Source organism: Enoplosus armatus, chromosome 20 (assembly GCF_043641665.1).
Source record: "Enoplosus armatus isolate fEnoArm2 chromosome 20, fEnoArm2.hap1, whole genome shotgun sequence".
Taxonomy (NCBI): Eukaryota; Metazoa; Chordata; class Actinopteri; order Centrarchiformes; family Enoplosidae; genus Enoplosus; species Enoplosus armatus.
This window is the reverse complement of record NC_092199.1, coordinates 19,081,708-19,153,796: the sequence shown is the minus strand read 5'-3', so window position 1 is coordinate 19,153,796 and position 72,089 is coordinate 19,081,708.

Sequence of the window (72,089 nt, the reverse complement as noted above, 5' to 3'; positions counted from 1 at the left end):
GGGGGGTGTGTGTGCGTATGCATACGTCTATACTGCAAGAAGCATCCCCTGCGGCTATTGATTATCCAGCTGTCGTACGGTGGAGGATATACTGTTCCCCGGCTCCACTGCGTGAGCGCATTCACTTGAACGGAATTTGTGTGTATGCAGCTGAGGATACTGTGCTTGTGTAAAGCATGTCGGACTGGTTTTGGATTCTGGTTTTTCATTCATGCAGAGAAGATAAGCATGCTTCTCCTGTTCCATACCAACTTCATCCCCCTACAAATATTGTATTCCTATACAAATAATCTGCAATTATATTTGCAATAAATTTCATATTTAAGGCAATACTAAAAGAATGCCCTGAATACAAATCGGTAGAAAATGAAGTGGAGGGATGACCCTCAACTTTGGCTATCAGAAAAAAAAAAAAGATCAATATTTATGTTTTAATACAGGGCACCACCCTAAAGAGGGTTGGTTCCTTATTATGATCAATCAATGTGTAACTATAAATGCATGTTCACATTACCTGTGTCATTAGCTAAACAAAGAGACCACATATCATACCAGTATCAAAACCGGCATGTTGTCCCAAAGCTTCACGCTCTTCCTGAAGGAGAAATGAAACATCACATATAAATGAGTGTACATTCGATTTTTTTTTAACTACTTAGTGTTCACTGGGAAACCAAAAAACCATTCGCTAAAAGATGCTAAAAGCTCCGTAGAGGGGGAACTGTCGCCGGCCTATGACCGCCCTCTTCCACAACACACATAGTCATGTGACGTATTGTTTCCAGCTTTTATAGCATTTGACTTTTGCATGCATTGCCGTAGTGGATGACTGTAACTTTAACTTAACTTACTTATGGCATCTTCAGTTTTGCTATGGCATTTAAAGTTGTTTCTTATTTCTTTTTTTTTTTTTAAAGCTGTCTATGCAGTAGCAAAAAGATTGTAAATAAAATGGTCAGGGCCTCGCAAGGCAACCCTTCCATAAAGCTGTGACATTTCCTAGTGGATCAGGGACGTGTTAAGACCTCGAGAAACGCTGAGGACTACTTTGCTTAATTGGCTTCATTTTGGTCAAGAGGTGTCTTGCCAGCCTTACAATGCCACCTGGTGCCGGAGCTGAACTTTTGTTCATACCCCCCCCCCCCGGTTGCTGCAAATGGCTGAACTGATGTCAAAGCCCACGCTGAAGAGACAGAAACCTTTGCTTCCCTTTGATTCATAGGCGCCGACGTGAAGAGTGGCCGATAAAGGAGAAGCAGAAGCAAGGCAACTGTAGGGACTGCGGAGAGAGAAGTCTACCTGTCTGCCCGAATGTGTTTGTGTTTACATGCATGTGCGTGAAATCACGGTGAAGCCACAGATTTCACCCCAATTTGTGCTCCGTCAGTCGTAAAATGTTCTGTCACAGCAATCTGTGCTCAGTGAATGCGCACACACACTCACACACACACACACACACACACACAAAAGTACAGTGCACAAATGTCACCTGAGCCAAATTACTGTTCCGTTACACAACGTTGTAGCGTGTTCCGTCGAAGCTAAGAGCTAAAAAACTGAGCTTCCACATACACTGTACACACACACACACACACACACACACACACACAGCTGAAATAAAACAGCTCTCAGCAGTGCAGCTTGGCAGACCTGCAGGTGTGCCCAATCAGGCATCTCACAAAATAAAGAGGGAGAAGGTAGAAGCACGATCGGGCCACAGACGCCGTCCTGTGTGGCCAAACACAAACAAGCCCTGGCTGCTCTCCGCAGTTTGTCCGAGCCGCATCAGCTGTACGTAACACAAACACACATGCACACACACTTCCTCTTCGTCACATCAGCCTGGCAGCAAATAATAAACTAGCTATTTCAATATATATATATATATATATATATACTTAACCTGGAGGACTGGACTGAGACGTAACAGAAGTTTGTGAAACAAAAATTGAATGTGTAATGTGTCATATGTTCTTATGTTTCTTCTCTCTGGATTCTCTTAACAAGGCAATAAGAACTTTGTTACTGGATGTAGGTCTTTTTTTTTTTTTTCTTTTCAACAAACACTTTAAGAGGCAGATTTCTGGACAAATAAGAGCAAAATGACACGACTGGCTACATACCGCAACGAAGGAAGCGAGGAAATATATCGATGGCATTTGGATATACTGACCTTTTGAAGCTTTACAATAAACTGGCTGTAACACCAGGGGTGATTTTCATCATCCTGATTCCTTCTACTACTGATGTTTCCCTTGAATCTAATCTCATCTGTTTTTTTTACCCACTCCGGGAACTTTCATGTTGAATTTGCTTAGCAGCTGTAGAGTGGGCAATTAATGTGAGGAGCTTGAGGCAGCTTGACACAGCCATGTGTCGCACGTCTTGTGGGTGAATAGGTTTGAAATGTGACCTCTTACTATTCTCCCGCCGCACCTAATTCATCCTGTCATCCCCTGCCATGCTACGCCACCTCCGCGTCCTCCCTTTTCCCTGCTTTTTCATTCTTTCGAGCTCTCTCTCCATCCTGTTCCTCCGAGCTTCCCTTTCACCTTTTCTGTCCCCCGACTTCCTGTTCATCAACCTCTGCACGTCCTCCTCAGAAATGTTTGTTTCACTCTCCGTCGCCGCTTACTCTCACTTTTGTTGTTTGACTTTGTTGAAACAGTACGCAGAGCGGTTTCATTCGTCAGACCTCAATAGTCTGTCTCAATATTTCGGTCCTCCTTCTGTTACTCCTACCTTGTTGTCCTCTCATTACGCTGATCTCAAATCACCCGCCATCTGCCTCACAAAAAGAAAATGTTAGATTAGTCTTGCTACTGTGTCTGGGAAGATGCCATACCCACAGAACTTAGTCAAAGTCAGCAGGATCCATGCTTCACCCCTCCTCTTTGGAAAGCCATTTCACGATTTGTTGTCGATGAACCGCGTCCACGCGAAATGAAGTGATGTTTATTTGCCTTTAATGTCGCAGACGGAGACGGTTCGTCGCGGCCTCAGAGAAGAGCATGACGCAGAGAAAGATGAAAAGAAAACGGGATTAAGCCAATTAACAGTGTTGTAGGTGAGGAAATCAATTTAAATGGCACCTTCAGCTCGTGTTGCGTGAGCGCCATCGATGCTTTTTATGAAACAAGCGGACACGTGGCGAAATGAGTGTAGCAGGTCATTTGCAGTTGAGAAGAGAGAAGCAGCAAATGACTGTGGAAAATGATGATCATTCACATCTAAATATTCTCATTGCAAAGGGAGGAGGAGGAGGAGGAGTGTCGCTTCTGAGAGACATGAACTGTATACGAATCGCTCTCTCTCTCTCTCTCTCTGCCATGACTTGAATACTGGATGGCTTAAAGTGAGACTGTCATTTCTGAAGGACAAAAAGACACATTCTTTCCTCTTGCAAAAGAAAAATGTAATTCATAAGCATTAAAACGCACCCTTCTTTAATTCAATGCGCTCCAAAACGTCTCGATCTCCCCCTGGCTGCAGTAACGACTGTAATACAGAAGTTATATAGTACGATATATTCAAAATCTGATGAAGTAGAAACGATGTATTCGCACACATCTGAAAGTTTTTGCGTTGTTCGAGTCACGATTAATCAAGTAGGTTGATTGGTGCCTTGAGGTAATCAAGAAGCTCCTCGGCGACCTTTGCCACGGGTTGAGACATGGTTGAGGCTTCCCCCAAGTCTTCAAACTGTGACGGTCGGGTTTCGTGAGTTCCACAAAGCGCTCCTTTCATCGCTTGACAATATCCCCCACAGTCCGGGTGAGCAGTTCTCCTCCCATGCTGAACGTAGCCTGAGCCAAGCTTTTCCTCCCTGAGTCATCTAACGGTTTTTCCTTCCCACACCGGGGGCTTCGCCGACCTTTCGAAGCCGCAGCCCTTCATTGCGGCCCCAGATCTGACGATACGACCACAAAGTCGGTCATCGATCTATACCAAGTACACGAATCACCCTACGCTTGAACGTGGTGTTCGTTATGGTCAATCCAGTAAAAAAAAAGATCAGGCAGGCCGATCCTCCCAATCATCCCCTCCAGGTTTCTCCATTGCCGCCCACGACTGCAAAAAGTTACCTATCTTACACAATCATAAATGATGTCCAAACACAGAAAGAACAACAAAGAACTCCCTGTATATCTCCCCTGGATGCGGTTCCAGATTGCCAAAAGACCTCTAAATAATCTGTTCACTAAGCATGGGCATGTCGGCTCTGCCTGTGCGCTCGAGGACGTTTGATGAAGTGGGAGGGTGTTGTGTTGAAAATGAACTCCTCTGAAGTCGTCTAATCATCTGGTTGTCTGACAGAAGATGACAGGTACCACGGCGGCGACAGCCACAGGAAATAGATCTGTTTGCTCTTTTTTCTGTTTTTGTTTCATGGGAGCCATTACTCTGCAAACTGCACAGAGGCGAGGGGGGGGGGGGGGGGGGGGGGGGGATAAAGGAAATGTTCGTTTCACTTCAGACGTGTCGTTGTGAGGGAAGAACACGAAGATAATTCCTTAAAACCGCAGTGTCTGTTTTATCAACTGGAGGGTTTGCTCAAGGAGAACAGCCTGTGGGCCTTATCAATTTTCATGTTGCGGGTTTATGACGACGGTCGGTTCGCTTTAAAGGTGATACTTATCACTCTTGTCATCAGCACGTCGAGCAGAAGATTGGGATCTTTATTGATCTGAGGCAGCCAAAGTCGCTTCGGCCTGTCATTTGCTGAGGGCTCGCTGTCAAATCAGCTGATGTAACATCTCCTGTCAAGTTAGTTTGTATTGCCTGCTACCGGGAAGCGCTTTGAGTCATAAGGGGATTTTTTTTATTTTTTTAGATAGTAGATAAGGTTCTTTCCTCAAGCAGTCGATTAGTTGGTTAGATGGTTAAGGATACGCAAACATGTCAGGAGGTTTGAGTGTAAAAGAAATAAAAGATCTACCCGTGGATACTCTTACAATGATAGAATCATCAGTCTGTCAGTGCTGAAATGGAGCTTTTAAATCATTTCCTACATTTCCCAGGACACCTTTAAACACCTCCAGTCTCCAGTGTCTGGTTTTGTTGCGTTAAACTGGAGAGAAAGTGAGATTTGTTTTTTTTTTTCTTTTTTTCCAGATCATGTGCAGACATGGCCGTGGGCATGAGGTGTACATTAGTAGATCAGCAGCAGCAGCAGCAGCAGCTTCAGTGTTCCATCTGTCCACCCAGAATGTGTTCAGGCACAGTATTGAGTGTAGGTCACCCTCAGAGCCCAGTCCACAAAGGACAGTAGTTACATGTAAAATAGAAAAGAAAACGGACTTTAAGCGTAAAAAATATGCTTCAACGCGAGCCATTACGCAGCCTGTGGGGCCGGCTGGATTGACTAAAATAAAAGCAGTAGTGGTTGTTCAGACAAATTTTTTTTAAAAAACCCTGTCTCCTAGAAATTACGTTTTTATATAACTTAACCTTATAATAATAAATACTATAAAAAAAACTTTCATCTTTAAAGATGTAATACTTTAGCGCTCTAATACTTTCCACAGCGGTTTCACTACCATCTGCATTTTCATTTTTTCCAGCTGTGAGCAGCTCCTTTTTTGCAATGCATTGTGGGACATTAGGATCTCCTCACTGAAAAGTCAATTTAGTATGTACGACTTTTGGATATACTCTGCATTGTTTCCAGAGTAAACACACTACATGCCCTAAATCTGCTGATAAGTAGTGTATAGCATGGAATTGTCACACAGCTCATGACTTGCTGGTCACGGCTGGGTGAACTGTTAGGGGTCCCCTGGGCAAAAGTGTGCTGTTGGGCCCCCGAAAGCTCAGATTTATCCAACTTGGCACTACACAGTACGGAAGCGCCTGAAAACCAAACAAACACGGATGCCTCATGTCAGCTAAAGTAGCTAAAACAATGTGATTAAAGCCTACTTTCATAAAACAAAGACCGCGGCAATAAAGATGGAGGACTTAGAATAGTTTATTGCGCATTGTGGATGGAGGAGAGCCAAGGTGATGTGAAGAAACAACTCAACAAATCCTGTGCAGAAATAACACCACCTGCTGCAGGCTTCCTGCGCGTCAGCTTGTTTGCTACGTTGAACGCAACTTTAACGCAGACCACTTTAGTGGTGCAAATTCTCTTAACACATTTGCAATCAATCAAATGATCAACAATCCATTTACATGCTGTGAACGTGGGATTTTGAGGGCCCCGGGGGTCTAGGGCACTGAGGCAGTTGCCCCTTTTCCCGGGAGGTAATCCAGCCTTGTATTTGCCGCATTTTGTTGGTCCACTTTCCGCTCATCTCACCAACATGCCAGCTCTGCAAAGAAGCTCTTGCTGCCTTGGGTGTGATGGACTGACATATAACGGAGCATCTGGTGGACGTCTATCACATCTGTGTTACGTAGCACCTGTGCCTCTACTGGGAATAGACTCCTTAACTACGGCAATGACATAAACAGAAGTTGAAATGAATATATACAAATAAATAATCCAAATATCAACTTTGAATATCCGTCTTCATGCGTTCTTTATAACATCATGGCCGAATAATTTCAGTCTAGAAAGAAAAAAAAAGGCATTTGGACTTAAATGTCAGAATTCAAACTCTAACCTTAACGCCTTTCCAGCCTCTCAAAGTTTTTTTTTCCCCCCCATCTCCTTCCATTAAAGGTGGCTCCGATCAGTCCTCCTGTGTGATAGCTCCCAAATAGCTTGGCAGCGTGAGAGCAGATCGTTTTGCGAGAATGACAAAATGACGCGTGGAGCACCTTTTAAAGCCAGTGTGTAAATGTCTGCTCAGGTAATCCTTTTAAAGTGACTCCCCCCCCCCCCCCCCCCCCCCTTAAACATAAGAATATAAGTCAGTGCACACCACAAAGTCTGTCTCTGTTCCTTTCTCCCATTTATCTGTCATGGCTGTTAAGCTTAATGCGTGCACTTGAGGAAGATAGCAGGGAGGATCAGTGTCAATAAGACAGCTGGAGAATAGACCTGTTGTGAGGGTGAATGGGTGACGCATGTTTGTGTTGTCCATGGATGCAGGGGTTCATTTTGTGGGTGGATGTGAAAGAGGTCCAGTTATGTGACAACAGCATGAACTCATTTGGCCGGTGTATTGTGCCGAGTGCAGTGTCGAATTTAGTGCAGTTCGGCCCGATGGTTGCGCTGTAACAACAAACTTTATTGTACTTTACTTAAACTTTGGAGTGCAATTTTTGAACTGTATTTTTTTTTTGTTCCTGGATTCCGTGGGTCCAGATGAATCAGTCCATAAAAGCCGTGCCCATTTGCGTTTTTTTCCACCATTTTGAATTTCGTCTAAATCTGTTTTTTCATTACTCCTCCTACAAATTTGGAGCAATCGTCACCAAATTTGGTACATCTCTGAACCAAGCCCTTTTTTCTGATTTTTTTTAATTTTTATATTCCATACAGTTTTGCTATAGCTTATCTTACACAAATGTCATATCTCCTGAAAGCTTTGTGTAATGGCAAGCACATTTGGTGGACATGTGTAGATACGATGTCTGAGTGACCACGACACAAATTTAGTGCCATTTAGCCGACGGGTGGCGCTGTAGCAGCATCATCTAACTGTAAGGGAAGGAATCTCTGTCTGTCTGTGTATGTATGTAGGACTGAACCATTCGTCCAATCGACTTCAGACTTGACGGGTGTATCGCTGAGGGATAGCAGTGTCAAGTGTCAAGTCGATCGGATGAGCGGTTCTCGAGAACTTCCGGGGCCAAACAATTGGCCCACTCCGAACGGGCACGCATTCTGAATGGCCACGCCATCCGAACGGGCGTGACCCTGACAGCGCTGCAAGCCAGATCTGTTCTGAACAGACACGCACTCCAAACCCTAACCCCATAATTGTTACATATTTAAGATATTTCACTAAAAAAACAAAATTGTCAACCTCATGGTGGCCCTAGAAGAATAACCAGGGTCATATGTCATATGGATTTTTCATCTTGAATGGCCGTACAAAATCTGTGTTTCAGTGTGGACCAAAGTGGTGGACCGGCAGACCAACATTGCCGTAAACTACAGCCATCCTGCTAGCATGGCTAAAAACTGCATACCTCATTACACTCTGTTCAGTTGCTGCCTTTCTTTCATGCTGACAATAACTATGACCTCCATGGCGCCAAATTTCAAGCTTCACTCGAAGTTCGGCTAGAAGTCCACCTTTGCCCGTCTCCAGATAGAAGCCCAGGAATAAAAGCACTAAACAGAAAATGCACGGTTACGATTTCAGCGAGAGATCAAAAAGCTGGAAAACTGAAGCTGTAGGACTGCGTCAGCTGGAGCTCGACTCCCAGAAGGAGGCTCACGCACCAACTGCATCGGCTGATGCTATGCGAACGTCTTCCTCTTCCACCGCCCTACCCCGTAGTACATTTAGCATTAGTAAGCACATTGCTTTAGTGCACACATTCTGTGAAACTGAAGTAGATTCCTGTTTTGTGTATTTGTACGCATTGCTTCGGCCCTGCAGTGGATGCCTGAAGTCTGGCCTCTTTGATTGCAGTGTAAAACTTGGAGGTGGGCTCGGAGCGTGCAAGACTACAACTGAGAAACGTATCACAAAAAGGGTTCAGAAAACATACATACGTACATTCAGGTAAACACATTGTCTAGAGACACTAGAAGCAGGGGTGTTGTTTTACATTGGCTTACAGCTAGCGTTAGCAGTTGGCACTGACAATCGCAGCACCTGCCGTGCTGCTTTCAACTTTCACTTTCCACTTTTTTTGTTGTTGTTTAGTCTTTCAGGCTGAATTCTGAGGGGCCAAAAAGGTCACCAATTTACCTGAGTGTCACACACAATGGCAAAAACTCATTCTTATTACCAGTTGGCAGGACAAATTCAAACATGTTTAATCAAAGTTAATAATGTCATCAGTCTGTCCAACAAAGCAGATGGTTACAATATTAGATGTTGATGAACTAACTTGCATATTGATATTGATAGGCATGTAGGTGTATACGCTATATACGTGTAGAAATGCAGAGGGAGAGCTTTTTTCCTCCATCAGAAGTGACACGTTACACAACCCAACACGGCCGCCAGAGGCTCACACACTCTGGGGTGACAAATCCTGAGAGATCCCTCTATCCTCCGCGGTGGAAATTTGACTCTGGCATTAGCATGCTAATCAAAACAGAAGCCGATTCGGCAAAGGAAGTCGCTGCTCTCACAGCCGGAGATGGCACCCTGCCCCCGGGGATGATGACACTCAGCAGAAATGATCTCCCCTTTAAAGATTGTGTCAGTTATATTACTCTGGCGTGCTTTAAAGTGCATGACGTTGCTTGAGCGCAATAATGGCATGTGTAAGATAACAAACACAGCGATACCTGTTGTGTTTATGCTTAATATAATTACAGGACTAGTTGATGGAGCTGCAGCCTGTGATTGAAATATACAGTGCTTACTGACTGTTAGATGGATATAGTATGAGATGATATTGGTTAACGAATGCACCCAAGGGCTGTTGAGTTTTGCCTCTTTTTTCGTATCAGCTTCTTACAAGTTTTTCCACAATTGTTTACACACCAAAATTGGAACTTGAAACGCAATCACTGAACCCTGAAACTCCTGTATCCCTAAACCAAGTCTGCAAAATGGCGAGCACAATTTCCGCTTCACACTCACAGTTTTCAATTCTAAATCATGCTGTTTTGCGAAAATACTACATACAGTTCTCTACGTTGGGCACAGCATTCAAAATTAACATCTCTCGTGTTCCAATCACAATGCCAAGCTTTGTTTACCAATTGGCAACACCCAACTCCTCAAAGAGTAGTTCCTGAGCAGAGCGGTCGAATAACTTAGACAGGCTGAGCGGGTGGATGAGCATCCCTGTACTACTACCTGGATCAGATGCAACCTCACGGAAGTCCTGACGGCTCGTTTAAAGTTTTTGAATACGGGCTATTTATATTATATAGCACCTAGACCTGCTTTATAATCGAAAAAGACATGAAAATCTCACTCTCTACAATATGAGACCTTTGTCTCAGCACTATTAAAAGGCTGCAGATGAGCAAATGGAAAATGGTGTTCGATGGTGAAGCAAGAGCTAGAGGGCAAATGAGTGAGAGTAAGAGGAGGACAAGGAGGACAATGTGGGCAGAGGTGTCCACATACTTGTGGCCATCAATGCGTTTACATGAATATCAGTGACCTGGATACTGTGGTGTAGTCATTTAAAGGAAAAACCTGGTTTCTTTAATCAGGTTAGTGCGGGGCTCTCTAAAACGTCCCTAGCGTGATTGACAACACAAATGCACTCCGTAAACGTATTTCAATCCAATCAATAGACACATCCCACATCCCCTCCCACAACGTGAAATCATTTGCCAATCCACTTTGAATCAAATAAGTTACAATTGCTATCAACTTTGCTTATGTAAGTTATGTCAGGGGTGCAATTGCTTACAGAATAATGAGGCAGGCAAGGTTAAAGAAACAGGCAGGCAACGAGTTCCAGGTAACAGATTGCAGATGTTCGAATGTAGCTAACAGAGGCTAGAAAGGAAAGACATGAAGCACGTGGCAACTTGAACAAACCGGCAGAGGAACAATGGATCCGTGCCGGTATACATGTGAGGGAATGGGGGTGCAGGCGGGGAGATGGGCGCAGAAGCTCAGGTGAGGGGAATGAGGGGATTGCAGGGGAGATGGGAGTGGCAGGAACTGGAACGAAGGATGAAAAGTCTCAGGGCATCTGGTGGATGGATGGAGAATAGCAATGAAATGCATCTCCATCGGGGGGGGAAGAGAGAGGTGACTGAAGAGGAGGGAGGGACAGGGAGGAAGAAACAGCAAAAACAGCACTGAGGCAGATGCTGTGACTAGTTATCCCAAAGGGGAAGTACAGTGATGTTAGAAGCTAATTTACAAGAGAGTAGCTTATTCAGCTGGTTTGGTTTGGGGGAGTGTTTTGAACCCTAAACCTGCCTGATGATTTCTTCGCCATGTTTAAAGTAATGGGCCTGCATGTGCACATGGGCTGACAAAGACTTCAGGCAGGGAGAGTGTCACTGCGACAGCCAGGAGGCAGGATGAAAGGAAAGGTCATCGCACATAGTGACGCACCCTTGCATTCAAAATCATTTCATTCAAAATCAGACTAAAACTTAAACTCGCACTAAGTCTACATAAGCCCGTTTCCATTGCTGAATAGTTGACTACGTGCAGCAGCTAGGTTACTACATTTCCTGCGTAACCTGACTTCTGGAGGTAACGTGGTCTCTTGAATGCACGCGGCGACTGCATCTCGCGAACATTTGTCGAAAACCTGACTCACCACTGCATTTAACGTGTGCATCAATCCGTGCAATGTGCTTATTAAATTGTAATACACTCTACAAAGTTTACTCTTGTCGTAAAGAGTTTACAAAGTGTTTAACAAGTAAACACGAGAGAGTCCATCAAGACTACTAAAAAGAAATACATATATATATAAAAACATCGAACATTAAAAAAGAAAGAGGCAGATAAACAGAGTGTGGAGGACGGAGGCTAAGGCAGTAATATGGTATTCTGTTTTAACTCTGACAGGGTGTGATATCTCCATTCAGCCAGCAGACGCCCTCTAACCTTCTCCTCTGAATCAGTAATGAGACACAGCCGGAGAGCGGATTTAACGCAGCCAAATCTGACGCAACGGCGACACAGACCACAACTCGGAGCTGCTGATCGGTCTCGGTTGGGAGAGGACAAGGGGGACTACGTGACGCAGCAGGACAAGCGCAGTACAATGCGCGCCTGCGTGACGCGGCTCTCTGTCTGCAGATGTACATTACGAGGCTGCGTGATACGTGCAACTGAAAAATGGGGCTTTCAAGTGGGTGCAGCAGGGGTTGGATGCGAGGGGGGGCAGGGGGGGGGGGGGGGGTTAGACAAGTTACAGGTGTGGACAGTGAAACCTGAGGCAATGTGCTAACAGAAATAACGATGAATGTGTGACAAGGTGAAATATAATAAACACAGTACTTATAGCCTGTATTCATTAAGTTCATGGTCTGTAATGTTAAAATCTGTGACGTTCAAAAAGATCATACATTCACGAGGGAGGGTGGACTAAAAACCCTAGTATTGCATAATATAGATAGAACCCGTGGCGTTTAAGGTGTTGGTCTGCGATCTTCTAGATAGTCTTGATCTAAGATTCCTGCGATCCATTTGCTTTAGTCTCCGCCCACGTACCTGGGGAAGTGTCGTTTAGCTCCGGTTGAGGGGAGATTGACGTCACCTGGCACTAATTACCAGAGACCCTCCCTTGATTGGCTGTAGATGGGCAGGTGACCAGGGTATAGAAGGTGGTGGAAGACAGCAAACACTCTCCAGGAGAATGGAGGAGAGCCACTGTTTTGTACACTGTGATGGTTTTTCCCCCACTTTTCCTTTTTTTTTGTGTCTGAATAAATGTCGCCTGCATGCTGGTCCATCCTTCTCACTCACACTACCAACCATCAAGTACTCCCACACAGGGTTGCAACACTGTTTAAAGGTAATATGGGTTTGCAGTCCTAGTCCTAACTCATGTAGTCCAATGGATGAAACCTGACCACAACTACAGAAGAAAGAAAAGTCAAACGTGCAGCAAAACCTTCCCAAAGTCACTTACCTCTCTTTTGAGGGGTCTGCAGGGTCTGCTGCTGTTCCAGGTGTGAATGTGTAACTGTGTGAATGTGACCCTGAATGAATAAAGGTTTAAAAAGAAAAAAGAAAAAAAAAAGAAAACCCAGTGCCTTCTAGCTCTAAGGGGACTGTAATTTAATTGCTAACCTGCAATGAAAAATCTATTTATCTTGTCATGTTTACAGTTCCTGAAAGCATACTCACTGCATTCAAACTAATGTTATGTCTTCAAATGACACACACACACACACACACACACACACACACACAATCATATGAATAGACCTTTCTAAGAACCAGTTGAACACTGCCCATGTAAAATACCACCATGAATGGAAAACACTAGTGTAAATGCCTTATCAAGATCACGCTTACACAGGCCTTCAATTAACTTTGTGGATGTGGTTGATCTGCAAATGATTCTTCATTAAAAGTGTAAGGCGTTAATATCTCACACGACACTGCTGACTGGACTAAATCCTTCCCGCTACATAGCAACAGCTGGGACGTGGCAGCCCGTACACCACCTATCCCACTAGCTCAGGTCACATCACGTATGGAGGCGTTAATGTTTCCCCCAGGCTGCCAGAGCTGTTCGGACTTCACTCCACTACTCGAAACAATAAATGAAGACCTCCAGCGCTGGATGAACCCGCCACTATCCATTATGGCGGAATAGCTAATGACACTACTTAAAATAAATGAGGCGCTTCCTAATGGTGTTACTATCATTGGTAGTGGTGATGGTAGTAGTATTGGTATTGTGAATATTGGTATTAGTATTCATATCATTATTGATTCCGTTCTTATTTATGACGTTCTGTTTTTGTTCATTTATTTATTTTGTGCGTCTGTTTCATTTTTTTTTTTTATCGTTGATGGTGTCGATAGTAGTGATTGCTGTTAACGTTATCATCATTATTATTAGTATTATTGCTGTTGTTGCTGATAGAATTCCCCATATTATTATTATTATTATTATTATTAATGATAAAAAATAGTAGTGATAATTACTCCACCAATAATAATAACCAGCCAACCTATTATTGTAGTGACGATGACGACAATAATATTACATTTTTGTAGATGTTTTGTATTTGTTAATGTAATTATTGTTGATGTCACCATTATTAGTATTATTATTATTATTATCACACAACCTATAATACACCCACAACACTGACAAGTTCCTCTCTGCTCAGCTTCATGTATTTATTTATGTATTTATTTATCATTAATATTATAAATATAAAACCTAAGTATTTTTATACTATGTAGTTACCCCCTAATCACAGTCCGACAGTGTGGAACACAGGCACACACACATACACACACTGTTATTATAACTGTCCTGTAGCCACTGTTTTGTCTTCCTCGTGTTGTCTAGGGCTTCTTTGCTTTTTACAAACAAACAAAAAATAAGATGTATACATGGAGGAAAACAGCACATCAACACAGCACCTGGAGAAATGTGTCTAATGTGTATTTTTTATGTTTTCTGGCATCACAAAGAGCTCATTAATTAACTAACTGATTGTGAGCAGACTGCAAATGGCATCTTCTTAATAAAGACAAACAGGCAGAGACGGGACTTCTTGTACAGCAATATTATGGGGGGGGGGGGTTACTGTGTAGTATCTGTGCCATGGCACTTTTTAATGGATTTAATGCGCTGCATGGAGACACAAGCGCAGCAGACTTCAGTCTTAACTGCTGCTGATTGTCTGATTAATCAGGGAAAATCACGTTGCAATTAAAATGTATAGTTTTTATGAACTGAATTTGCACAACAACTGTTTTTCATTGAACTGTTGTCAGAAAAAAACGGAATATGAGACACAAAATATTAGTTTTGTAACCTGGTACGCTCATCCTCCCTGGTGTTTTCATGTTTTGCAGGAATCCAACGACACACAAATGCAACACAGTGAAATTGGACATTGTAATAGTTTTAGCTTATGCCTCCTGTTAAGTGCTGGAACACCGCTGGGCCAAACTTCGAATTTTGTGCGGCTGCAAAAACAATTATGGCTTGCACAGATGCCCAGGAGAGAGCGGAAATGAAGCTTCTTTTCTTTTTTTTTCTCTCTGCACCATGGCTCACTCTCCTCACCAAGCAAGACACTTGTGACATAAGTGGCACAAAATTTCAATCAGCAGCTAATCAGTAAATTATCTTAGACGGAGGTGTTGTGAGGGCGCAGCTGTCTCAAATTTTGTCTGAGGGTGGGCCCACAGTGTCAGACTTTGAAAGCCTTCTGATTTAGACCAACAAACACAAAACCTCCCGGTGACCTACAGAGCTGCAAGTGCCATGATGCGCAGTCATTGTAACAACAGTCACATGCGCCGTTTTTTTTTTTGACACTCCGTTTCGACCGTGCTGCCCTACTTCTGTCTTGATGCTAATATAATTCATGAGATGAAGGTGGAGGAGCGGCGCCAGCCTTCCTCTGTAGCGTACTATCAGTGAACACATCATGCAGTCCCAATTTAGGCTGCTGTTAAGGTGTCAGGGTGAAGAATGGGCAGGCTTAGCGTCCCTGTAGGGGTTATTAAGTGCCTCGACACAGAGGCATCCCACTGCCGGCTCCCAGGTGACTGATGGAGACACACACACAAAAAAAAAAAAAACTGTCTGATACGCGCTCTAATGAAGGCTCTCGACGGCTTCACTGTGAAATGTGAATATGGCCATTGAATGCTGTCATTAGTGTTTATAAGGAGCTATGAAGCTACAATGTATTCCATCGTTTCTGAGACTGGACATGCACCAACTGGGACAGACAGAACTTAATAGAAAACCACATTACATACATCTAATAAGAATTTAGTGTGAGCAGAAAAAAGACTCACTCTTGATCAACTAGGTGGACCCAAATGCGGGACACAGGGAGGCAAGGTAAGAAAGCGGGCAGGCGGGGAGCGGAGAGAGCGGCTATGGCTGGGTTTGTTGCGTGGCAAAGGGAGGACGCCCCACCAGAGGCATACGGGGCAATGGGGTTGTACGCCTCTGGTGGGCTGAGTTCTTAGTTACCTTGATATCAGGAGGGCCTTATATGACATGTCCCGGAAGAAAAAAAGCACAGGTGTAAATAATAAAATGAATGATCTTCCGTCAGACTGCTTCAGAGTCAGGGGCATTGTGTATTAGGGGTGCAGCGACTGGGAGATAGTAATTAATGTTTATTTAACTGTTTATTCTTATCTCCTATTTTGCCCAATAATTACTATGAGAAATAAGTAATGGTACTTAAACATCCAGTGTGCAAGTACCCAAAAGTGAATCAGTGAGAAGAGAAGGCAACCAAGAGCAGCACCCACGTAACAAGATTCATGATAAAAAAAAAAATTATATAGACACCAAGAATACATATTATAATTATTGTAAGAATGATATTAAGTATGAACAACATCATATGTAAACAAATGTAAATATATGTAAATTCTTGCACTCTTGTAATAAAGTGTATAAAAAAAAAGTGAATCATTGCACACCAGGAGGGTCATATAACCTTTCTTCTGTAGTTCATATTCAACAACCACAGGCGTTTGCCATGACTTTCCCTTTTTACTTCACCTTATATAAAACTAGAACTTTTTTTTTTTTTTTTTGCTTCCGACTCTTATTCACCAACAAACTGGAGGAAGCTTCAGCTGCCTCCTCTCTCCCTGAGGAGGCCACGGTTTTTTTTTTTCTCGACTCGGACGTGACAGACCACTGAGGCCACCTCTGTGTGTTCGAGCCTGTCGGACCGTCACCAAAGTTTACTGTGGTGGCATAATGACACAAGCCCTCCGTCTCATCCTCGATCACCTGCTGGGACTTCCAGTAGTTGCAGCCGGGACTTCCTATGGGAGGCGGAGAGAGAGAGAGAGAGAGTGAGATGACAGAGGGGTGATAATGATGTGAAAAAGCGCCCTGACCTTGAGATGATTGGGATCATCATTGTCTCCCTGGGCTACAGCTGGGGTAAATCTCACATCTTTACTCAGCGAACCCACATCCTGTCAGAGGAGGAGCATGCTTCAGTGGGCTCAGAGGCCACCATTGTTTTCCTCACAGAAAGTGACCAGGCATATGAACTCTTCTGGGTGTCTTTTTATTACCACGGCAGGGTGCCTTTTTACTACACCTCTGAACTCTTTTTTTTTTCCCTTTATAAATATGCATTTCATTTAAATATGCATAAGCCAGAGATTGGTCTTTACATAGAAGACAAAGGTGCATTAAAAAAAAGTACAGGTTTAAATAAAACTATATACAAGGTCATGTAAAATAAAAGAGGAACAAGAGGGGTACATTAAAAGACAAAGTATTAAATACCAATAAGATGTACGCAAGCAAGTTGTTACTGCACTGAGAAGTCCTCCATAATCTGCTCTAGGTTCAACTTCCCTGCTTGTTCACTCTTAAAGGTCCCATATTACGCTCATTTCAGCTCTATATTCTTTATTCTGGGAAAAGTTATTGAGGGATGTGTGTGTGTGTGTGTGTGTGTGTGTGTGCCAGTTAAAGCCACAAACTACCACAAACCCGGGCTGTGCTTTGTTCTGCACATCTGATCATGGAAGATGGGGGACAAGCGCCGTCTTTGCGACCAACATTGCGAGGAAAAAGCCTGTGTATGACCAGTGGAAATATCTCTTTTGCCGGTGTAAAACCAGGGTTCACGCACCTCCTCAAATGCACCGTGGTGGACAGGGTGTACGTGTTCAGCGCGTGATTCTTAAACCTCTTCTTCTTCACTGCTTCCACTCTCAACCCCCACCCACTTCACCTTCCCCTTCCCCTTCCCCTCCTTTACATCACCCTCCATTTCTCGCAGAGCTGGGAGGGCCACGGTGGGTTTGAGAGGAGGCGCCGGGGCAGCCCCCAAAGGTCCATCAGGATCACAGGAGTCATTACCCACTGTCGGTATCGATCTGCCTGCTGCTGCTCTCCCACATCACTGTGTGTAGAGTCAGAATTTCATTACCAGCTCTCTCTGTCCCCCCGTCTCTCTGCGTATATACTGCGTACATGCACATGCGTATAAAGATATGTACTCAGTGTATGCAGTAGGTATATACTGTATATATATTAAGTGTTTTCTATATATACAACTCCTAGCTCTATCTCCCTCCTCCTTGTCTCCCAGGAGCACAATTAACCCCTCTCTTTCTCTCTCTCTGTGGCCGCAACCTTCCAGAGCAGCAGCCTCGACACAAGACTCACGAGGTGAAGCAGGAGGCAGTAATGGACATTACACACTGTACAACACGCGTAGCTGCTGTTTTCTGTCGTGGACCCGGGGACGGTTCTACTGAATCACGCCTGCTGAAATGTCAGTTTCTGTCAGTGTGTGATTATGGACCCTGTCGCTGCCTGCGCACTGTAATTTGGATTCCACATGTGGCAATCTAACAAATGCACTAGACAGTGCAAGAAACACTATGGCGAAATCACATAACACAAGAGCAAATCATGTAGCTATGAATCTAGATTCTATCTATGAATCCCGAAAGTTCCCGACCATTTTTACTGCCATTTCTGCATCACCTTTTATTATCTTGAATAGGTAAACCAGCCATTCCAAAGATATATATATATATACGTTTGATAAATCACAACTTTGCTTTAGGAACGTGTTATTGAAAACATATACACGTCTTACTTTCTTTTTTCTGAACGCTCAAATGCAAACTGATTCTCGAAGCACTATCTCTAAAACCATTAACGCTTTGTAGCCAATGCATTTACCAAGTGCGCCAAACTGAGGGCGTTTTTACGTCAGGTCCGGTTGATTTGCACCGTGCCTGAGGATGACTGCCACCACCCTCAGGCAACCGTACCCGAGTACACATGAACCGTACCCGAGACCACCTTTTCAAGTGGACCTGGGCTCGGACAGCACACAGTGGTCCACGCTAATCAAACGAACTGCACTCAGGGTTCAAGTGTGCTCTGATCTGGGCCCGGGTCCCTGATGTGAAAGCACCCCTTGAATGATCTGCTTTACACTCCGTTTGCAATTAAATTACACACTTGTAGCAAAACTGCAAACTACTTTGCCCTTTTCATTTATGCTATCGGTGTGTAGCTGGTGCTTTGTGTGCTAACACAAATGTTTGTGTGTACTGTATTGACGAAAAAATTTATATTTCTTTGATTTGCTTTCGCAAAAGATAGAATGTAGAATGTGTTGCTGGTTTGGTATAAGGTCAAACATTAGGCCCATTATGTGCTATTTACTTATCCGGAACATGATCTTTTTAGGCACATTAATGTTACTAACACCTTGCTGATGCGGTAGGTGGGCCTTGATGACGACGGTGATGAACGATGATTAATTCAATTAATGACTATATTAGGAAACGATATACATCATCGTAACGCTGTCATAAAGTGAGATCAATCCATTGCTGCTAGTGCTCACTCGGTCAGTCTTTTTGTGGCTTTGGTCTTCCCCAATACTGTTGCTGGCTATTCTAACATTACCTTGCCAATGTTAGCGTTGGCTAAGCAGTGAGAGAGACCTGGGTCCACGTCGTGTCATAATATTATTAAAATGATTAGGCGAAGGGTTCCCTTGATGCACGCAAAGACTGTATAACAGATTACATCCCTAGCTCTAGTGTGCTAAAATGTCTGCTCATTTATTAGCCTGGTGCAGGAAAAAAAAAAAAGTTGTCCTGTGTTTATGTTCAGGTATGTGGTAACTATTATGATGTACGTATGGATTACTGTGCTATCTGTGGGCCTTGTTAGAGGAGGAGATCTTTGCTGTCCGTTGGTTTTGGGCGTTCACAGGCGACATTTTGACTTATACGATCCATGCAACTTTTCTAGAATATATTCTGATCATCTGAATCTGTCTGGGTGAGTAAACGGTATACACATTTTATTTCCTTCATGTAAAACATATACTCATTGCATTTTAATGGAAAAATCTTTGTACAGTGAATTTTACGATTATATACTTGTATACTTAAAGGATACTCCAGGACCATCAGGCACCGCTAAAAAGATCTACAGAAACCGCCCACGGCTACTGAAAGAGGCTAATGAAGCTCTTACGGACACTCTGGAAGAAGAAGCAGGAACCCTGGCTCTGGAAACGCAGAATACACTGGGTATTTATATTCAGTATAGATTGAACATTATGTCTCCAAAGAGCTCATCATGTTTTCATTAGCCAGTCGCGCTCCCTGCATCATAACAGAAAGCAGAATTATTTAAAAACATGCAAGGTTATGTAAGGCTGAATTATGATGGACATATACGTCAAGCCACAACATCAGCTTATGTCATTTATATTGATTTTCATCATTTGGAATGCAGGGTGGGGTGAAAGTATATGTGACATTGGACTACACCCTTTTGAATTATTTATGCATTTTGCATTATTAATGCTGAAACAAGTTGTACCAATACTGTCATATTCTTTTGACATATTTGGGGGGGGGGGGGGGGGGGTTGCACTTTTTTTCAATTGAAGGGAACTGTCCAAAGTTGGGAAGCCTTTTTCCTTTTTTTTTTTTTTTTTTCGGCAAACATTATATATTTGATTACTATAGTCACTTCAACTTGACAACTTTTTTTTATGAGAAAGTAAGAGTAGTTTTACTTGAGTACAATTTTGGCTCCGCCCACCTCTGAGCTAGTTCAAAATGAAAAACCTGGCTGACGGTATGCATACAATTTCTCTTTCTATGCAACAGACAGAGAAAAAAAATCTCCTCTTGAAAGAGAGACATTTACAGATGTATTTACAGAAAAAAAACCATGCAATTTAATTTCAGTTGAGCTTTAGGCAACAACCAGTGTAGTGTAATCAAATACAACAAATACTGTGTGAAGTCACATAAATGAATTATGTCCATCAGAATAGAGCTGGGCCACATTTATGGGACAAGATTTGGTGTGGTATGGAAACCATGCAGATATTCCTGGAATTGCACCTTGAATAGTGAATGGGTTAGGTGGAAGATTAGGATTTAAGGCTCCAGGGTATTGTAACGCTGATGTGTTCCTGTAATGGCAGTTGCAGGTTGAATCTTCTCACTGTTGAATGAGGACACCTACTGGGACTCGATTCATCTCCTCTATTACTTTTCCCTCGCACTTCACTTCGAACCACCATCTTTATTTTCTTGGTGCAGCTTCGTGTCACGGGAGATCATAGTCAGTGGTAGAGAGGATTTAGCATTTAGCGTCAAGCCTCATGCCCATCCAGACCCAATGGGTTATGAGGCAATGGGCCCCCGGGCGCAGACATGTAATAGCCCCCATCAACAGAGGACACACTTGTTTTGTGTCTCTTCGTAATTTTGCATCTCCAAATAGTCGGTTTGCATCTATTAGACCAATGTTTTGTGTCTTTCCATTGTCTGTTTTGTGTCTCTTTGTAGTTGCCTTGTGTCTTTTTATTGACGTTTTTCATATATCTGTAGCACATTTTTGTCTCTTAGTAGTCATTTACTGTCTCTTTGTAGTTGTTTTGCATCTCTTTGTAGTTGTTTTGAATCTCTTTGTAGTCGTTTTGCATCTCTTTGTAGTCGTTTTGCATCTCTAGTTAGTTGTTTAGCATCTCTTTGTAGTAGTTTTGCATCTCTTTATAGCTGTTTAGCATCTCTTTATAGTTGTTTAGCATCTTTTCTTGTCATTTTGTGTGTCTATGTAGTCGTTTGTGTCTCTATGTAGTCATTTTGTATCTCTTTGTTGTTGTTTTTTGCTGTAGTATTTATACAAAGTTCTACCGCACACTATACTAAATATCATATCATCAAAGAAATCCTGACATGTAGGTAATATTTTCTTAAAGGAGAGCTATTCTGCTGTTCTGATTTAAATAGCTATTCTCCCTCAATTTTCTGTAGCTAGTGCATGCCGCTGTAATATGAAGGAAAAAATAAACAAAAACAAACATTGGATTGGTTTTGGTTGACAGGTATTCAAAATATATGGACTTCCACACTTTGGACTGAGCTCTGTGGCTTTCCAACAAGAAATGTCACTTCACTTCTGGCCCACGGAGACACCCTGACACCTTGTGCCCCTGGGCTTGTGCCAGGTAGGCCCGTTCAATAATCCATCCATGCCTAGATCTGTGTGTGTGTGTGTGTGTGTGTTGTGTACATGTAGACTAATGAGGGAGGATGGCCACAGGCTCATTGTATGCATTTCTCATCCCTGACAAGGCACAAAACCAGGCGCCGTGGATCGCATCACCGGCGGCAGCCGTTCAAACCGACAGCACTCCGGCCGCTCTCTGTGCCAGCAGGTTCCAAAAGTACCTCCTTCATCACATGGATTATTATTTCCCTTTCACTGTTACCTGAAATAGCATGTCATTCAGTCTAAAGCCTGAGCTATAGTCCAATCCTGCACACCAGCACATTGCATGTTTTTGAACCAACACAGTTGAAGCAGGGGTCTTTTATTTCTTCTAGTCAAAACCTTAAATTTCTTCCTGCTTTTAGTAGCAAATAGTATAATTTCCTTCATTTAAACTGTCTCAGCATGCCTCGTACTGCATTACACTCAGAAGGCCCCCTGATGGGCCGTCATTGAAATTTTCATACCAAAAAACGAACCAGAAATAGGCAACATTCAGCCCTGGTTTCTGTGATGTTTGTCATGTCCTCGATGACAGAACTTTATAGTCTTTCGAGGCTGCTGTAAAGGGACGACCACGACACACGATGCATTGTATATATTTTTTAACTCATTGTTCACTTAAATACTGTAAATGTATATAATTTTTTATTTTCTATTTCTTATTTTTATATTTTGTACATACTTTTAGTTCTAAATTATGCTACTTTTCTACTCTGGAATGGGAGCACCGGTACTGTACAATTTCCCCCCCGGGGATCAATAAAGTATTTCTGATTCTGATTCTGATTGTGATTCCACGGGAAAGTGGATCAACATGGAGCATCGCACACTCAAAGCTCCTTCACATCAAGAGGAAACAAACTGTGGTGTGACTAACAGCCTAAGCAAGAGAGACAACCTGACACCCAGGTGTGTGCTTTGCTCACACAAGGATCTGCCAACTTCCATATTAGGACAACCGCAGCCAAAAATGGTAAATGCTGCAAACGAGGTGTGACTGCCCCCCCCCCCTCGTTCACACCTTTGAATAACAAATCTCCCAAGTCTCAGAATATTTGCGAAAAAGGAAAAAAAAAACTTCTGGGATGTGGACTGATGGGAGACACAGAAAGTTCAGGTTGTTCAGATGTTGGTTTAAAGCGAATGACTGGCGTATTGGGTCAATGGAGACAGCAAGGCCACCCTGTTGGTACAGCAGCAGGAGATGGTGCAATGCTGCACAGCCGTATTATGATCTTAGTTGGGACAGGTTACTTGAAAAACGTAATAAACTCCCATTACTCACTAAAAAGCACTTATTTTACAAATTGCTCAACAGCAAAAATAATTAGCTACATTATTAGTTACATCTTCACAGTACTTCTCAATACCTAGCTCCCAAAAGTGCCTTCTAACAACTCCAAGGCCAAATAAAATAGTTACGTCTACACAGGAGGCATTTCAGCCGTGTTTTCAGCGGCCCGTCCGAGTCGCGCGTCTGATGGAACGGATAAAGATTATGTTTTAATCAATCCAGCTGTGCACACAAGGCCGCGTGACAACTTGCGTTTCACTGACTTCTGAGACATCTGGCTCTTCTTAAGCTGCTAAATACTCCACTGTGTTCACTGGCTGCCGCCTTTCCACCGAGAACAGCTACATGCTGCCGCTGGAAGAGATTAATGAGAACTGTCACACTGAACCAAAAGCAAAGTTGCACGCCACTGCTGGAAGAGATTAATGAGGGCCGCGCTGCCGGAGCAAAAGCAAAGCCGCGGCAACCCTATCGCCAGCGAGGATGCTGATATTTGATGATTCTGCAAAACACTACTTCCTGCGTGGCACCGAAGGTTGCATTTGGACGTAGATCGTGAGGAATTGTCTATTGTGGACGACCTAGGTTTATTGGGCAGCATTGTTGGCCGAAAAACCGAAACAAGCTAAAAGACGCAAAAAAAATGCTCAGTAGAGCCGAGGGGAACTGCAGAGTTGAGTAATAATTTTCTCTTGGTTAACTGCTACAAGCAACTCTTTACACATTGCACAGCAGCTTTAAAGTATATATATATATATATATATATTTTGCATTTTCAATGGCATTTCCTTTTTGGAGGATAAAAAACTTTAAAGTGCATTGAAGGCCAAGAGAAGACAGTGTCACCCAATAACTGTCTGAGGATGTCATGACTAGAAAAATGTCCCCAAAAAAGAGGAAAAGAAAAATCATGTGTTCATTTTCTGCAACAACAGTAACAAATTTGACCTTTTAAAGACCTGTTGATTGTCATAGATTTTCTCCTGCGGCATGTCGAGGTTCAAGGCCACGAATGAGAAAGAAATACTGTGTGCTAGAGGCCCTGCAGCTCTCTCTCTCTCTTTTCTTCTTTACCTCTCTTCCTCTCTCTCTCTCCTTTGTACGAGCTTTCTATTTATTAGAAAGAGAGGCAATATGAAACTGTGCCATCGTTGCAGCATCACCTCAACCATGATATCAATCTTAGCTCTCCTCTATTATATATATATAAGATACCTGAGTGCAAAATTTGGCCGTGGGCAAAGCAAATACTAAACTGGTCAGGTGAATGTCATTTTATGTAGTGATAATAAATCGGATACATTTGATAAATCCTCTGAAGAATTCATTTTACATAGCTAAACAGACAGGAAAACTGACCGGCCTTCATGCGATTTTTTGCGTGCGAGGAGACATCCCCGTTGGTCGCTCTGTGGTATTTGTCCGGCCCCTCCTCCGCTGTGATTGGATGGCCGGGTAAAAAGTGACGGTGACAAACGCAAAAAGCGTTTTTACCCAGAGTCGAACATTATTCAACCCTCGCCAACCAAAAGTTCAGCAACTCATTGGAAACAATTCAACAATTCAAAAAATACGCTGGCCTCAGGAAAAAAAACCACACAAACCACTCTCTCTGCTGTGCTGTCACCGTACAAGGCTGTGATGCTCCCTGTCAGGATGCTCTCAACGGCGCAGGAGTAGAAATTCCTCAGTATTCGAGTGGAATAACCGGAATTTCCTCAAGCGTCAAGTGAGATGAAACAGACGCCGCCTCGCCTTTCTCGCCACTCACTCGGCATGCGGTCAATGTTGTCAACTGTAGTCAACGAGCAGCAATCTCGCATAGCTCCCTCTCTGGTCCAGGTGAGATCGGGTGGCGTGGAGGATGCGTGCCGTGGCGTGGCCTCCATTGTTGGGAAGGTAGGCAAACTTGCTAAAGTTAGTGTTACTGTAATAGTAATGTTAATGAAAGTGTCACTCCACAATGGCACGTACGTGGACAGGACATGCACCGGAGGACGTTGCCATTACTAAATGACATTTAGACAAACTTAATAAGCTCCAGAACATTTGCAAACGGTATACTCGCTGATGTTAGATATTTACTTATCTACAGTGTTTGCTACCATTATAGCAAGATTTGTCATCTTATTTCGTCACAGAGGTGACTATAGAAACTTCTATAAAGACTTTGACTTTATTCATCCCACAGCGGGGACATTTACAAGTCACAGCAAAGGAATGCAACACATACTTTTCCACAGAAAGTTGGTCCTTTCTTGGTGAACTCCCCGGACGGACATGTCCACGTTTAAGAAAGCAAATAAGCACGTTTCCCGTGATGTCATACTGAAACTGACTTTAACTGAAAGTGGGAATCTTACTGTAGTTAACTACAATCTTGTGCCTGTTATTTTTCTTTCTTTCCTTCTTGTCTTCACTGTACTGATGATTCATATCCGTCCAAGCATCGGAAGTGCTCCAACTTCCAGTCAACTACCACTGAACAGAAAAACGAGCAGACCGTTTAGTACTTAGTAATAACTCCCACTTTGCTGCTTCTATAGTGCAAACTACAACACATCTCCACAGTGTGTCCGTGGATATAGGCAGCGTGAGCATATGTGAAGGAATGCTCTTTTATGTGTGATCCCGCCATTGCAGCATTCGTCTGCTCAGAAACAGCTATAATCCAAATAAACTCGCCACCTGCGGAGAGGGAAGTGCTACCATGGCTTCTGTGAGACATTGTGATATAACACCATGGCAGGTGTGGGGTGCAGCGGGGCTGAGAGAAGTGTACCTGCTGTTCTATTTAAAAATTTAAAAAAAAACCTTTGCATAATGTGATAATACAGGAAAACAACAGTTAATTGTCAAAAAGGGGGAGGGGGAGAGAGAGAGAGCCCAAAAAAACGTGTGTCTGAACTTTGTTCCTGTAAATGTATTCACAAATGGACGGCAGGAAAACAGCAACATAATTAAATGGTAACTCCCTGCACTTAAAGGTAATTAATTCACAGGAGTCGGTACTTTAAGGTAATTGACGAGAGCAGCGTGGTGACTGAATTATTCAAAACGATGCTCAAATCACAGTTGTTTAATTGTTCAAGTGTGTGTGTGTGTGTGTGTGTGTGTGTGTGTGTGTGTGTTTTTCTGCTTTCAAGAGTGAGCTGTTATGCTTAAGCTATAAAAAAAAAAAAAAATTGGAAGAAAAGGACACTGTCAATACTTTGCCCCAAAACATTTTGGAGGTCTATTTCATTTCACAACGCCGATTAGCTCCGAACAGACAACTGAGTCAAACTCACTGACTGTCCCTGTGGAAATATCACTGCCTCAGCTTCTTTTTCGATCAGCTCTAAACAGCCCACAGCTCACGGAAGAGGGACACAAACTGAGTTAACTTACTGCAGCACGGCACTGTGGAAGAAAAAACAAAACAAAACACGTACTTCTTCACAAGTCCTTCAGGCTCTTGTGCAAGCTTGATATTGTGTTTTTCTGCATGTATCGCAGAGGAATTCTCATTCAAATGTAAATGAGGCTTCCAATGGAACATTTCTTGCATTAAGAATTGAACACAAGCGAAAAAAAAGTTGGTAACAACAATCAAGAAAATGACATTTGATTCATGAATATTGATCGCGGCTTCTAAGCTGAATGATACACAGATACCGTAAAGTCGCGTTTAGACATTTGTTTTAAACGCGCTCCCTTCGGTTGTTTGGTTCCTCACGGGTTTTTTTTTTGATGATCCGCGATGGTTTCGGGTGGTCCGAGGGTTGTTTTTATGGTGTAGAGTTGTTAAGTAAGGCCAAACACGTCACGTCAAACATAAAACAGGCCTTTACGAAGAAACCAAAAAGTGGGGTGATAAACGAATTTCAACAAGAAAGACACAGTGGAAAAAACTGTGACTCATGGCATCTTCCACGGTTCCATTTAGGCGCACCTGCCTTCATTAAAAAGGGTCCCTGCGATGAGCTCGGGCATAGCACCAAACTACCACTAGGTGCCGCCGGACTATTTACATTGAAATAACTGAAAACAGACAGGAAATGATATCTTTATATCATAGACCTGCTAGAAATGGCTCTAACAATATTCAGGGAACGAGTTGATTTACACCTTCTAGTTTTTCCACTTGCTCCACACAAAATATAAATGTTTTAAGGACTCATTCCTGCAGCACCTGTCGTCCGTATTGCACTTCTTTTCAGCAGTTTCACCCCCCCCCCCCCACATCTCACATCAGCTATTAACCTGTCGATGATTACTGATAGAAATGATGGCGAGACCTGCAAACAATAAGACCCGGGGTTCTATGAAGCCGGAATTTCTCTTTCAAAAAGAAAGGACTGAGTAGGATGAATATTTGTTTTTTGCAGTGCATCCCTGGCAGACCACTATGGGCAACATGACAGCAAGCAGCAAAGCCTGAATGTGAAAATCCCGAGCCTCTCCCTGCATCTGTCCCAGGGTGTTTGACTACTGTGTAATGCATTCAGAGATATCACTCTAAAATTGTTTGGGGGGTCACTGGGAGTCAGGGTATGAGCCTTCGCAGATTGGAGAGATTGCCAGACTCCAGCAGACTGTGAAATGGAATATGTTATATATATGTGTGTGTGTGTGTGTGTGTCTCTCTCTCTCTCTCTCTCTCTCTCTCTCTCTCTCTCTTTTTCTGTATTTGCACCAGGACAGGAGTTTATTGTATGGGACACTCACACCCAGCCTGCCGAGAGACAGGCTGACGACCTGGACCTGTCATTGTGTCCGTCAAACTCGGTGGCAGCCATTTTGTAAAACACTGCTCCGTGACTCCTTTATTTACTCCTGTCTTGCTCGCTTTACCAGGGCTGCGGTGACGAGTTCATGGAGGTGGATACTGGTATTCTGGGACTGAGGCTTGTTTGCAAAAAAAAAAATATATATATATATATATATTAACTGACTTTTACATTTCCAACGGCCTTATATGGTCATGAGACTAGGTTGAAAGTGTCTTTGACACAGCAGTAACTTTGCCTAAAAAACAAGTCATTTTGGTTGAGTAAACTAATATTCACGAGCAAGTAGACGTTCTGATTTGAATCATTACAGAGCATTGCGTCCTGTAACTATTACATGGTGCAGTGCGATAACTTCCTGAAGTCTTGCCAGGCAACCAGTTGAGACGCTGCACTGGGCAAACTGGAAAACTGCTGTTTGTCAAGAGTTACAGCGCATAACTCCTTACATTTCAGCGTGTGAAGTAAAGAAAAACCAAGATAACATTTTCCTGTCTTTATGCTAAGCTAAACAAATGGCCTCCTGGCTCTAGTGTGTTCCTTAGCACACAGACATGAGCTCGATGTCATGTAGCAGCAACAAGTTGTTAGGCCACTTAAGCGCAGAACTCCGTAACAAGCCGACCAACACAGACATTTGTCTTATTATGGCATTATATATTAAGTTGTTATGGCTAACATGTTGGCAAACAGTTACCTATTTACAGGTCCAGCGGACACAGGGCAACATTATCTATCTAGTTTCTGAGGACCTGTCCAATATTCACGCTGTTTCGAGCTCTGTTTTGTCCTTGACCGACTCCGCAGGTGGCGCACAGACTCAGATCTTTTACCGGCAAACCCGGGGGAGGAGAGTGGTGAGTAATTCTCCGTGGGTTCGTCATTATGAGTGACCCCTTTTTACATGACATGTGGTCACTTGATCCATTGTTACACTGACGAGTGCAGTCGCGTCTCTCTTTTCCTTTCTCCCTGCCCTTGACCTCTCTCCGGATCGAAAAGCCAAAGGCGCTAGCCCCCGATTTCCTCCCTTGAATCAACAGCGCACTGTACAAAACACAAGCCCGAAAACAGCCCTCTTCACAGACCCTGAGGCGCCCGCGATAACGTCACTGACAAACAAGCTGGTGGAATAAATAAAACTTTCTACAGTCAGATGACAAGTACAGAAAGCTCTTCTTCTGACTGCACCATCAGCCAGTGTTTCAGGACAATTTGTCACACACACACACACACACACTCGCTGCCAGTTTGATCACTTGCTGTATGTCAGGGCGAGCGTGTTTCCATATCTGCTGCGCTGATTGTGTTACTCTTGGCTTCCTGTCAATCACCTGACACCCGCAGGAAGTTGGAAGTCCCAACCCAGGAAAAAAAAAAAAAAGTTCCTTACACACTGTGTTGTCAGAGCCATGTCTTCTTATATGTACTGTGCCTTTGTGAGCTGACACGGCAGTTCAAAAAGTTAGCGTTTGGGCTCAGACACAGTAAGATGACCAATCAAGTGACTGCGAGTCAGTCATGTTTGGTTGGTTGTACAATCCCCCCCCCCCCCCCCCCCCCGGGATCAACAACGTATTTCTGATTCTGATGTGTGGCCAATTTATATTGAATTGACAGCAGAAGCAGACAATGGTAGTGGCAGTCATACTGAATGGCGGATCGTCCTCGATGTCGGGCTCCTGGCTGGGCGTTACGATACCAGCGCGACAAAGATTTTGACTGTATTATAATCTAACAGCTAGAAATGATGTGTACAACTAAAATATTACAAAGGATCCTCTTAACTTTTGTGTTTTTATTTAATGAAAATCTCACTTGAACATAATATTAGTAATCAGAGTTGAAGGTTTAAATTTGCTTAAGTCACAAAGGCACGTTCAAAAATTTGCCTAAGTCATTTATTCCTCTTATGTTACATAATTGACAGACATTGTGATTAGTACGTCAATAGTCATCTATTGTCATAACCTTTCTGAGTGAAATTATTAATAAATATCAATGTCAAATATGTGCAAACACACATTCCTGGTAAATTACTGGGCCATTAGCATGTTGTAACTTTTCAAAATGAAACGAAGCTGAAAACCGAACAGAACGGTACGTTGAGATTGACATACTCAGTCATACTTACAATGTGATAACAAATACAGGTTGGACTGAACGGCGGATTCTCCTCCTGGCTGGGCGTTACGATACCAGCGCGACGAAGATTTTGACATGAAGAAAGCGGTATTTACACTCTGGCTCCGACTCCAAGGAGGTCAGAGTCTTGCAGAGAGGAAGTGGAGCCGTAGGGTTTTAACGCTGGATTTATATGTACTGTGTTCTGAGGGTTTACACTGCAGCACACAAAGATATCAGCCCACTCAAATCTTAAATCTAAGTCCGTACGTCTGATTCCCTTTTCGGCGCGCATTATTTTCGACTGTGTTGCGTGCGTATGCTCTCGGTATGGATCCTACACACTGTTGTGAATCCCCGCCGCCTCACATCCTTTCCACACTCATCGAACCATTCGCCCCGTCGCACCTGCATTTGTTAGGTTTCTCACCTCACTTGTTCACCTTTTGCCAATGATTTGCCAATTGCCTATATGCATCTCTGCATTTAGAACTGAACAGTCGCCACGCACGTCGCTGGCTGCTGTTCCCTCTCCGTGCGAACTGTAATTGACAGCTCCCATGGAGAGTGTTAACGCGCTTCCCGTCTGCCCACGGAGTAGCATGATCTTCTTCTACTGAACTCAAAAACCCTATATGAGGAGAAATCACCCCGGAGGGAGCTCTCCACTGGACCATGGCATGCGGCATTTTAAAGCAGAGTTTGTTGTAGAGTTTATAGTTGTAGTGGGGGGGGGGGGGGGGGTTGGTGGGGGTAGGGATTGCATTATGTCACTGTGTGTCACTGAAATGGCAAACTCACTGTGTGTGTTGTGCGTTTTTGTGTACTGTGTCCTGTCAGCTTCGTGGTACAGACCTGTGATGGTGACACACACACACAGAAAAATATGAATGGCATCACTTAGTGCTGAAGACGTTTTCTAACATTAATTTTTCCAGTTTGCTTTGGGCAGAAAGGTGAGTGAAGGTATTCATGTTTCAACACCAGCATTATTGATTATATTAGGGGGAAATCATTATCTAAGTACACACCCTCCTCTGTACCCCCACAAACACACACTCATACACACAGCTATTAAATTAGCATTCTCTGGGCTGTAAGGAGAGCTGCAGGGCTCTGTGTTTGGCTCCCCCCGGGTTTCTATGTAATCTCTTTCTTCCAGCCTGTTATACTCCCTCCTGTACCGGCTCTCTTTCTCACACTCACACACACACACACACACACACACACACACATAACCAAGCATGCATGCATCTACACATTCTGTCAAGCATGTGCGCATATACACACACGGGCCCTGCCATGGTACCAGTCTCTTTGATTGCCCTCCAGTTCTCTAATGAATAATTTAGCTCCAAATACATTCTGACACAGTGACACCCAGATAAAGTAAGTGAGGGATGGAGTGAGGGAGGAGGAAGAAAGAAAATAAGAAATCAGGGCACATCCACTCACAAGAGAGATATGGGTGGTGGTGGTGGGGGAGAGTGGGGGACGGCGGGGGGGGCCATATTCATGGAAGTGCTGAAAAGAGGAAAGTTGTACTTGAGGTGAAAAAAAGATAGAAATGGGACAAGGATGCTGGCTTTGCTGACAGAATTAGAGTGATGAGAGGAATCAGATAAGGGGGAGTTAAAGAAATACTCACACCAAAAAGCTCTCTTTTTGCGTATCACACGCTAACCCTAGCCCTGCCCCAAGCCATACGTAGGCTGAGAGGTGGCTCTGAAAAGTTTAGAGCTGCTCTAGGCAGCCGGGACTCACAGCAGTTACAGCATATGCTTACGGTGACCCACAGTCAAAGCAAAACAACACAAACATGTCTAAATGTCAAAGAAACACTCCTGCAGCGTAATTACCTTTTCTGCTATTGGTCAAAATGTTAAAAAGTTACCTGCATATAACTATAATGTGACATGGAATAACCAGATTATGGACACAGACTAATTCCTGGTTGGCACATAAGATTCAAATCTGCAACTTTACTTTCATACACATACACCAGAAATATGGATGACAACATTTTTTGGTAAGTGGGATAAATCAGCGAGCTGAACTACAACAACTAACTTCCTGTTGCTAACTTCCTGTTGCTTCCTGTTGTTTTCAGGACACCTACATGCACCTGTCCTTTTCACCTCATGCAGTATAGGTGCATAATACCTTGGACGGAAAGCAGCACTGTGCTGAACTGTTTGTTAATCTGTCCGAGGCATTTGATTCTGTCAACCATGAGTTGCTGTTAGGCAGACTCAGTGGTGGCGGCATGGGTGACAAGGCTATGCAGTGGTTAAGGAACTACTTTGCAGATGGAACCCAGTGTGTATATACAGATGGTCACAAGTCAAGCTCCATGGAGATCTCCAAGGGAGTCCCCCACAATTTTAATCCCCCAATTTTATTCTCTATTTTTATAAATGACATTCGGAAGGACATGCTTACAGCTAAAGTGTATCTTTATGCAGATGATGCAATAGTCTACTCAGTTGCCTCTTCCCTGAGTCTGGCTGTTGAGGAGCTCCAGACTGCCTTTCAACGGCTGCAGGCCTCATTGTATGGCCTAAAGTTGGTTCTTAATGCTAAGAAAACCAAATTCATGATCTTTTCCAGAGCTCGTTCCCAGATCTCCGGTAATGTTGGCATTCATACCTTAGTGGGGAACTCAATTGAAAGAGTATCATCTTTCAAGTACTTGGGTATTTGTGTGGATGACAGGATGTCTTTTAGAGTGCATTTTGAGAACCTAGTGAAGAAACTGGAGGTTAGGCTGGGTTTTAATCATTGAAATAGGGCTGGCCTTAATTTAGCTTTTAGGAAAACACTTGTACAGGCCACTCTCTAGACTATGGGGATACTTTATGATCTGGTTTCCTGGTATTCATTAAGCCTAAGGAGACAGAAGCGTTGGTATATTTTTTTTTATCTACAAAGCCATACTGGCTAAACTCCCTTCATATCTGTGTAGTCTCCTATCACACACCAACAAATATTATTTTCCCTCACAGAAAAAGCGGTGCTGCAATATTTACACTGGAGAATCAATATAGAGGTCTGCATGGGACAATGTGTCAATTCCCCAGTGTCTTGTGGTAGTTCATGAGCGGGAAGCCAGTCAGGGATCTTGCCCTCGTTGCTCCACTAGCGACTGGGTGGTCTGGGTAAAAAAGCACAGGAGAGAGCAGTAGAGCTAGATTCTTAGCAGAAGTCCCAAAAGTGCCGACCTTACATGTCTGTGATGTTTTTTTGGTTGTTTTTTTTATTTTTATTATGGGCCAAAGTGCAGCCTGAAAAGACAAGTTTTCAGTTTGCAATGGAAGATTTCCTGTTATTTTGATTGTCACAGTGATTTTGTTGAGTGGTGGCAGTAGCAGAGCGTATTGGATTGGCCTATGGTTTTTACCATGTCCTGGATGTGGTATGTGCCTGAGCCGTTCACAGCACAGTATAATACGAGTACCAAATCCTTTCATTTGGGTGAACTGTGTCTTTAATTCTTTAACTTACTTTAAGAATCAAACCGCTGCTATCTGATACCCATCCATCACCTGCAAGCAATGCCTCATAAACGTAAGCTAGGCAACGCTCAGAACCGTAAGAGCAGCACCATTACCACCGAGTCCATTGATTACCCAGTAATAATGCAGGCCTGATGGCCTGTAGGCATGTATAAATCTCTGAGCAGAGGAGTATTCACCGATGGCTGACTCATAACTCAGTGGGCAGGCAGTGGAGGGGAGAGGGTATAAGTGTGCCCTGCTATAAAACCTGACAGTGGACATGGACATAAAAAATCCAGAGTTAAATTATGGTAAGCTGTGACAAGCATCTGTCGGCTCATATTAACTTAAACAGCATTTCAGCACGGCTACAAAGGCACTGATCAAAGACATCTGATTCATGTAGATCACATAAGCACTGTTTTATCGCTGTCGTCGTGTGTCTAATAGTCTAAAGAGCTGAGGAAATATGAAATGACCCCGTGATGGATGAAAAGCATTTAAAAACTGCTGGAGGAAAAAAAAGAAATGCAGCTGTGGACTGTTTAGCTAACTTTTTGAAGCAAAAATGTTAATGTGTTTAATGAGTAACATTAGGTCCCTAAAACCACAACTTGTTACTGTTACTGTTGATTTTTTTACATTTCTTGTAAAATACATGTGCAAGTTAAATCAATTAGATACAGAGTGTTGATTGCTTTAAGAGTGTTCATAGGCGTGGTTTGGCAAAACTTTGGACAGAGTCAGGATACGTGGATGGGACTCAGTAGCGTTTTATCAAATCGGGATCCTTTTAAATGCCCATTGTTCCTCTGCCAGTTCGTTGAAGTTGCCATGTGCTTCATGCCTTTTCCTTCTAGCCCCTGTTACCTGCCTCTTTTTGGACTTTTTCTTGGCCTGCCTCATTATTCTGTAAGCATTTGTACCCCTTTTTCTTCCCAGTGCATCACTGAACTGATCCTGTGTGCCTGCCTCCGTCTGCACTCGGGTCCTATACCTGGCGCCTGCAGTGACATTTTCAGGTAACCAGTAGTTACAAGTGGTTATAACAAAAACCCTCTCACGATCTGCCCATTAGTGAACAGCACAAGGAATAACAACATTGTAATAAAAGTATATTTTAAATTATATTATAAAAAGGATGACACCGTTATGGCTTAAGGATAGCGTTAAAATGGTTGCATCCACCCCAATAAATCATTGATTTAATGCACAAATCAAAATTGCTGGTTGCACCCGCTGTGATGTCCATAGCTCTTTTTTGTTATTTATTGTCGGCCATTTCTTGTTGACAATTGTCTCTTGTCTTTGGTTTTAATCGAGCTTTGTCCTCTTTTCTGCTTAATTCTACGGAGGAAGACAATTGTATATTTAGAACTGATCATCCGTTGTATGCGCAAGCTGCAGAAATGGAATTCATTGTTGGTTTGGCCATCGAGGCTTGTGGTGTGATGTTGTTCCACTTGTGCATGCGTTCATTTGTCAATATATTTTGTAGCCTAGAGATGTTCTTTAATTTAACAGTAGAATCACATATCATTATCTAACATTTTTCATTTTGTCTTTACTCCCGCACCTTTTTAAAACGTTTACTCTGAGTACATTTTAACTGACCTACTTTTTAATTAAAGCATATTTTTACATTTAAGTACGTTTACTTGAGTAACAGTCATTTTGTTTCAGTATGACATTCTAGTCTAACGCACACACACACATATATACACACTAGTTTCTGTTAAGAGTTACCAAGTTTCATAGGATCAATAAGTAGCCGGATCAAGTGTGCTTCATAAAGCACTAATTACTCTTGAGTGGGTGAGTGTTCCCAAGTAAGTGGCTGTAAAAGCTTTTTGTCATCTGATGACTGGATTTCCACACGGGCGCAAGCATTACAATCAGACCTGTTCCTTTTCATTATTCAGCGACGAGGCCCCTGCCGCGTTTGTTTGGTTTTAGCCACTTCTTATGGCTTTGATTGTTTGTTCTGCAGTTGCGTCTCACCTCCGCTCTCTTGAAGCTGGAGAGGAATACACAGCAGCCATCAGTTGTTTGCGTTTTGTGTTGAAACACTGCTCGAGCGTGCACTTACAAGACCTTCTTAGCTTGTAAAAACAAAAAAAAATTAAGTCTGGTAGATAAGCCAAACTTCAGCAAGGTCACCAAGCTATCAGTGTGATTTATGTGGAAGCCTGAGCTGCTCCGGCCAGTGGTAAATAGTGGTAAATAAAAAGATGGCTTGACTATATGAAATCCTATACGTGAGGTCAACAATTAGCAACCCAATGAGGAAAAATATCTGCAGGATGGAATTCATTTGCATTTCATTTCCATTCGTTACATAGTTGCGGTCATTATAGCATTAGGTTTTATTAATCGTGGGAATTCATCTCATGCATAAGAGTTTCTCCAAAAACAAAACGCAGGCATATCTGCAGTTTCAGGCTTGGTAGAGATGGGAAGGAGATCGGATTTGGATTGGAGACGGTTGTACGATTGCAGAGTTGGTCGTGTGTGGGCGTTAAAAATACTGTGCAAGGCTAAATCCATTACATTTGTGTGTAATTATCTCGAACGATGGGCTGTGGCTATTGTCCATATTTGGTCTCACTAAGCGGCAAGTTGTGTTTGAGTAGTTCAGTAGTTTTCAGCAGCAAATTACAACTGTCAACCCTGTCACGAGACGAGACGATTCGATTATCCAGCAGCTCTAACCTGTCGTCCTGTACACACATGGCACACAGTGCGCGCTAATAACAACGCCCCTGTCATTTTTGTGTGTCAATAGACATGGATTGATAATAAAGATGTGTTTTAATCATCAAGTCACAATCAGATCCACTATTTATGCTCGTTCGGTTGTCTGACAGCAGAAACCGGTGTGTGTGTGTGTGTGTGTGTGTGCATTAAAACACAGTGTAGGTGGAGAGGAGAGGACTAAACTAAGGTTTAACCACCTTTGACTGTCGCTGCTCAAAACAGCTGTTTTTTCCCACTAATTGGGCGTTTCAGTGTGGTGGAGGAACCAAAACGACCTAAAAAAAAAAATACCAGCATTTCCAGATCTAGCTGGCTTAGTGTAGCTAATGAGCTAATAAGCCTCCTAATGTTTGCTCACAGTAAATGAGTACTGTGGACGTCTTAACACATTTTCCAGAAGGTTATCCATTGTCGGCGCAAATAAGCGACGGATAAAGCGGCACCAGACACGATCCCTGCCCCCCTGCAACATTTCTCCTTTCACAGCAGTGACTAATCACCCTGTACTTTAAATGAAGGACGCACTACTTCCGGCATTGGCAGTGAGCGTTGGAGATTGAATTTGAGCTGTGAGTGAAAAGCATTAAAGGATTCTTTTGGAGTAACTCGACTCGTATTTTTGGACTGAAGCTTTAGCTGGCGCTTTGTGGCAATTTACAACATTTCTGACCACTTGATGCCCATTTTAATTAATATGACTCCCGAGTCGAAAATCCCGTCAGGGCGTAAAATCCTCCTGGAGACAAACAGTAGACAGTAGATCAGGCGACGTTAATATTCACCATCAAAACACAGAACAATAGCAACTGAGGCGTAAACATTACTCGCATTTAATCACAATTAATGGATATGCAATCAATTAAACTGCATCAGGTTAGAAGTAGGTAACAATGACTGGCCCAAATAAAAAAAAACAAAAAAAAACAGGCATGCTAATAATATATCAGTATGCTGTTTAAAGTGTCTTTTCAGGGTCTTGACTCCAGCCCCTCCCCTCCGTGTGAAGCCGCTGCCAGCTCATTTTCATGGCTGCCGGCATCATTTGCCTCTGCCTTCATCTTATTTGTGTATTCCAGTTAATTGTCTCAGTTTGTATTCCGCAGTGCGTTGCCTTTTTTAATTCGGGCCGCACACTTTGCAATTCCTGCTTCTTAGTTCCTGTCAACTTGTTCCATCAAGTCAAAAAAAAAAAAAAAAGTGTCCCTCCCTCCCTCCCTCCTTCTCACGCTCCGAAAACAAATTGTATTTTATAAATGTTAATTAGCATGCCATGGTCTAGGGGATAAGAGTAATGGTGTACATGGAGCGCTGCTGGAGAAGAATTCATTACCACCCGAGACACCTGCTAGATTATAAACAAGTAGCAAACACTGATAATGCTGCTGTTTTCTCCCTGTCTCCCTAATGGAGAAGTTTACAAATGGACTTCGAAAAGGAAAAGACGAAAATGCACAATATTTTTGTGGTAATTTCACATCAGTTACTGGAGGAGATGGTGATCCAATCAGCTGTTTCATTGTTGATTTCAATTCAAGCCAACTGAAGGCAACAAGAAGTAGCAATTTGTTAAAGTGAGTAAAAGTGCGCTTGAAAGGAATACTCTTGTATTCGCTTGTTTGCTTCCTTAGAACAGTGGTATTAATTGACCCTTTGCTAATCCCAATTTAACTAGACAGGGGTAGACAAAAGCAGTTTCCCAGTCTTGCAACCAGGGATGCCGGAAGAAGGGGGCGCCGGTGGGGACTGCAGACCCTGAGGGGACGCGTACATGCCCTGCGCCCGTGAAAAGGCCGCGGAGGAAGCACGTAAACAAGACGTAAGCGTCACACCACCTCACTACAGCCGAGTAAACGAGACGCCATCCCGATTCTGCGGGCACAACAGGGGCTGAAGATGTCGTGCCACCAAAAGGAGCCTTCTGAGGCTCTTGATCCCCAGTGTGAAATAGAAGCTGTGAAGGGGTCACAGAGGCAGGCCTGAACTCTCTCCAGCTGCCTGGAAACACAGATAGCCCTGGGTCTTCACATGCGATCGGGGATGCTGGGGGAACTAATGAAGCAGCAGCAGCACTGTTCACAAACTCGGGGTGGACATGTCCAACTTGCACATGCAAACAGGAAGACCTCCTCAAGGACGTGGAAAATCTCCTCCAGCCACGCTCTTGGCCCTGAAAACCCGGCTGTGCTACAAACTCACACACCTGGCCTTGCAAGTAGTGTAAAACATTCTATACCTAGTGTAAAACTTTGTTGGCCATTCAAATGAATACAAACACAACGAATGTGGTGCAGCATATTACATAGACTTTCTCTCAGCACCCCCCCCCCCCCCCCCCCAACTCTGACTGACTTCCAGCTTCCCTGGTGCTCATGTACATCTTTCTGTTATTTTACTCTTCCGTTTTGACTCGAAGAAGTGAAACAATACCACTGTTTCATTGAGGCAAATAAGATCTTTCAGGTCTCAATCTGAGCAGCCTGGATCCCCTTTTCCCCATTGCACATCTAATTTTACATGAAAATGTTGCTCAGTGCACAACCATTAAACCTCCACTCCAGCTCATAAATATGATTATAAACGTACAGTTCACCCATTCTATTAACATATTTAAGGTTATCCGCTGCCTGAATTGACTGCGGGTTTCCTAATCCAAGTATTAATCCATCAAATAGTATTCATCCCGCTGTGTTTTTTATTTCATTAATAGGAAAACGCTTCCCTCCTCCCTGTTTGAGGTAATTACTCAAAGCAGATCAGCCAAATATTTAGCCTAATTTATGAGCGATGGCAAATCAAAAACAAATCAAATTAGTTCATCACGTTAAATGTGTTAACTGCAGTATTATGCGTCGTCTGAGGAAGGCTCCGTTTATTCCACTGGAGGGAAATCTGTCGTTTATTGCCAACTGATGTCAGGGGCGCGTAAGCAATATTGATTATGATGGCCTTGAAATTACCACGGCAATCCTGGAACATGAACTGTAAAGGCTCTGTCTTCGGAGTCTTTGGCTGGCTCACTTAAACGGTCCTCTTCTCCCACCGTCTGCTCGAGGATTGCGCCAGAAACACAAGAATAGAGGGAAAGATAGTGAAAATAAAGCGCAAGGGAGAGACAGAGAGCCAGAGCGGGGAAACAGTGAAGGAATAAATGAAGAAGAAAAAAATAAAGGGGGCCAGAGCTTCTCATCAATATTTCATTTGCAGTGAAAACAAAGGGGGTGGGGAGGGGGGGGGGTGGGAGTCTTTTCAGAGACTGTGCTGAATTCAGCAGGAACATAAAACCCGCCGAGTCAAAAGTCAATATGGGCGAGCGGTGGCGAACAGCTCCTCCGAATGGCACCTTGAGAGTTGGGAGCGGCGGTGGGGATCAGCAGGTCCTCAGCACCAGTGACTACCAGCTGACTTTTGGAAACACACAATAAAAGACACACACACACACACTGCAATGCTTTTTCCCCCTCATCTCCTCCCTTGTGCTCACTGAAGCAGTTCGCTGTAGGTGGGGCACCCAACACCACCACCACCACCACCACCAATTTTGAATTGGTGAAAATCTGTAATCCAGACTTATCCACTGGAACCACCGCCATGTTTGATCTCTTGGCTGCAGGCAGCACCTTGAATGGAGGATGTGATTCATTCATCTAAACAGGTGTTGAAATCTATTTTGGTTGGTTCGGCTTTAGACACGTTATTGATTCGCTTTGTCAAACACGACCTCTACGGCACCCCTCCATTACATTTCTCTCTTCCTCTGATGTGAGACATTATGTTCCTCTTTATTCGGGCACATCCTTCACTAACAGAGGGATCGTCACACGTGTTACAAGGACCCTTGAATGAGTTTGGGAGAGAATAGTCTCCCCTTGGCGTATTTTGGTTGTAAATCTAACCTCTGGTGTATGGCCTGCGATGACATCAGTTGTCGTAGATGTGTATTGGTATTTTCTTTCAATCTGGCTGAATCATTTTTCTTGATACATAGGTTCCTTTTTGTTTGGACAGAGAAGGTGGGAGTGCATGTGTTTGTTCATTGTGTATATAAGGGCGAAGCAGTCTGACTCCCTTGACTCTTTTTTTTGTAGTTAATGCTAGAGTGTATGTCAGAACAGAGCCAAGCAATACATTTAGATTAATCAGTCTGTTTCGTAGAGTCATACCACAGCAAAGGGTCTTGAATCTTGGACCCTATTTACACCTGGCATTAACACACAATCTGGAGTCTGGATATCTTTTCTGCTGAAAAAACAAATATTAATACGGTATGCAATTACCTTAATTACACAGCCCATGAGAGCATACCAGCAACATTACACCTTTCAGAATCAGAATCAGAATCAGAAATGTTTTATTGATCCCGGGAGGGGGGGGTGGATTAGGCAAGTTACAGGTGCTCCCATTCAAGAATAGAAAAGTAGCAAAGAGCTAGAAATGAGAAGTATGTAAAAATGTAAGACATGAAAAAAATGTATTATTAATAATAATAATAATACAAATGAAAAATGTAAAAGACATAAAAGATATAAAAAATATAAATATAAAAAATATATACATTTACAATATTTAAGTGAAAAATAAAAAATAATGTACAATATATATGTGTATATATTTATTATTTATTTATTTATATTTTAATTTTTCCACGTATATATTTGTTTTGTCCACCATATTTTTTATATCTGTATTTATTATTTGTATATTGTTGTTTCTTAAAAAAAAAAATACTTCTAATTCTTATTGACACAGTGCTTGTCTGCTGTGTGTTTCTGCACCTTTCTGTCTTTGCTGCTGTGACGTGTAAATTTCCCCGCTGTGGGATTAATAAAAAGTCTAAGTCTAAGTCTATATGTATTGCACTGGTAAAAATAGAGAATTTTCTGACAGAGGTGAAATAAGTCCAGAATCTGAGTGTCTGACACTCAGAGGGAGGAGCTGAACAGTTTGATGGCCACAGGCAGGAACGATTTCCTGTGGCGCTCCGTTGTACATTTAGGTGGAACGAGTCTCCCGCTTTCACTACAGTTTCAACGTCTGCATGTGTCACAGATCAAATCAAATGAGGGCCGTCATCGAAGACGAAGTCAATGCGGAAAGACAGCGCTGGCTGCAGAAGTTCACCGAGGTAGCCGTCACGCACAGGTAGCGTGGCCCTCAAATACAGTGACATGAGTGATATTGTCACGTTCAGTAGAAGCAGCTCAGCTCAGCTCATTATCATCGTACCTCATACCTGGCCACTACCCTGCAAATTCAGAAGCATAATGTGATCATTGAAACCTCATATCAGGGTGTTACACGTCTGGACAATATTCAGTTTTTAATAGAAGTCCACTGTCTGCCTCCTACTTTGCTCCTACTATTCCAGTGCAGTACTGGCAGTGGTGAGCTGCTGTGCAGTGACCTCTGTGCCCTATAGACTGAGGAATTTGTCTTTCACTGCAATAATTACCAACAAAGAAACTGCTCTGAATGTCTGGGCTCTGTCAAAAAAATCAAATATTCAATATATATTCCAAAAAAACAGCTCTTAAGGAACAATGTCATTTTTTGCCATTCTTATATATAGAATGTAGCCATTGTAATGAATTGTTATCATCAGTCCTCATGCAGGTCCCTTCCTATCTCCTCCCACTCTTTCCTCTCTCTCTCTCTCTCTGTGTAATGAATAAATAGATTGGGATTGTCAGATCACTTGTAGTCCATCCACATTTTGTATTTGAAATGAGCCACACAGCCTTGGGAATCCGCCTTCATCTAGCTCCAGTTGGTAACGCAGAGCCAATTAAACGGCTGCAAATTGTTGCTTTTGGGGTCACATGGATGCAGTGTGATGACAGGCATGCATTTCATATAAGTTGCAATAGAGATTGCGTAGGCTGTATGTAAATGCAGAATATACCTGGAATTACCTCTTGATAATTTGTTTGGAATTATCAGTAGAGTTATGTGCCCTGCTTTTTGTAAACCCTCGGTGGAAACGTGAGACAGAAAATCCATGACACCATCTGATAGCTTTGGATCAGTTCCCTCAACAACCACCAAGCATTAGGCCTTTCAGCTACAACGTAGAAACTTCCTGTTATTCTCCCTTGGGTGCATTCATGCAGTATTCCCATTGTTAGCCATGCAGCCACACCATTAAAATAGCCTAAATTAGCTGCTTTTGTTGCGTTGCATATTTGTGGTGGGATGTAACTGCTTGTGATGGTGGCTTTGCAGCCATTTTGCCACCAGTTTGTTGACATTTGTGTAGTTCTTTTTTTTTACCACAAGATGTCATAGATATCAAAATTCAGACTGTATCTTCCAAGTTGGAATAACAATTACGAATGGTGGCATGGTGATGCGGTGGTTAGCCAGGTTAGAGGTAGTGCAGGATAGAGCAGGTTGAGGGTTGACGTGAGCAAGACACTGAACCCTAAGTCGCTCCCGGTGGAGGCCAGCACCTTGCATGGCCGCACAGTCGCCATTGGTGGGGGAATGAGACTAAACCGTAAAGCGCTTTGTCATGCTAAATACTAAATTGGCTTGACAACTGAGTGTGCTGTTGACTCACAATGCACCTGGAGCTGCTCACAAGTTAAAACAAATAATATATTCTTTTATGGTCATTGTAATTGGCATTTTTCAATATTTCTTGCACACTAAATGCAAGGAAAGTAACAATGAGTATATTGTGCATACACAGTGGATATAGATGATGCAGTTGCGGTTGCTTGGTGCTGTTAAGTTAAAGTTTTTCGTATTGATCAAAGAAATATGCAGGTGTAAGGGTTGTTATTTGTGTTCAAATTATTTCTGTATTTCTTTTGATTTACAATAACCTGTAAGATAAGATAAGATAATCCTTTCTTGATCCCTCAGCGGGGAAGTTCAGTTGCTCCAGTTCCAGTGCAATAGAAACATAAGTAGAAAATCAAGATATCATAAATAAGAACAATAAAGACTGTTATAAAATTCCTACTAAAAGTAAAAAACTGTAATTTACAAATTTATAAATTCAAAAAATAAATAAATAAATATATAAATAAAGGGATTACACTGGATTGCACATAGAGGTGTGGGTATTGCACCATTGTCACATTCAGAAGTATGTGAATTGTCCATTCCAGTGTGTGTGGTCTACTGGGATTGTGAAGCCTGACAGCAGCCGGGAGGAAAGACCTGCAGTACCTGTCCTTCATACACCGCGGGTGAAGCAGCCTGTCACTGAAGGAGCTGCTCAGTGCTACCAGAGTGTCCTGCATGGGGTGGGACCTGTTCTCCCTTAGGGATGATAGCTTAGCCATCATCCGCCTTTCTCCCACCACTTCCACTGAGTCCAGTGGGGGCATCCCAGAACAGAGTTGGCCAACTTAATCAGTCTGTCCAGTTTCTTCCTGTCAGCCACTGAGATGCTGCTGCCCCAGCAGGCCACTCCATAAAAGATGGCTGATGCCAACACAGAGTCCAAGTAGGTCTTCAGGAGTGGCCCCCCTGCACTTCAAAAGACCTGAGTCTCTTGAGCAGGTAGAGCCTGCTCTGGCCCTTCTTGTACAGTCCAGTTGTGTTGTCAGTCCAGTCCAGTTTATTGATCAGGTGAACACCCAGGTACTTGTAAGATTTCACCATCTCAATGTCCATTCCCTGGATGTTCACTGGTGTGGGAGGGGTGTGTTTGCACCGGCGGAAGTCCACCACCTTCTCTTTGGTTTTCCCTGCGTTGATGTGGAGGCGGTTCCGCCGGCACCAGTCCACAAAGTCCTGGGTCAGTTCTCTGTCTTCCCTGTCGTCCCCATCTGTGACGAGGCAGACAATAGCAGAGTCATCAGAGAACTTCTGCAGGTGGCAGTTAGCAGAGTTGTGTGTGAAGTCTGCAGTGTAGAGGGTGAAGAGGAAGGGAGCCAGGACCGCTCCCTGCGGGGCCCCCGTGCTGCAGACAACCATGTCGGACTCACAGTCCCGTATCCTCACGTACTGTGGTCGGTTGGTGAGGTAGTCCAGAGTCCATGCTGTGAGGTGCTGGTCCACCCCTTTGTGCTCCAACTTGCCCCTCAGAAGCGTGGGCTGTATGGTGTTAAAGGCGCTGGAGAAGTCAAAGAACATGATTCCCCCAGTGCTCCCAGCCTTTTCCAGGTGAGTGAGTGGTCTGTGGAGGAGGTAGATGACAGCATCATCCACCCCAATGCCAGGTTGGTAGGCGAACTGTAGCGGGTCTGTAGATGGGCTCTCCAGGGGGTGGAGTTGGAAAAGGACCAGCCTCTCCGGGGTCTTCATCAGATGTGATGTCAGTGCCACCGGCCTGTGGCTGTTGAAGTCCTTGGGGTGCTGGGTCTTTGGCACTGGTACCACGCAGGATGTTTTCCACAGCTGTGGTACTCTCTCCAGCCTCAGGCTCAGAGTGAAAATGTGCTGAACTATCCCGCACAGCTGGTCTGCAGAGGACTTGAGGAGCCTTGAGCTGACGCCATCCGGACCCGCAGCCTTCCTCGCCTTGATCCTCCTGAGTTCATACCTTGGTTGTGAGGGACAGATTGGAGCAGGGGGGCTGTATGATGGGGGTCGGGCATTGGGCAGGACGTGCCGTGGATGTGGAGGATGGCTGTAAACTGACTGTTGTGGGAAGCGGGGAGAAGGTGGGGGTGGGGCAGTATACAGGGGGTGTAGACGATGGGGCTTGCAGCAGAGTGGACTGGGCCGGGGGTGGGCAGATGCCTGGTCAAATCTGTTGAAGATGTTCAGATCATTACCCCACTTCTGGTCCCCCACAGGCTGGGAGTTGGGTTCCCTATAGCCAGAGATAGTTTAAGGCCCTTTCAGACTCCACTGATATTGTTCTGCTGCAGCTGATCCTTCACTTCAGCTCCTTCTGCACCTTCTTCAGCTCCTCCTTGTTTCCTGACTTAAAGGCCCTCTTCTTTTCCTTGAGGAGAGCCTTTATGTCCGGGGTAACCCAGGGTTTGTTGTTGGAAAAACACCGTACAGTCCTGATGGGTACGGTATTTTCCACACAGAAGTTAATATAGTACAGCTGCGTCGATCCCATTATTCATTAATGTAGCTAGGTAGCTAGCTAGCCATATGGGAGGGTAATTGCTTACAATGCCTACACGAGATACACCCTGCCATTGAGTCATTTTCTGTTTTTAAGGTAATGTTTATTTGTTGAAAATTGTAAATGTGTATCATCTGTTAGACCTATCTGTAGGCTATCAGTGACGGTTTAATTCAGGGGTGGGCAATTATTTTTTCCATGGGGTCACATGAGAAACAGAAAATATTGTGGAGGGCCGGGCCAAAAGGCTGAACTCAATTCTGCATAATATTAATTGTATTTCTTTATAAAAAGCATTGTTTTGACAAGCTGGTAAGAGTATATGTTATGATTAAGCAATGAAAAAGTGAAGTTGCCTTACAAAAATGTCATTTATTCAATCAAATTTCCCAAAACAATGGTAAACAAAATGTGAACGCTTTTACCATTTGTGACTCATTATATTAGCGATCATTTTCAGTCACATTCACCCCAAAACACATTTTGAGTTTCATATACTGTTAGAAAGAGGTTCTTAGCTTTCTAAAGACATCACAATATTGCCTTTGTACTCCAAATATTAAGCAAGATACATCATATTATAATAATGATTGTCACTGAACTGTGATTTTGAGAAAAAGGCCTCCAAAGAAAGTGTCCCAGTTCACTGCTAGTTGGTGCCTTTACATGCCTACGTTTGTAGTCTAACCACCTCATTTGGTGTTTTTCAGTTCTTTTTTTCTTGTTCAGTGAGAGAAATCTAGTCTCTGTTGGGCTTTAACGAGTGCATCAAAGTCAGGTTGAATGTCTGAGGTGGAGATGCCAAGCACAGCTGACAGATGATCATCAGCGAGAGAGGATCTATACCTGGATTTGGTCAACTTCATCACTGAGAATGTTTGTTCACATATGTAGGTAGAGCCAAAGAGAACCAACATCTTCTGAGCATGTCACCTCATGTTTGGAAAGTTCTCCCCCTCCTTACCAATTTCTTTATCTTGCATACGTTTCAAAAGTCCGACATTTTGCCCCGTCAGATTTGGACAACCGTCCGTTGTGACACCTGCCAGTCTGTCCCATTTCAGTCCCGGCGTGTCCATGCATGCATTTACCTCCGTGAACAGATCGCTCCCTGTCGTCGTCCCCTTTCATTGACCGCATTGCTGCCAGCTCCTCCGTAATCTTGAAGTCCGTTATCCCACGGACGAATACGAGTAACTGTGGGCTGTGTCACGGATGTCACAGCTCTCCTCCAAAGCCAACTAGAAAAAGTCAAAACTTGCCACTTCACGTTGCAGCTGAATCTCCAGATTCCCCGCAATGTCCTCGATCCTTCTCATCACGGTTCGCCTGGACAGCGGGACTTGCTCAAATGCTTCTTTTTTTTCAGGGCATATTAGTACTGCAGAGTCCACCAAGCACTCTTTGACAAACTCCCCCTCCGAGAATGGCTTACTGTTTTTAGTGATTTTGTGGGATATCACAAAGCTGGTCTTGGTTGCTGCATCCCTGGATGTGTGAAGCTTGATAAAAAAGCCTTGCTGCTTTTGTAGCTTAGCTAGCAAAGCTTCCGATGTCCGCGCCCTTTCAGCATCAGTCAAGTTTTTGTATTTCTTTGCGTGTTTCGTCTCGTAATGCCGACTGAAATTGTAATCCTTAAACACGGCGATCTGCTCTCCGCAAACTAAACACACGGCTTTACCTCTGACTTCAGTAAATATATACTTAGCAGTCCATGTTCTGTTGAAAACCCTGCATTCGGCATCTACCTTGCTTTTTTTAGCATGAGCGGACATTTTTGAGGGCTAAAGTCGTCTGTGACCTGCTTGTGACAACGTAGATTCAATCATGCGCACGGGTTGATTTACGTATTGCGTCATTATGTACGTGAATAAAAAAACTTCAAAATAAAAGCAATGCAGCTTTAGTCCATGCATGAGGTAAAATTAGAAAATATGTTTATTTTGTGATTTCCAATTAACCTTTCACGGGCCGGTCAGAGTCAACCAAAGGGCCGTACAATGCCCAGGTCTGGTTTAATTCATCATATCATCATATCTTTGCTCTTTATGATTGCAGTAAATGCCCGGGGTTAGGGTGAGGAAGACCAACAGAGGTCTCACGGGTCCAGATGTGTATGCTCGAGCATGTCGGACTGTTTTATCTGAGGGACAGTCCTCAATAGGTGCTGCTAAGGCTCATGGAATACGCATCACCACCTTAAACAGATACGGAAAGAGGAAACATTGCTCCAGGTTACAGGGCTCACAATAGGGTGTTCTCTGACGAGCAAGAGGGTAAACTCAGAGATTATCTGCTAAAGGCTGCATATATTTACTATGGGCTGAGTCCTCCTGAGGTAAGCTTAGATAATTGTGACAGTTCATGTTAGAGCGTGTCAGGCTTTACTGCTGAGGTTCATTGTGAGCGAGGGAAAAAAACGAACAGGGTCTGCATTGCAAAGTTCATAATCATTCATAAATTAGCCTAGGTTCTTGCTAATTCATAAATTATAATAAATAAGTTAATTAAGTTGAAAAAATACATAGATACTACAGTTCATGGGTTAAAAATGTGTGGCAAATTTATAAATGATAAACTGAAAGATAATTAAGTTAAAAACAATATAGATATTATAGTTCATTGGTTAAAAATGTAAATAATTCATTGTGGCCCTTTAAGTGTAGGTTAACCCTTTAACACTACCGGATTACTGTAATTACGTTACGGTTTGCGCTATCGGAAAAAATTCCAACAGTTTCTGAAAGCTGAGACGTTCTGCTCTCGGAAGCCGGTAAACCAGCCCTTCCCGGTTTCTGCCAGCATCCCAGGTCTTCGGACAACTGATGCATTAATGCCTGCGAACCTTAGAAGGTTAGAAAGAGACTAACACATGTGTTAGTGGCAAGGCTACACATTCACATTGTTGCAGACTGGAATGAAAGAGCAAAGTGAGTCACATACAAATGAGCTGAACCACACAAAGTCCAGGATTGAAATGAGTTCCTTGCCAGAATAGTAAGTACAACTCCAGGAGCCCCCCTAGAGATGAAAGTGAACTACAGACCAATTTATTTAGAATAGATGTAAATTCACTGGTCTACATTCATATATCCACATTATGTTCCATTTATAGTGATTATGAAATCAATGAATGCATCCCATCAAAACCAGAATGACAAGCTCTGGAACCTCAAGAGGTGAAAGTCAGTTAGGTACGTACTGAGCCTTCATGAGAGCAGATCCACCATAAAGGTACAAAGTAGTATCTGATATGTCAACATTCGGGAAACATGCTTATTCACTTTCTTGTTGATAGTTAGATGACAAGATCAATATCAATTCAATTCAATTGTGAGTGTATAGCGCCCAGTTGTTTCACGGCACTTTACATATTATTACAGAGACCCAACAGTTCCCACCATGAGCAAGCACTTGGCAACAGTACAGTTATTACCTTTTTTTGTTTCATCTGTACATAAGACAAAGGGTAAGAACGAGACTTTGTTGTTTTTACTGTAAAAAAAAAAAAGCCATATTAAGACTTATATTATGTCTATAGGAACCCTTATCAGTTGCTTAAGTGTCTTCCTGGTCCCCTGTGTTTTTTTTTTACTTTTGGTGTTTTTAATCCATTTTAACAAGGACATGTCCAGCGCTGTTTTCTCAGCCTTCAGCTAGCTATGTGTTTACACAGCAACGCAGTTACACCTCACTCCTCATGCCTAAAGCCGTTCTCCGTGGACAGCTGCGGACACACAAGCGCCGCCATTCATAGTACAACCGAGGGTCCGCATCGGCCTGGCGTTACTCCTTTCCAGTGTATAAAAAATTCAACCTAACCAACGAAACCAACGAACCCTAGCCAATCAGAGGCAAAGTAAGGCAGGTCTTCGGGGTGTTCAGGGTGTGTACCTAGACTCACCCAGAGGTGGCGGTAGGCAACTTGAAGGGTAAGGGTACTCATGTGGACAAAAATCAGAAGTGCCTGTACTCGGTGAGTACCGTACCATTTCAGGCACTGGCCAGAGCAAATAAAACATGAGCTTGCAGATTTGTTTGGTTGCGAGGCATTTAAGGTCTTTGGTTTTAAAGCCAGAGCTGACCTTTTGATTATGACTTTGGAGGAATGTGGAGCCTGAGGCTAAAGTAGTAGGAAACCATGTTTTAAACACTGCTTTTTGTCCACGCGTGCTAAGATTTTAAATGTATTACACCCTCTAGGTACAGTTAAAGGAAGACTATGCTGATTTCCAACCTTGTTTCCATGTATTTGTCAATGCACGTCTTCACTTGCACACCTACTGACATATTCTGACAACAGAGGGAGTCTGGCTGAAAGAAGTTATATTTTGGCATATCCGCCTGACTGCCTTACAATAGCAGATCTGCGTCTTGATCAGCTGAAATTACTTCCCACTACACGTGCACAGAGAATGCATTTTATGACATTTCATGAAAAACCTCGAGGTTAAACTTGTGAAAGTATTACTTACATATTATTCACTCAAATCAAAGGCTACTGGCTGCATTTTTTGTGCTCTAACTTGAGATGACTGACATTCACAATTCACCACCCACTCTGCACCGTTTCAGCACATAATGATGTGATCGATGTGTGTTGAAGAGCAGAGAATGGTAACAGAGCACCAGTCCGTCAGACGCCGTCAGTCATGCAGAGGTGAGCTAAACTCGGAAGGAGTGGGCGGCCGCTGGCTCTTAAGTTCGCCTGATATTCAGATTAAACAATGGACCACTTGTCCGCTGACTGCTCAGTGTTCAGACACTGCTTGTTCAGTAGAGCTAGGACCTGATGAACTGGGAATGTTAAAGCCTCTGCGTGCCGAGCGCTTTATGTCATTATAGCATCTTTCAAATGATCATTCTGATATATATTTGAAAGGTAAAACGAGATAATGCCACTTGGGGGTACCAAAGTTGGAAATTTCCCAATTCTACACTAAATGGGTAACTGTATCACTGAATGCACATCGATATTGCCCAAATAATCTATATAACACATGAACATAAATTGTAATGACCGTATGATGCTCATGAGGCCCATATGGATGTAACAAACCTATTGTCACAGTTTGCCTCCTCATTTATGCGTTTAGTTCATTCAGTCATTTTGTTACTTCCCCTCTCCTCTTGTTTCGGGCTACTACATTGCCTGTGTGATTGTGTGCGTCTGCTCTGATTAGTCTCACCTGCCCCTCATTATCCCCACCTTGCTTCTGTGTTTGGTGTGTGCCTCCCTCTCTCCAGTGCCAGTTCGTTGAATGTTATGTTGCTGTGTGTTGCACGCCTTGGTTCCCGGTTTCCCTGGCTCTACCTGCGCTATCTCTGTTTTTGACCTCATTTTTTTTGGACTTTTAAACCTTTTAACTGCATCAGTTCTGGATCTGCATTTGGGTCCTGTTCCCCCGTTCTGCCTTGCTACCCTGCCCCACCAGTCGCGACGCCTGTCATCAACCAATGTGAAACTTCTGCATGTGTTGAATAGAAAGAAGTAGAGCAGCAAGTAGAACTGCTTTGATATTATTCAAATGCTTGCTTCTTCACTTTTGAGCTAGGCTAGTGGTTTCCCTGTGCTTCCAGTCTTTGTTCTAAGCTAGGATAATAACATATCTTGGCCCTATCGCTGTACTCAATGCATAGACTTACTATCAGTCTTGCATATTACTCCCAATTTATTTGGCAGTTACAGTAATTACTAATGAGTTTGCAGATGGAGTATCTGCATTTTAAACATATGCTGAAGTCAGATAGTGATAGTGATAATGTAGTAGACCTAAGCAATACCCTTGCTCGATTCACTACACTCCAAAAAAAAAAAAAAAAGTAAAACAATCTGGCTTTAATGCGGTGCTATTAACAATGGGTGAAATAACTGCTCTTAATGTGGAGATAAAATGTGTCCTTAGTTACAAACCCGCAGAGAATTATCATCCAACTCTGCAGTTCTCCTCAGCTCTACAGAGCTTTTTCTCCTTTTACTTTACTGTGGCCGCTGACATAATCTCACGTGAGATGATGTTTTTAGTGGAAAAAGCTTCACGCTATCTGCTCAGGACCAAACAGCAGAGAGCAAACAATGAAGAGACAAGCTGGTGAACACAGTGGAGTATTGTGCAGCTAAGGAGGCAGATATCTTTCTCTAGGAATTAGTGAAGATTGTTGTGTTTACAGTTTGTTTCCTTTAACCTCTGCATAGATAGATAGATGGATAGATATCCCCGGTAAATTGGTCAGAGTTATTTCTTGTCAAGCCTCAATTATGTAGCCTCAGGTGTTCCTTGGGCAAAGTCTCTCTTTTGTACATAGGTAATACAATGTAGCCACAGGATAGATATTGATACGTAGTGTGTGTGTGTGTGTGTGTGTGCAGAACACTGGTGAGAGAAATGAAAGCATGGGGTTGCATATTATATTTTCTTCTTTTTTTTGTCTATGTCTTTGACATCTCACTGCTGCTGATGCAACAGTAAGCAGAACGGCCTCATCTGTAAGGAGAGTGAGCATCAGTGTGAATGCACGGAATACTATTATTTAACTCATTTGTGCACTTGTTTACTGTATGGAGAGCTGAGTCAGGCTGGAAGGGATGTTTACAATAAGACTTTGGTTGCAGGTACAGAGGCATTTAGGCTGTTTAGAATGCAGCTCCAGCCCACCTTGGATGTCTGCGTGCAGCAGCCTTTGCTTTCAACACACACTGACAGCCTGAGGATACAAAGTAGCTCTGTGGCAAAATGAACTCATGCCACTTAGTTACCATAGAGGGAAAAAAAAACCAAAACAAAATACACCTACAAACAGAGGTGTGAAGTGTGCAGGTTTGCTAACGTTGCTCTTCGACATGCATGAAATGACCCCTGGTTTTAAAACAGAATAACATGCATGTAAGAGATGCAAGAGATGAGAGGGAGGGGAAGAGATGCAGGAATAAAAAAAAAAAGCTATCCGTATATACTCTCTGACACAAAGAGAATGTACAATGAAAGAACACATGTACGTCACACATCAAATATGTAGGAGTAAGCACACACACACACACACACACACACACACATTCAGCATAAATGAAACACCAGGGGTAGAGAGAGAAGGAGGAATAGGACCAGAGTGGTTGATAGCACGTCTAAAAGCACAACTTTGACCATGTGAGCCACTGTGTGTACACCACCACTGTCGTCACACTCCAATAACACCCCCCCCATCAATTACCTTCTGCTGTCATCATCGTAATTGTGTCCCAAGGTGAAAGCACAAAGAGGCCCTGGAGTCGGCTTCTTCCAATTCTGTCTGACACCCATTTACATGCTATTTATTTTCATAATGCTGTCGAACTCAAACTGATATTTTAACGGGATTAGTATAAATTTGGAACCTCCGTCATACTTGTACTAGTAGCCAACGGCCACCGTGACCAAAAGCCATGCGGCGAAAAAAGGAAAGGTAAAGGCCGATGGCATAGTCACATGATCACATTTTGCATGTCTCGCCATTGTGCAAAAGTTTACATCTTTATTCTATAACTGTTATTGTATTAAATTTAGATTATTTTAAAAGATGATTTTTAAGCAAGAAATGAACGTTTATGTTATGTGGTTGATTGATTGCCATAACAATGCTTAATGACCACATCAAACTTGAGAAGACATTTATATATATATATATTGTATATGATGTACATTTTTTCTCTTTTGTTTCTTTATTTTATTATTAGATCCGTCTAAGCCGGTTTTATTTTTTAAATTTTTGTGTTGTGTGTGTTGTGTTTTTGGGTCCCCCAAACAGGACAGGAAGAGACTACAACGGACAATTATGACTGCCGAAAAGATTCATTTGAGAACTTCTACGCGTCTTGAGCCATTGAAACGGACAGGAAACACCACTGCAGACCGATCACAACCTTTTTCCAGCTTCTCCCTTCTGGCGGTATGCCAAAACAACCAGACATGAGAGCAGTTTCTCCCTTATACACCATCACTCGGATGAACAGTCAAACGAGTCATATAATGTCAGAAAAGAATCTCAACAAGTGCAACAACCCTGTAACACTACAACATCCAACTGCAACATTTGTGCCTACAATTATTTATATCACAGTTTGAAATGCACACTGTGCAATAACATACATATATATATATATATATATATATATATATATATAAATCTAAGCATACTGCACATGGATGTGTACACATGCATATACTGTACATAACCGCCTACTGTGTGTTCAGTGTTTACTCCAGCACTCTTTATAGTCACACCCACCATTGCACTATTGGTATGCTTGTTTAAGATGTACAGAAACAGTTTTGACATATGTATAGACATTGTTCAGTGCGATACATATATATATATATATATATATACACATACATATACATTGTTATTGTATATATTTTTTTACTTTTATTTTTCACTTAAATATTGTAAATGTGTATATTTTTAATTTAATTTTAATTTAATAATACATACTTTTATTTCAAAATTTATGTACTGTACAACCAAAAAAATAATAACGTGCTTTACTATTCTTTTCTGCTTTTTTGTAAAACAGTACATACATACATACACATTGTTATTGTACTTTTTGTTTTTACTTTTATTTTTCACTTCAATATTGTAAATGTGTAATTTTTAAATAAATAATAAAATGAATAAATAAATGTATACTACTTTCTACTCTTGAATGGGAGCACCAGCACTGTACAATACCCCCCCCCCCCCCCCCCCCCCCGGGGATCAATAAAGTATTTCTGATTCTGTATGTTGTTATCCATTGTTGTTTTATATATATGTTACACACTGAGAGCTTGTCATCATAATCACACTTGGCCCGAAAAAGCTGATTTCAGATTCTGAATAGCAAATTCGATTCACACAAACAAATTCAAAATCCCAGGTCATTTGTGTAAATGTACAGGAGAGCACACCATCAAGAGGAGGGCAGGAACATCCTCATTGCAATAGGAAGCCGAGAGGTTTGGTTTGGAAATTGTGTTTAATCTCGGGCTACATGGACAATAACAATGCCACTGAAATGACAGAGACTATCACTTGTCTCTGCCACAGCGCACAAGCAGTGGTTGAGAGAGTTAGCCCTCCATTTTTTGTAGCGTGAACAGAGCCTTCAGTGTGGCAGGGGCAGGAGAGTGACTCCAATGATGGGATGTGTGTGTGTGTGTGTGTGTTGGGGTGGGGCGGTGGTGATAAGGTGCCTCTGCACCCAGAGGAGAGGGAGCTGCCACAGGAGTCGGCCGTGCAGAACTGACATCTCCTCCTTCCCCTCCTCTCTGCTCTGTAACCTCCAACACACCGCATGTCAGCCCCTTTCTGCACGGCAACCCCAAGCTGACCTCATCCATCAAGCAACAAATGGTGTAAAATAGATACATGTTAACCAAGTGGATCTCCAGGAAAATAAACATTTAAAAAAAAAAAGTGATTCATCCAATATCCAATAAATATTTTTTGGGGACGCTTCAGACCTGTAGCTTCAGTCTGAACCCTGCGCCACCTGCAGGGAAGAACAGTAACATCTGCAGCAGTATCCTCCGCGTCCCTAGCCCCATGATACCTTGCCTTCTTGAATTATGGGCATGACTTCTGGTTGTTCCTTTCAATGAACCAATGCAACCTACCAGAGTTAACTCTCATGTCTTTTCCTTTTCTTCCCCTTCTCTTTGAGAAAATAAATGATGCCGGAAAATATCATCTATTTCCTCAAACACCTCAGCATTTGGAAAACACATGCTTCTTTGCATTTGCAATGCCAAAAAAGAAAAAAAAAAACCCACCTTTGCATATAAAAACGAATGACAGAGATTTGTGTTTAATATTGGCATGTTTAAGTATACATGTCGATGTTGTGATTAGATTTTAATGTGGGATGAAAAATTCATGAAAGGCAATTAATTTATCAATGACAACATTACAACATTTCCACGTTTGTCTTTTAATCATGACTCAGTAAATACATACATGCTTTTATTTTGGCATTTTAAATTTTTTAACACGGGGAGACTGCTGTTCGTTACCCATTTGACTTGCTCCCATCATAAGGACTGTGGCTTTTGATGTTGTCCCGTCACCAGCGCGACTAATATCCAGTGGAGATTGTGCCACAGTCAAATTTTCACCATGCAAAGCAACGCAACATGATGCAACATTAATGATCCGCTGTGTGCGCCAGCCAGCCGTCTTTCATTAACATGGACCAGATAAAGACCCACGAGAAGAGCACATATTTTGCATTTTGTATAAAGTGTTAAATGACGTTTAATAAATTAACCTCTCATAGTAAATGCGCGGCAAGGCTGGATTTGTTCATCTTTTTTTCGATGACGCACTGTCGCGTTAGCGTTTACACATCGGCTCTTGTGCGCTTTGATCCCATCTCAATGAACTTCAGCTACTGTTTTACATCAGAACTCAGGAAACCTTTGACCAACAACGAGCGTTTCATAATACAGCTGAGTATCCGGGGATTTCCTCTAAGTGCATGTGCATGTCCCATTGTCGAAAAAGCCTTTTCAGTGGAACGCGAGGCGAAGGATTCTAGGATACCTACTGTAGGTAGACGGGTTGTTTACGTGCCACGGAATCCCTCAAGATGTCATTTGAGTGGTGCTGTGGACACTGCAGAGAGGTATAACAGTGAACGCTTAAATCCATATGGACATTGCTTTTTAATGGCCTTTTGAATAAAATCTTAAATTAATAAAGTTCCTTTTAAACGTTGTCATAACGCTACTTGCTAGTCCAAGAACACACATGGGCCCCCTGCTGAACAGTTTGCTTCCTTCTTGTCCTCAGCCAACATCAACATGACAAGGCTGACTGTTAGGCTGAGCCTTACCATCACCATCATTATCCGCCGACAGCGTCAATAGGCTGATTGTGTTTGCGGCATCGGGGGGTTCATACAAGCTCCACAAAGAGAAAGGAAAACATACCTAACTAGAGACCATCTTACAATGCAAACATGTTGATGTCCCGACCCATGAATTGTCATTACTGCATTATTACACGAGTACTCAGTACAGTGTTTCCCACAGGATGAGGGTTTACTTGTGGTGGCGGGTGGTGCGGCAGTGCTAAACTAGTCAAATAAAGGTTTGTGAACAACTCAGAGAGACGTAACGTTAGTTAGCTGTCGCGTTAACATTACCAGCCAGCCAGTCCAACTGTCCTGGTACGTTATAACGAGATGTGTAATGTTAACAAATGCAACACGGGCATCCAACTAGAGGTGTAAAGGTACACAAAATTCCTCAATTTTGGGGTCATGGTTTGGTGAACTTTCAGTACAGCAGGTAAAAAACAAAATGCAGAAAATAATGTATTTGTCATATATTTTGAAAACTGTAAACATTCAATATATGGTCGCATATCTGCAATAAACACTCCCGTAGCATTAGTTATTACTTTGGCACGGTCTGACTCTGCAGTGAGAGGCTGCCTGAACGCTGTGGGGAGGAGGACTCGCTTTCCAGACACAGGTTTTGTCCCATTCCACATTTAGGTGATTCCATCGTTATTGCCATGATTGAAGTGCTTCTGCAGACACGCTCATGTCGCTCCCTGTGTTTTCACAACCAGGTCGAATGCTGAGTAATGGTTTCACTGGGTGGTCACCAGTTATAAGTCAGCGTTGGTGATCATTTATAGTCTTTCAGAACTTTTGTATCTGTAACATTGTATACCTCACCCCCTTTATATATATCCATTTTCACACATGGCTGAATCGATATTAATGAGCGGTTGATAAGGTAATCAATAATCAACTGTTTAAAGCACATTTAAAGCTGGTATAATCGATATTTTTATATTAACTAGAGAGACACGCTGCTCAGGACTGCTCTTTATCCACTAAATCCACGAGAGTTGAGGCAGAGCAGCCGGAGGACATCAGAGGGAAAACCAGAAAACATTTTCTCCATAAAATGATGGAGTTTCACCAAAATCAGGAAATAAAGTTGTGTGTTTTTGTACGGTAATCAGTGAGGCCCAGTCCCCAGAAACACTCAGCTCCAGCAGCATCTATCGTTTTTTCAACGTACTTCCTCTTGTCTCATTTGCGGTCTGTTAAACAGTAAGTTCATCAAATGCAGTGGCCCCATATCTCTATTTTCCAAGCGAAGTTACTGTAGCTGTCACTGCACTGTCAAGCTCAAGCGCGGTGAGTATGAAGCGATGCCGCTCTGTGCAGAGTGCGAGCTGAGAGAGAGAGAGAGAGAGAGAGAGAGAGAGAGAGACCCTCGTGGGCAGCTGGGAGCCGGCCAACCAGAAGAAAGTGGGCTTTTAGGGAGGCGGGGCTTGAAGAGACAGGCGCTCAAACGGCTTGTGTCAGACAGGAGGCTGAACTGAAGGGCCGCATGAAGGGCCAGAATAAGATGAATGAGGACTTATTTGATCATGCAAAGCTACTCTAGTGGTGTCCCAGAATAAAGATATAGAGCTGGAAATGAGCAGAATACCTTCCTCTTTAAATAATACAGGCCCCCTTCTCAGAATAAAAGCCATAAGGTGCAGATTTCTCTGCGGGTCTCTGCAGATTTACACGTAAATATTTAACTTAAAATAAACAATTAATATAATTAAATAGAAATAATAAAAATATAAGAAAAAAAAAAAAGGTGTTTTATTTGAGGACAAACAAACAAAACAAAACAAAAGGTTTGCAGGCATTTTAAAGGGAAATGAGAGAGAGCACAACCCACAGGTCTGAAACTCGACTGACAGGCGCTTTCTTGTCTTGTGTCTTATGTATACTGGGATGAAGGAGCCATATATGATGTTGGCGACACATACAATGTTGGGAACGTGCAGTGCCACAGTGGGTAGATCTGTCTGTCTTCCACAACTTCCTTAGTTTTGTCAGATGCAGTCCTGTCAGACTGTGTTGAGGGCTATGATGTACCGCGTATCTTTGGGCTCTGTGTACCATGTCAAATCTCTCCATCGCTCGCTCTGAAGGTCGCCATTTTTCTGTCTGCTGAACTCCTGAAAAACTCCTGAGCCAGAAAGTGTGTCGTGTTACCATGACAACCGCTAACAGTGGGTTGTCATGTTAGCTGCAGCGGCCCATAACTGCATATTAAACAGTTTTTAATGCAGGGATCTGATTTTATTCTCAGGTTTCTGACTTTAAACTCAAATTCAAATAAATGAATTGTATTTGCCATTTCACCTTTATTAGGTGATAAAGTGTCAGTGTTGGGTTTACAGCCTGTTGTTGCACAGAAATCAGATATTGCAGGTTTAGGGAAAATATTACTATAACATTTTGATCTATGTTATGATGTGATATGTAAATACATTGAATGGCTATTGCAGAAAAAAAATACTGAGCACAAATAGTGTCAAAAACTAGGTTTGCTTTCATGAAATTCTTAAGGATGATAACTTTTCTTCTAATTTGGCAACATCCACTTGGACACAAGGATGAACTGATTAGAATTTGGTGGTCAAAGGTCAAAGGTCACACTGGCCTCAATGACCTTGACAAACACGCTTTTGGCCATAACTCAAGAACTGATGCAGCAATTATGACAACATTCCACACATGATATTTAATGGGATACAAAGATGAAGTGATGACATTTTTCATCCAAAAGGTCAAAGGTCAACTTCACTGTGACGTCAAAAAAAATTTTTTGGGCCATTATTCATTATTCAGATTGTGACCATATTCACAGCCGGTCGGACACTAAATAGGTGACACTGTGTGTGTGTGACACAATGCCATAATTTAAGAATGAATCGGTTGGTTCCAGATTTCACACACATGTTGACGGGGACGACACAATGAGTAAACATTAACTAGCACAGTGCGGGCTTTCCTCCACCAATCACATGACTGCAAGGAACGTATTGGAGCGCGCCTAGCTAATCGCGATCCTGTGAGTGAGCGAGTTTCATCTGAAAACGCCAGGGAAAAAACCAAAGCGCCACATTTTGTGTAGCTATACTACTATAAGAATCCATTTATACATCAAGTACATGTGTACCTGTTCAGCCAATACATCTATGGTAATCCTTCATCAATCAGTTCAACAATGTCATTGTCTATCATCAATATAGTGATAACTTCCATTTGCCATTGCCAAAAATCTTGAGTCTGGACAGATTTATAGTTCGTACATGTAAACTGCAGCTTGACTGGTTAGCGGTATACAACTGTGGGGCAGCAGCAAGGTCACCGCTTTCCATAACAAAGTCGAAGCTTTTCACACCGCGAATAAAGGCATCAACCAATCCAAGTTTACGCCGCGCAGACGCCAAGCCACGACTCCTAATGACAATGGCGGACCCGTTGATTGTTTTTTTGTTTCTCACCACTGACAAATGGACACGAAAAGCAGCCTAAATAAGACAGCTGTTAGCTTCATTCGTGATGCTGAGTTCACTAGAATGGGTTGACACGTGGGACTTTTCCAGTTGAACCATCGCAAATCCATCAATCCATCTGTCGATATTCCATGAATAGTTTTGATGCAAAATATTGGCAGGCGAGTATTTTGCATATTCGGCGCCATTACCACATTTTGGAAAATTGTTCTTGTTCAACCCGATAGCAGAGTGGACAAGACGTATGCACTTTTCAGAGGGGGCAGAGACAGACACAAAAAAAAAAGGTGAGTTTACTTTTGACACTTCTTGATGGCCCTCCCTATGTTGGGGCCCTCACTACAACACCTCTGCATTTTCCTCTTTAAAGACCTGATTTTATCACTTGCATTGTAGTGTGTTGTGTAGTTTGTCCTGATCTGATGTTAACTAATTATTAGTATTCTGAATCGGGGTGAAAAGCTAACGGGTAGAAAACGTCTGTATTTTGCTTTAAACGGCAGCAGCTTTGATAAATGTGAAAGGAACACACACACACACACACACAAACATACATACGAAAGCTTAAAGTGCTACCAGCTCCAGCATTTTTGTCCTCCAGAAACTTTTTGCCGATGCCCTTCCCGTGTGAAAGCTGTTACCCCCTCCATGTTGGTGTAACTCGGGGAAAAGCAGCCTCCCCATAGCCCCATGAAACACTCGCCTCGGGCCGTTTGTCAAACTTCTCCCACTTCAAAGTCTCTCGGCATCCACCAGAGAGACCACTGGGGCTTTGGCATCAATTTTAGATCATAAAGTGGAAGAGAGAGCAAGGAGGAGAGAGAATAAAATCTTAACAAAGAACCACCAAGTGCCAAGCATGTTATTATTGCCGATAAAAAGCCTGTGGGCTCCACGTGGGCTGGGGTTAAAAGATTGGATTGGGCTGGGCTGCAACACTTCAAGGTGACAGCTATCTAGTCAGTGCATCGGCGGAATCAAAAGCAGCGTGTTTAGCTTCTGTGTTCAAGATGGAGACGCTGCTCTGTGATTTGTTCTTAAACCAGGTAGAGGAGGGGTGGCCCCATAATACCAGTTAAACACTGGACGTACACATTAAGCAGGTGGTGAGCCGCAGATCAGAAGGGCTGTTCCTTCCTATTAGACACTGATAATCCACTCATTCATATCGGTATGGGCTGAAGGGGATCAGTGGTTAAAGATGCTACATGTGTTTCTCAAATTTAAGCAGATGTTTTCCATGAACCTCATTATCAACCCACACTACTACTACTGCTACTGGTCCAGCCCCTACTCCCCAAACACTGCCATCGCTCCAATGCAACTCCTTTAAAGGTCCCATATCATGCTCATTTCAGCTCTATATTTTTATTCTGGGACCCAACCAGAGCAGCTCTGCATGATTCACAGTTCAAAAAAGTCCTTATTTATATTCTCCTGGCCCTTTATACAGCAACTCAGTTCACACTCTGCCTGAAACAAGCCGTTTTAGACAAGAGTTGCACATAGTTTTATATTTAGTTAAAAGAAATTCTGACTACTTTTCGGCACTTATCACTTTTATGATTTGTGTTCTATTTCTGTCTCCCTCTGTTGAACGTCCTGTCTGTCTGTAACTTTATGTTCTCTTGAGAATGAGATTACAAAAAACCAAATCCCTCATTCCCACTAATGCAATTCGATAGCAATCATAGCACCTTGTAAAGGCCCACATCTTTGAAATTCCTTGAAATGAGCATGAACCAACATTTTACATTGTAAGGTAGCACCGAAAGAGAAAAATACACTCACCGAGAATAGTCTTCAAAAACAGATCTAATCCTGGTCCTCCATAATCTTCGGTATCCTGGAACAAAGTAGCTCTCTCCCGGATAACTTTAACGCCGAACATCAACAGGTCAGTCAGGCAGCGAATCCCAAATTTAACTTTTTTATCTGAATTTATTGAAGTACAGTAAGAAATAATGGTGAGCATTCATGGTTAATGTCCACAGCTACATTAGCTACCTTAGCATAGTTGTGCATAGACATAGTTTGAGAACGCAAAGGGGAGATGATGGTGGACATTTTAGCTGCTGTCATTGGTTTGCTGGTGTCCTTTGTTAGTGGTGTATATAACTCGATTCACCTTGTGTTTGATCATCCAACGACTCCAGTTGTTTTCCTTAATGCTCCAAGTGACCTTGTCGCGTACCCTGATGTCAGCAGTTAGTATAACTCTCGATCCTACATGAATTTGTAAAATACATGGAGTTTCCCTTGAATATTCACATTCATTCACATTAGATAAGATAATGTGAGGTTAAAGCACCTTTAGTCCATTTCGAACCAAGATTTACCCCGTGGATCGAGGGTGGTACCTCTGCTTGGACTAAAATAAAACATTTCGCTGCAACATGAACCTACACTGTGGAGGTTAATGAAGTCTGGCATGGTGTCCCCACTAAAGGGACGCGTTCCCTGGAGTTCATGGATGACAGTGTGTGTGTGTGTGTGTGTGTGCAGGTTGGACATTAAAGGTTATACGCCACAACCACTTAAAAGCACTGCTTAATCTCCTCTCCTCCGCTGACACAGGGCACAACGGGGAGCTGCTTATTGAGGAATGAGGATGCGACGCAGCTAGCGGGCCACAGGGCCAGTGCCTGCTGTTCAGAGTTCACAGCCTTTTGGAAAAAGTTTAAAAGCTCTTAACCCCGGCCGCGACACAGCCTGCGGGCAAGCTTTGCAGCTTCGTGTCACAACAGAACAATACACCAAGAAAACATGTCTTCCCTGTCATTTTCCTTATCACCTACACTATTGCTCACTGTACACTTTGCTAGTGAATATGTGGGAGTGAATGCCAAAACGCACACAAAGAAATTTCACTTTCAAAGTAGTAACAGCAGAGAAAGTCTGTGGCTTTGCAGGCTATTACAAATCCAATGGAAACAATAGAATAAGAAAAACCCTCTCTTCTACGTCACCTGTTTAATTGGCTTTGCCAAATATGTTTTGACGTCCTTCAGGTGTGTACAGACTGAACACAAAGCAAATGTTAGGGGCGGCGTACAAAGTCGAGGCGGTGCAAACTGTAGCCGTAACAGAAGAAGTGGAAAATGTTTCATCTAGCGCAAAAAATGGGCATTCATCATGAAGATATATGACTATATATATATATACATGTACATGACATGGACACTGTATATTTGATACATTCACACACACTGAATTTGAACACTGAAATAGAATGGCGGAGGGTAACTACTAGTGCAGTATATAGTAAAGAGAGAGGAATTTTAGACTCAGCCTTAGTCTGTATGTATGTTGCTAGCATAGACTGTAAAAGAAGTGGACGTAGCCACCATGAAGTCACTATTTTGAAGCCTCGACTTTGGCATTTTGGCTGTCGCCATTTGGCTGGTGGTGCTTAGAATCCAAAGAATATGCATGCCTACCTATACCGGCAACCTGAATGCCGTAGTAGCATTTTTTTTGTCGATTTGAAAAAGTAAATGGCTGTGTCCAAAATCACGTTGTTTATCGTTTTCATGTTTATGCACGAGTGCCTTCAGAAATTCCACAATGGAACAAAAAAGTAGTCTCAATGGCATGTACACTAAGGGGACATATTTCTGAAGGTGATTAGCTTAGCTTAGCATAAAGAACCAGAAAAATATTCAGAGCATGTAAGCCCCCCTAAAACCACAAATTGTGTTTTTTACATTTCTATTTGTGTGCAGAATTAACAAATAAGAGACGCGTCAGTTAGTGAGCTTTAGAGGTGATTTAGGGCGCAGATGTTTCCTTCTGCTTCCAGTCTTTATGCTAAGATAGGCTAATCACATCCTAGCTCCAGCTCTGCACATGGCACACAGACAGAGTGTGGTATCAATCTTCACCCAGAAAGAAAGCAAATAAGCATATTTACCCAAAATGTTGGAAAGCAAGACCACAATCTATCCCTAACCTTAGCTTGCTTCAAGCTGCCTAAAAGTGGATATTGCAGGAAAAACTAATGAAATATATATAATGAGCAAATTGCAGATACAGTGAAAAAAACAGTTCCTCTTTATGTTGAGGAAATGTTGAACAGATAATGTATTGTTTCAGTTTTCTGGTTGAGGGTGTTTTTGAGTATCTTGAAAAGCAAAATAAAACATGGAAGTAAATGGAAGCACGTATGGAAGAAAAAACAGAAAAAAAAAATGTAATCCAAATGACATCACATTTCCAACAAAACATAACTGATGATGGAAATTACCCGTACACACGATTTCACAGAGATTGGTTAAAAAAAATAAAATAAAGGTAAAATGAAAGGAGCGTGAAAAATTGAAAAAACAAAGATAATATAATTGTTGATTCTGTACAATGCACTGTATGTGACATTAAGAAAATGTGGGCAATCAATGCAGCTCAGTTGCTGGGTTGAGCTCCAAAGGTCCATATGAAAGTTTGTGTATTTCTCTGTAGTTCGACCCTTGAACTCTCTTAACTGAATATTGATCACACCGCCACACACCACGAAACAATAACTTGCTCTCTGCTGCCACTGTTCAGGACACTCACATGCACATTCAAAATTAAATTTCCCACCACCCGCATCAAAATACAAACTTGCCCCGGGCGATCTGGAGCTGAGCCTGAATGCGAAAGAAAATAATATAGAGAAAAACATTCACATTTGTAGACTTTATCATTTTGGTAAGTGAGTAACAGCTGACGGCTGGCTGTCCCATGTTGGTATTGCCGTATCAGTCAGAGGCAGGTTTAGTCTCTTTTATGGTAATCACCATCATTATTACTCACTTCAGGGGGGAAGACACACACACACACACAAACACCCTAAGGGAGATGGGCAGAGGAGAAAATCATCCTCTCCATCCGCATGTACATTGACATTTTCCAATATCTCTTCCCAATGCAGGCCATATTCAAGTTATTTGTTTTCAGCACCCACATTTTTTTTTTTTAATCAAATTCAAAGCTGACGTTATTACCACTCTCTCTGCTTCTTGTATCACAGTTTGGCAGTATGAGAGACTTTTGTCAGTGTCCCATAGTTTATACAGAAAGATTTGAAAGAGGAAGCCTGTGGGTTGATGTGTTACATTTCTTAGGAAGTGTACAAAGAATGAATGATTAAGGGTAGGGAGGGAGGGTGAGCATTACTATTTTCTTTGGACCCTCCACTTTGCTGAAGGTGTGTTCAAACAGAATGAAACATTGTCCCCTCTTGTTATTCAGACAAATTTGACCGCTAGACTTGTAGTCCGTGTTTATATATCCCACATCGCCAATGTGCCGACTGAACAGAGCATGGGAGCTGGGAGCTGCTGTGGGTTGGTGAAAAATGGCGCGCTCTCTGGAGATATAACGTTGAATCACTAATAACTTAAGATCCACGTTTACTGTCTCAAAACCGACATAATGGTCCTCTGAACTCCTTGATTTTGATGAGGAAAATAAAATCCTGATAGAGAGACACAGCTGCTGTCCTTGTACGGCAAAAACTTCATGACACATGATGAAGCCATATTTTTTAGATATATTATATTTGGTCTTTTTTTTATTTTTTTTATTTTGGGACAATAAATCTCATAAGAGAAGAATTTCTGAACCCCTACCCGCAATAATTTTTGTGCAACCCCTTAGCCTAGCTGTTTAAAGGTCACCATTAACAATGCTCGTGAAAATTGACATTAGTATATAAGATGATGAGTTTAGGCAAATTAGCTCATCAATATTTTATTCTCGAGTGTATAAAAATTCAATAGCAACAACTGCCACATTCCTGAGTCATTCTTTGCCTCCATCTGCGCCAAACGCCTCCTCCCCCACACACACACACGTATTGATACCCTTCTTCTTCTTCTGATACCCCCCCCCCCCCCCCAAGCCCCCTTCGTCTCCCCTTTGTCTCCCCTTCCCAGCCTCTCAGATGTTGCGTTATCAGCTGTTCATCACAGTGAAAGCAGCCTCACAGCAACAGCAGCAGACTGCTGGGATGCGCTGCTGCACCAACAACTGCCGCCACGGCCGCTTCCAACAACCACGCCACAGCTGAGGCGACGCAGCAGGGGAGCAGTGGCTGCCGGCGATTTCACAATGAGACCGACACTGATCCCTGAACCCATACGAACACACACATCATCATATACATGTGTGTGTGTGTGTATCACTTGTACTTCTTAGGGCCTTCAGCTGAATACATTCATCCACTAACCTTTCCTTTGAGACTCAAAGGAAGTGGTTTGTTGTTTGTCAAGGGCTCGTTCTGGATATAAAACCAAGACCTCTTGCACCCGAAATTTCACTTCATCACTGTTCTATTTAGGAGTTACAAAAGTTTTAAAGCACCATAAAGCATTTATTTTTGGCAACTGTGGGGCAGTAGAACTCCAAAACACGCTGCCTTGGTGTATTCTTGCAATACTGAAATTGAAAAGGCAATATGTTAGCAAGCAATTGCCAATTCATGCAGAGCAACATTAGCATTTTACTGGAGTTTCTGCCCCCTGACAAAATTAAGTCCTCTCTTTTGACCCGAATTTGGATCCTGCTCCAGAGCATGACAGGAAGCAACAAGTAAACCCGAATCCTTTCCAGAATATATCACTTCAGAAAGCTTTTGGTGGTGCTTCAGATACGATACATGCTCGTCGCAGCAAAATAAATCCTTAAATCTACAGGAAGGGTTTCTGCTATGTTTAGTATATATGGAAGAATAGTTACCACGAGCAGTGACCACATGAGGATGTGCAGTCAAAGAAAAGAGCATCGCTTAAAGGAAGAGTTCAGCATTATGGGAATTACACTGATTGGCCTTCTTCCTGAAAGTGAGATGATCAACAGCAGTCTCATGTCTGTCTATTAAGTATCAAGCTAGCCAGGAGGTGATAGCATAGCTTAGCATAAAGACTAGCCGCAGGGGAGCAGGGGAAAACAGCTGGCCCTCTCCAAAGGTCAAAAATACACCTACCGAAACCTCGAAAGCCCACTAATGTACATGTTGTATCTGGTTTCTATAATATGTACATAAACAGAAATGTGAGAATGGTATCAATCTTTCTCTGATCTAATTATTTCTTCAAAAAACTCAAGTAAAAGGGGGGGGGGGGGGGGGCAAAGGACTCATACACATACTGACATCAGCCACTTTAAGCTGTGATGGATAGCGACAACTTTCAGGGCACTTACACAACGGAAGGATCATACAAGGTGGAGGACCCATTACCGCCAGAGTAATGAGCCAAAAAGATCATGGAGGTCCCTTTGCCTTGTAGGTGCCTAGCCCACACAGATCCAAGAGAGGACTGGAGACGTTGACCGTCCCGAGCTTAGGTGAGGATAGAGTAATTAGTCACTTATGACCAATTCAATCGACTTCCAAAAAGATTTGGGTATTAGCTATTTGATGACTCTTGTTATTATATAAAAGAGCGAGTAGCACCATGTCCATTTTGTACAACTGTCATCGTCTTTCTAACTTTGTGAAGATACTCTCATTGATATTACAAGCACACTCTGCAGATATTGGGCTGAAGGAAAGCTTGGCTGCCCTCACAGTGTGTTACTCTTCAGAGTCTGTAGTGCCATGCAGGGTTTTTCCAGTTCAGTGCTGTAACACCAGACATTTCACAGATCCTCCTCCGCTCTGATCTCCTGTCTAACCCCCCCCCCATATGTCATGTTACATGCACACACATACTAAAAAGGGGGAAAAGAAATCTCAACAATCCATTTGATGACTGAATATGTAGATTTGTATTAAACACGTAATTCTCGAGGGAACCTGGATGAGCCGCTTCCTCCCTATATCCTGGTTAGGCTAACCTTTCTTGCTCTGGGACCAATGCGAATAAATGGACATTATGGCACAGCTAATCTGCTGCAAAGGTCCCATCTCCTTCATGTGTGTGATCCCTGTCTGAGAGGAGCCCTAAAAGGTCATGAAAGCGAATGTAAACGCGAGTCAGACGAATAGACCTGTCAGCGTGGATAGAACAACCTTGCCTTGTGCACATCATCTACGAGTGAATGACGCTTATTGACGTAAAATGGCTCCGCTCGGCGTGTGTGTTTGTCAATAAGCGCGCATTATTCTCCGCTAATGAGCATCACTCTGCCTATCTGACTGGGGCAATATTGCCACTAACTTGTATCATCCCTTGGCCCTCAGTCGGCCCAACAGTGCGCCAGATCCTCACTCGCACGCACACAAACACCACACCACCATATTAAACAGCAATTACGGAGCTTTAGACAAATAGCGGTTGGAGGCATAGACGAGGCACTAAGTTTTATTTATTCTTTGCCTCTCCCCCGACGGTGGGGGTTTAATGGCATCGCCTGACAAGGTGTGCACTTAGCACGCCATACCAAATAAGAAAGACAAAGAATTGCAGCCTTCGATGTAATTGACTCAAGCCAATTCATTAGATTAATTCAACTCAGGCAACAAATTGCTTGGAGGGTTGTTTAAACCCCTCAACAATCACCAATGTTGACTCAGGGAGCACTGGGAGCTCGTGAAGCGCATCCTGGTTAAACTAAAACAAATATACACAAAGAAATGGGAGAGCAGGTTCGAACAGCAAGGGTCAATGTTACGCAAGCTCGCCAGCCACTTAGCTGCACGCTGTAATCCTGGCAAATGGAGATACAGAGTGGCGGTTAGGACTTAAAGGTCGCGATTTAAAACGAGTAAATGAAATAAGTTTTGCATTGATACTTATGACAGTGAGGAGAGCAGGAACGAGCTGGAAGCTTGAGTGCATGAGAGAGGAGGTCTTCCTCACTGATCTTTTTCACGAACACAAGCGCAACTGTACATTCAAATTAGAAATCTATAGAACCTTTTACTTTGAGAAAAGATGAAATCCCCGCTCGGGATGACACGCAAAAGTTTCCTAACAACCTAAGGTTTTCCCAAAGATGGTTTCTGTCATTTTAGGTGGTTCTTATCACGCTGATGTTCGTTCTAGTGTTCATTTTTCGTTTGGTTCTGGTGTTATAAAAAACAGGGTGAAAGGTCATGACCGGCAGCTGTGATTGATAGTGCTTGCGATTGGGTCGGACAGGTGGATGGGCGGGACGTTACCCCCCAAGTTGGTGTCACAGTGCTTCCTATAGAGATGGGATTTACGGCTCTTCGAAGGGAGCCAGGATCTTGTGGATCCGTTCCTTTCAAAGACTGGCTCATTTTTATACTTTTTATATTTTTAAGAAGCCAGCCTGGGGGTAACTCATTTCATCCGGGAAATAATCACTGGGAGGAATGATAGGGTAAGATTTGAATCAGAATCATTCAAAGCTTAGACCTCCCACCAATATACATTCTATCCGTGGGATGTCTGAGTTTGAATGATTCTGAAATATTGATTATAATTTCATTTGGCTTCATTTCATGTGTGGACTAGATTTTAATGTCTGATGTCTGATTCAAGGGTGGTGGGTTTTTTCCTCTCACTCCTTCTTTTATGTAAAATCACTGAAAGCACCTTTAAGAAATCTAGTATACAAGATAAAAATACAGATACCACATGCCGCAGTAGCTCTGTACTGCTAGTATTGTGTACATGTATGTAGTACACCTGAGTGGTTTTAGTGCAAATCTTTCGAGAAAAACATTTCACGCGTGAATATTTTGATAGAAAGAGTCAATACTTTCACAAAAATATTTCAAGTATTAGAAAAATAGATAAAACTAGAATAAATTAGAGGGAAAATGTAAATACAGCCCACTAGTACTACTAGTATAAACCCTGCAATGGACTAATGAATAATAGCGTATACCTGAGCAGCATCAGTGCAAATTTTAGTAAAGAACTTCTTTTTTGATAGAAAAACTCACAATAATTTGTGCAAAACAATACTTCCAGTGCTAATAAAGCAGTTGCATGCTTTATGGCTTCTTCTGCCTCTCCTTCTCGTCCTTTTTGCATTGAGGAAGACGAGTGATCTCACTTTTGCGGGCTTGAGGCGACTCCTTGTCTCTTGAGATTATTTGTCCAGTCTTGGAGGACATTCTCTCAGACGGAACTGATGTCGCCACAATGCAAAGTTTCTTAGCCGTGAGCTTGCTAAGCCTGGGGTGCACGAGGGCCCGACTTTTCCACAGGCTTGAGAGGATCTTCTAGGCTCCTCTAGGTAAGCCCGCACCTCCATGACGGCGCCTGCTCATAGGGGTGGGAGATATAACAATGGGGTGGGAGATAAAACAATTGTATGATGAGATTGCGATATTAGCCTGACGTCGTCCTGGATTTAGAGTGAGTCTTGCTGCTGCAGTTGATATTCTTTGGAAAGTCTCGTCTGCAGCTCTGCCATCCGTGGATGCCATCCTTTTAAATCTTGGGTCAAGCGCAGCAGCGTCCGCAAGGGTGCGGTTGCATTCCATTCTGCGGAATCTAGCTGACGTGTTTGAACAAAGAGAGTTGACCATGTCTTTTGCTGCCTGTGTCGTTGCCCTTCTCTGGAAATCGGTCGCGTGCCGCTCACTGAATTCAAAACAGTCCAATACGCAGGAGGACATGTGGAAATCTTCAATAAAGTGGCATGTTACGGACGCGAATGAAGGTTGTAACCCTTGACATCCAACAATCTGTTGTTTGGCAAACTGCTGACGCTTTGGACACCCTTTCCCTAAGTGATGCTGCCTCGCTCTCATACATTTCAGAAACGTTCTGGGTTAGTACCCTCCTACATGGAGGAGTGTAGGAGGGGTTGAGAGCGTTGCAGAATTTTTTGAATCCTTTGAGTCTTCCACAATTTGAAATGGCTGGAAGTCAGCGGCTATCATTTTTGCGAGCTCTTCATCTATCAATCCCCTGGTCGTGACAGGTGCTGCAAAGTTACACCGACTGAGAGATGTCTGTTTTGTTTTTGGTTCTGTGGTAGCAGGAATGGTTTGACTAGAGCTAGCACTGACGGTGTCGTTTTCACTTTCAGTGATGGAGACTTCATCGTCACTATCATTGTGTCATGATTTTGTCCTTTTGAGTCGCCAGCCACTCACTTCAAAAGAAGCGTGTCCTCCCCCTTCTTGAGACCGCCGCGTGCCGAGGCGCTAGAGTTGTGACGTTCACGAACGAACCGAATCTACCGAGTCTAAAGAACGGCTCGCAACTGCGACTCGGTTCCCATCGTTCGTGTTAAAGAGCTGGTCAGTAGATCCGGTTCGTTCGTGAACGTCACAACTCTAGTAGGATGGTTTCATGTCAGTAAAAGTTAGCTTGGGTGCGGGTTGACAAAACTTTACCAGATTTGTCATGGTGCAGATGTTTTTCTTATTTTTTCAATACTGATATTATTTTCTGGCTAATAATTAGGTTTTTGAACCAACCTGGCAACACCGTATTCCGGTATTTCCAGTGTTTTTTGGACTTTTGGATTGTTTTTCAGACTCTGATTCTTGCCTGTTCCTTGTCTGATCTGTTTGCCTGTATGGACTGCTTTCCTGGTTTTGACCACTGCCTGCCTCACAATCCACAAAGTCTTTGTCCTGCTTGGTTTTTACCTGCATCAGTGCCCATGTCTGCATTTGGGTCCTATTCCCCCGTTCTGCCTAGCACCTTGCCACCACTTTCCTTGATTACGACTCGTAACCTCTTTTCAGTTTTAAGGATGTCCGTTTCCAATTCAGTGGCTTGCAAATCAGCTGTGGCTATTTGAATTAACACGCCATCTAACTCGATAGAAAGGGAGTCTGCTTTGTCTGCCATTTTGATTGCAAAAATGTGGCTGGATTCCACAAGAAAATTCCAAATCTTGTGTCTTTTTCCTCTCTCTGCTTTTTTTTTTACGAGTTGGCGTTCGATTGGGACCATTCGCTCATTTGGGCTATTGGAATGTTTTCAGAAAGTCTCTTTAGTTTAGAATATGCATGAATCCCTCTATTCGCTACCTGCCACCACTATTTTCCCCCTGAAATATCTCAATAGTGGTCAATTGAAACAATTAAAAAGGTTCAAATAGCCTTTTTCTTGCCATTATGCCCTTTTCAGTGTTGTTCTGAAGCCCCCCCCTTGGATTTAACCAGCCGGTTGTACAGAAAATGAATACTCCGTGTGAGTGAAGAAACCATGTGAAGTGTGTGTACTCACCACTGCTTGAAAAGCCGCAGTAATATAAATTTGAAAGCTTATTAAGCTCTGACAGTGCTGCTGGTGTAATCTACAAACTGTATAGGAAATGGGGAAAAGTCAAATCTACATCTCTGTTCTACAAATGAATTTATAAATCTGGCGGAGGCATTTAGGTATGTAATCATCCGTGAAAGCAGCAACTCCCCGAGAGTCAACAACATAAAGCTTTAATTAGAAAATACAATTTGTGGCCTCTTTCACTGTTTCCCTCACACACACACACACACACACACACACACTTAAACACAAGAGCTATATGTTTCATTAGCGACGATGAGACAGAGGGCTTTGTTTCAACGGGAACACTTCTTTTTCACGTGTTATTCATTAGGTGTAACGTGCGTTTTTAACATCTACCTCCGCCATCCA